Below are 72,089 nucleotides of genomic sequence, written 5' to 3' on the forward strand. Positions count from 1 at the left end.
TCTATGCAATATCTACAACAACGGCCATCACATATTAAGGTTTGGCGCTGCATGTTTTTCCCTCCAAAAATCCTCTGTTCAGAGGGAGTTGTCTACAAAAGAAGAGAGAAGGTTGTAGTAATTCAAGTCCAGGCAAATGCATGTTTTTGAGCTGATAAGGATGGAAAGACAATTAGCAGTCATAGAAGACACCTTTTAAGTAAACTGGTGACATCTTTTTCTTTCACTGTACACTTTATTGCCTATTGATTTAAAAAATGGGTAGCAAGAGTAGCATATGGAAGAAAAAGACATACTGAAACTACTTTTTATGAGCACTTATTCGACAACTAATTAGATCTTGGGTGAAAGTTATTTCTTTCAACTTGTTAAATATGTTTGCCTACTGGGGTTAAGGATTCCAGTTAACAACTGTATTTATAGGCAATAGAAAGTGTTCAAAGGGCTGCCTCTGCTTGCCCCACAGTCTGTGTGATTCTGCGGATAAATCAACATGAATAAAGCTGTGCAACTTAAAATGATCTATCACAACTGAAAATCAATATATCAAGCAAATAAAATAGTGCAGGATAATTCACTTGCCAAGTAATAAATTATACATGCATATCAGTGCCACATGTAATGCAATGTCTCATAAAAAATAAGCTTAAAATTCTTAAGATATATGATTAATGAAACTAGCACAGCCTGGAATATATATGTATATTATACTGCTTACACTAACCGATATATTATAGTCAGAGTTTTATGCTTCTGAGAAATGGCATTTACATATACAGTATCAATGGTGAAAATAAATCATGATTTCTTGCACTGAAGTCGGATTCTTACAGTAGTGATTCATGTTTCACTTTTTAAATGGTGATTTACACTAATGTATTTCTCATAAAACATTTAGTAATGCCTACAATTATTGCCAAAAGTATGTTGTAACACTCTCTATCAGGATGCCCACAAAAATGCTTCCCAAATCAATAATAAACATGTGAACTTTAATCTTGTACAATAAAGTGACAATATTTCTGACACAGAAGATTCTAGTGCTACAAACCTGAACATCATCCTTCTTGCCCCACCCATCTTCTCTAGATATCCACAGCTAATTATTTTCGGGTTGCAGGGAATTTACTGGTTTTATGTAATCTCTGATCTGTTCCACTTGACAACGTGCATGGAGCCCATATTCGTGTGCATATTTGTGGACGTAACCAAAAACAACCTTTTTGAGGAATGCTTATTAAGAGTACTGACAATTTTGAAGTTCACCTGAGTCCCAACTTCCTGAAAAAAAAAAGTGAGGGTTTCCACAGAGAAATGTTCAAGCGTAATGCAAATGTTGAGGCAGCTTCATTGCTGTACTCACTTGGTCATCTTGAATGCAATGGCCGCACAGTACACATGTTCACTCAATGGCATCTACCACCCCCACTAACTAGTACAGTGAATGTCACATAAACCATTCTCAGTATATTAATGTCATGCCTGGACTTTTTCCAGATAGACCTTGTATTACATTTCAGGCACATTGCTAAATTTTATTAGTTATTTAAAGAAAAAAATAATATGTTATGAGTTAGATTCCATAAATAGAGCCCTCTAATCTATTAGGGGGATATGTCAGAGAATTGGTCAGAGAAGGTTTTCCTGAAAGAAAAAAAAAACCAACATTTTGTATAACCTCCAGTTAGCTTGGTAAGGGTAAGCAGTGAGTTGGTGTGTGTCAGGAAAGAACTTCTATGAACAGGGCCCAGCAAAAGGCACAGAGTGAGGTCAGTAGGTCTACATCACTGAGAGCTGCAGACCACTGTGGTCTACTGTCAGGCTGAAGAAACATAGTCACAGCATTCAGGACTATAACATGCCAAGTATTGGCGATTTTATCCCAATAACAAAAAGAAGGTATTGAGCAGTTTTATACAGGGCAATGACTGATAAGAATATGCATTTTGAACAGATCACTATGGCTTTACTATTGAGAAGAGATTGGAGTGCAAGAGTGGCAAAATTTTTAATCCAGTGATTTGGATCACAAACATTTATAATAACTATCTAATATAATGTTCTGGTTATTTATGATCTTCATCAGAAGTAAGCAGTATCACAACATGACATTCTCAGACTTCAATTTTGGCAATCCAAATCTGAAAGGCTCTATATTTGCCTATTGGCAGAAAAGCTTTTCCCAGAGCTCCTGTACATTGAGTGAATTTGGCATGTTTCAGAGCAGACCATCTGTGCAAAAATTCTCTGCTTTTTCTAGCACACTTAGCACTGTGGTTCTTTCAGAATAGCCTCAAATGCTGTTTTATTATTTCATTTCAGTTTCAAGCAGAGGAAAAAGATTTAAGAGCTTCTTTAATTGAGTTACATTAAGTTAACTTTTATTTTTGCTCTTTTATTTTTATCAGAAGAGAAATAGGTGGTGCTTATTGCCACCTGATATCTGTTAGGCATATAATTCTAAAATTTCAACTTCTTCTATTAAGGTTTCCCACATTTATAATTAAATTAATAATTCTATGCTAGGCCTTCCTCATTTCTTTCTGTCCTTTTCTACATGTAGGAAATACAGCAAGTCAAACATATTTCATATTTACTTATGGAAGTATTTACCTGCACTTTTATAATGAGTCCCTCTATACTCAGATATTCAATGTAGTTTCCTCAAAAAATAATGTGACAAAGATACTGTAACTAAGAACATGGAGGTACAAAGCTATTCACAAGATATGTTTCTGATTACAAAGAAATAACATATAAATTTCTAAAAAGAAAGCTAAATATAAATTCAGAATTTTCTTACAAAAGCAGCACAAGTTATAAAGTCATGTTTTTCCAAAGGAAAAATAGAAAATATATTTTCTGTCCTAATTTGGAATTCATAATTTTGCACTTAATTAATCCAATTCAGACTTAGAATTTAGAGTATAACTCCATATTTCTAGTTATTTCTAGAATAAAACACATGTTCATAAACATTCAAATGTTGATACCATAAGTTTAATGACTACCTTTTATATACTATCAGAATTTTTCAATGACAGAAGATAAATACTAGATTACTTCCCTCAGCCCACCACAGATTAGATTTTGAGGAAAATCAGTTTTGGGGGTGGGCCTTTTGTCAAATGAACTGCAGTGGGAGAGTAGAGAAAAGGGGAAATCATACAAACCTCCAGACAGCTTGGGTCACAGGGAGAGAAAGCATGAACTGTCACAGACACATCCGACAAGGGGAAGAGAGAGAGAGAGGCTAGAAGCCAGAGTTTAGAAAGGGACATAGTGTGCAAGTAGAAAGATGATTACAACAACTATGTTATAAGGGAAAGTCTGGTGGAAGTTTGGCATTTAAAGAGGATTTTTATAAGGTCCTTCAGTGGGAAAGGTAATATAACTCTCTTCTCCACTGCTTCATGAAAACTTCACTAAAAATATAAGACAAATGCCATATGATCTCACCTATAAGTGGAACCTAATCAACAAAACAAACAAGGGAACAAAATAGAACTAGAGACATGGAAATAAAGAAAAACTGACAGTGATCAGAAGGTTGGGGAGAGGGGGATAATGGGGGAAAGAAGGGGAAGGGTTGTCAAGGAACATGTATAAGGGACCCACGGACAAAGACAAAGTGGGGGAAGATGGAGAGTGGGGTGGGGAAGAGTGGTGGGAGGAAAATGAAGACAACTGTATTTGAACAATAATGAAATATATATATATATATGTACACACATACATATACACATATACACACATTATTGATTGAGGTTTACAGAGTCAGATGTATGCATGTTTGTATGTATTTATCTGTTTCCCTTTGAGCACATGTTTAGGGACAGAATTCTGTTGCTCTTCAGCTAAGTTCAGGGAATATGAAAATTAGCAAAGGTAAATTTAAAAAAATCAACCCCCAGGATTTGATTTGCAAAACATAAATAAATCATATTAGATTAAACCTAGAGATTTGGTTTGTGCTAAAGATATTGAACTTCAAGAGATGACAGTTAGAAATCCTGGGTTCTCAATAAGGTTGCTGTGAATTTGTTTTATTGTTGACACTGTTATAGATGCCCCCCACTTTATCTCCCTTCACCCCCTGCTCCAAGCCTCCCCATCCCAAGGACTTCACCAAATTTTTGTCTGTGTCCATGGGTTTTGCATATATGTGTAGACGCTCTTTGGCTAATTTCTCCAGGCCCCACCATCACCTTCCCCTCTGGAACCTATCAGTCTTCACCATAGACCTGGAGAACATTATGCTGAGTGGGATAAGCCAGCCAGAGATAGACAAATACCATGCCATTTTACTCTTATGTGCAATCTAATGAACAAACTAAATTGATGAACAAAGTAAAACCAGAGGCATGGATACATAGAACAGATGCAATGATCTTGAACAAAGTTGTAGTCAGTCAGTTTTATCTACAAAGTGAAAAAGAGAAAATAGTAAAGCCAGGTAGGTAAGGATTAAAGTGGATAATGGACATAAGTTCCTCAGTACAGTATTGGGGACACAGTAATTGCTCAATAAGTAGTGGCTCTTATTCTCTTAATTAAATTTGCACAAGAGTATCAAAATTTTCTGATGTATATGCTGACATCTTTTCATTTTCTAATATAATTTTATCAAAAAATGATAATTGGAAATAGTAGAGTACCTATTCAGATATTTATGCCAAGAAAAACATGTCAGTCAATGCCTAGCTACTCTTTTAAGATACTTCATGTTATAATGACTAAAGACACACACACATACAGTTTAAAAAATAGGCATTTATAGTGTTTTAAAAATATCCATGATATACAAATGACCACTCAGGTCTGTTAAGCCACCCCCACACATCCATCCTCTCAGTCAATAATATCATCAAGTCCTTCACAATGAGACATGAATATTCTTAAATTTTCCATGCTCTCCACAAATTATTTCTAATTAGAACTCATTCATTCTTCCTATGCTTTCTTTGAAAGTTGTGGGGCAAATCTTGTCCAAAGTCAGTCCTGTATTTTGTAATTGTTCCCTCCTTATCATTCATTCATCCTCCACTCCACCCCCACCTCCATGACCATGGTTTCTTTCCATGGAATTTGTTCTCTTAATTCTTTCTCCAGATCTTTCATCTCACGGGCCATTTCTGGTCTGGACTTCTGTTGATAAGTTCTCCCAGAATTATCTTGCAGCCAGAATTATCTTTTTCCAACATAAATCTAATAAATTACTTCTTTGCTTAAAACATTTGAATGGCTTATTCTTTCTTTCAAAGTAAGTCAAAACTCCATAATTTATCCTATATTTCATAAAAGCGTGGCTCATCCCTCTCTACACACAATGGCCGCCTTTCATTCATCATAATTGCTCTGCTACAATAAGTCTTCACCTTTGCATGTGATTTTTTCCTCTTCCTTGAAGGCTCTGTCTCATGCCTTACATACCTGTTTTCAGCAACTCAATTACTATGCAACCTTTGTATTTTTTCTCATGTGTCAAATGCTTTTTGCTCATGTGTCAAATGCTCGGGAAAGACCTCCCTCACATCTTTGGTGAAGTCAGACCACTCTTGTAGATTCTGTTATTGCCCCGTATATCTCTCCTTTGTGGTGCTTGTCCCAATTGCATTTTAATTTTTTTCAGTTTGACATACAATAAGCTTCTTTTGTTATTATTGTTCAAATACAATTGTCCCATTTCCCCCAATAACTCCCCCCACCCTCACATACCTCCCCGCCTCCCACCCTTAATCCTACTTCCCTTTGGCTTTGTCCATATGTCCTTTATATATGTCCCTTGATGATGCTTCCACTATTTTCTCCCATTATCCCTCTTTTCCCTCCATTCTGGTTACTGTCAGCTTGTTCGTTATTTCAATGTCTGGTTGTATTTTGTTTGCTTGTTTGTTTTGTTGATTATATTCCACTTATAGGTGAGATCATATGGTATTGTCTTTTACAACCTGGCTTGTTTCACTTAGCATAATGCTGTCCAGTTCCATCCATGGTGTCATGAAGGGAAGGAGCTCCTTCTTTCTTTCTGCTGCATAGTATTCCATTGTGTAAATGTACCACAATGTTTTGATCCACTATTCACTGGTGGGCACTTAGGTTGCTTCCAGCACTTGTCTATTGTAAATTGTATTGCTATGAACATTGGGGTTCATAGTTCTTTGTATTGGTGATTCAGGATTCTTAGGGTATAATCCCAGCAGTGGAATTGCTGGGTCAAAAGTCAATTCCATTTTAATTTTTTGAGGAAATTAGAATTGTTTTCCACAGTGGCTGCACCACACTGCATGCCCACCAACAGTGTACTAGGGTTCCCTTTTCTCCAAAACCTCACCAGCACTTGTTGTTTGTTGATTTATGACAGTCATTCTGAACACTGTGAAAGTGGTATCTCATTGTGGTTTTAATTTGCATCTCACTAATGGCTAGTGATGCTTAGTATCCTTTCATATGTCTCCAAACCCTCTATATGTCCTTCTTGGAGAAGTGTCTGTTTGGATCCTTTGCCCATTTTTTAATTGGGTTGTTTGTCTTCCTGAAGTGGAGTCGTATGAGTTCTTTATATAGTTTGGAGACCAAACCCTTATCTGAGGTATTATTTCAAATATATTATTCAATATGGTTGGATCCCTTTTCATTTTGCTGATATTTTCTTTAGCCATGTAGAAGCTCTTTATTATGATGAAGTCCCATTTGTTTATTCTTCCTTTTATGTCCCATGCTCTAAGGGACATATCAGTGAAAATATTGTTGTGAGGAATATCTGACATTTTCCTGCCTATATTCTCCTCTAGGACTTATATGGTGCCACAGGTTATGTTTAAGCCTTTTATCCACCTTGAGTTTATTTTGTTTATAGTGTACCTTGATGGTAGAGTTTTATTATTTTGCATATAGCTGTCCAAATCTCCCAACACAATTTGTTGAAAAGGCTATTTTTTACTACATTTTCTGCTTCTACCCCCTTTGTTGGATATTAATTGACTAGAAACTTGAGGTTTTTTCTCAACTCTCTATTCTATTCCATTGATATATGTGTCTGTTCTTATGCCAGTACCAGACTGTTTTTGATTACTTTGGCTTTGTAATATAGTTTGATATCAGGTATTATGATCCCTCCAACTTTTTTCTTCGGTATCAAAATTTGGGGTCATATATGGTTCCATATAAATTTTTGAAATGTTTGTTCTATGTTTGTGAAATATGTTGTTGGTATTTTATAGGTATTTCATTGAATCTATAAAATGCTTTGGGTACTATGGACATTTTGATTATGTTCATTCTTTCAAACTATGGACATGGTACATGCTTCCATTTATTTGTGTCTTCCCTAATTTCTGTCTTCAGTGTTGTGTAGTTAGTTCTGAGTACAGGTCTTTTACCTCCTTAATAAAATTTATTCCTAAATACTTTATTTTTCTTGTTGCTATACCAAATGGAATTATTTTCCTGATTTCTGTTTCTGATATGCTATGTACAAAAATGCTTTCAATTTCTGAATATTGACTTTGTATCCTGCTATTTTGCCAAATTCACTTATCAGGTCAAGTAGTTTTTTGGTGGAGTCTACAGGGTTTTCTATGTACACTATTATGTCATCTGCAAATAATGACAGTTTTACATCCTCTTTTCCAACTTGAATGCCTTTTCTTCTCTGATTGCTATGGCTAGGACTTCCACTTCTTTTCTTATCTGATTGCTATGCCTAGGACTTCCACTACTATGTTGAATAGAAGTGGTAAAAGCAGACATCCTTGTCTTATTCCTGATCTTGGTGGGAAAGCTTTTATTTTTTGCCCATTAAATATAATGTTGGCTATAGATTTCTTGCATATAGCCTTTATTATGTTCAGGTATGCTCCCTGTGTTCCCACTTTTCTGAGTGTTTTTAGTCCTAAATCAGTTCTATACCTTATCAAATGCTTTTTCCACATTTATTGCTATGACTGTGTGATCTCTTTCTTTCCTTTTGTTAATGTGATGTATTACATTTATTGATTTGTGAATATTTGACCATCTTTGTATCCCTGGAATGAATCCCACTTGATGGTGTATGATCTTTTTAATGCATTGTGGGATGTGGTTTGCCAATATTTTATTGAGGATTTTAGCATCTATGTTAATTAGCAATATTGGCCCAGTTTTCTTTCTCTGTTGTGTCTTTTCCTGGTTTGGGATTAGGGTGATGCTGGCTTTGTAAAAAGAGTTTGGAAGTCTTCCCTCTTCTTGGATATTTTGGAACAGTCTGAAAAGGATAGGGGTTATCACTTCCTTAAATGTTTTTGTAAATTTTTTGTAAAATTTTCCTGTGAAGTCATTCAGTCCAGAGATTTTGTGTGCTGGGAGTTTATTATTATTATTATTATTATTATTATTATTATTATTGCTTTGATTTTTATCAGCTGTTAACAGTCTATTTAGGCTTTCTGTTTCTTCTTCATTGAGTTTGGAAGATTATATTTTTCTAGAAATTGGTCCAATTCACCCTAGTTTTCAAATTTCTTGGCATATAGTTCTTTGTAGTAATTTCCTACAATCCTTTGTATTTCTGTGGTATCAGTTATAATCTTCCTCTTTCATTTCTGATTTTATTTATTTGGGTCCTTGCTCTTTATTTCTTGATGATACTGCTTAAAGCCTTGTTGATTTTGTTTATCTTTCCATAGAACCAGCTCCTGGATTCATTGATCCTTTTCATTGTTTTTTAGTCTCTATGCCATTTAATTCTGCTCTGATCTTGGTTATTTCCTTCCTTCTACTTGCTCTGGGCTTTGTTTGTTGTTGTTCCTCGAGTTCTTGTAGATGTAGGATTAGGTTGTTTATTTGAAATGTTTTCTATCTTTTTTAGGTAGGCCTGTATTGCTATGAGCTTCCCTCTCAGGACTGCCTTTGCTGTGTCCTATAAGTTTTGGACTGTTGTGTGTTTATTTTCCTTTGTTTCCAGAAACTTTTTGATTTCTTTCTTGATCTCATTATCCACCCATTCATTATTTAATGGTATGCTATTCAATCTCCATAAATTTGGGTGTTTTTGAGTTTTTTTCCTTGAGGTTGGTTTCTAGTTTTAGGCCCTTGTGGTCTGAGAAGATGCTTGATATGATTTCAATTTTCTTGAATTTGTTGAGACTTGTTTTGTGTCCTATCATGTGGTCTATGAAAATATCCCATGTACATTTGAAAAGAATGTGTTTTGCTTCCTTGGGATGAAAGGTTCTATATATATCAGTTAAGTCCACTTGAACTAGAGTGTTGTTCAATGTTGCAATATCCTGGTTGATATTTTGTTCATAAAATCTGTCCATATTCAACAGTGGTGTGTTAAAATCTGATAGTATAAGTGTGTCATTGTCTATATCTTTCTTGAAGTCCTCCAAGATTTTCCTTATATATTTTGGTGCTCCTATGTTGGGTGCATATGTGTTTATAATATTTATGTCTTCTCGATGGATTCTTCCCTTGAGTATTATGAAGTGTCTTTCTGTGTCTGTTTTTACATCCTTTGTTTTGAAGCCTATTTTGTCTGATATAAGTATTCATATCCCAGCCTTTTTTTCTTGCCCATTTGCTTGGAATATTTTTTCCAATCCTGTACTTTCAGTCTATGTAGGTCTCTTTTTCTGAGGTGAGTCTCTTATAGGCTGCATATCTGCAAGTTTTCTTATACACTCAACTACCCTATGTCTTTTGATTAGAGCATTTGATCCATTAACATGTAAGGTAATTATTGATAGGTCCTTATTAATTTTTCCCCCCTTTGTGATTATGTTCCTCTCTCTTTCATTGTTTTTCTTCCTCTTCATAAAGCAATCCTTTAGCATATCTTGCAGTGCTGGTTTGGTGGAGGTATAGTTTTTTTAGTCTACTTTTGTCTGTAAACTCCTTATTCTGCCTTCAATTTTAAATGAGAGCCTTGCTGCATAAAGTAGTCTTGGTTGCAGGCCTTTCTTTTCATTACTTGGAATATTTATTGCCAATCCCTTCTGGCTTATAGTGTTTCTGCTGAGAAATCAGCTGGTAGCCTTATTGGAGTTCCCTTGTATGTTACTTCTTGTTTCTCCCTTGCTGCTTTAAGAGTCTCTCTTTGTCTTTAAAGTTTAGCATTTTAATTACGATGTGTCTTGGAGAAGGACTCTGTGTTCATCTTGATTGGGACCCTTGTGCTTCCTGAAGTTGCATGGCTTTTCCCCTCTCTAGGTTCAGGAAGTTTTCTTTCATTAGTTTTTTAAACAGGATTTCTATCACTTGCTCTTTTTTTTCTCCTTCTGGTATTTCTATGATTTGAATGTTGTTGGATTTCTTGCAATTCCCTTAAGCTTTCTTCACATTTTTTAGTCTTTTTTGTGCAGCTGCTCTACCTGGGTGTTTCTTTCTACCTTGTCCTCCCACTCACTAATTTGGTCTTCTGCTTCATCCATTCTGATATAATTCCTTCTAATGTATTTTTTTTATTTCTGAAATTGCATTCTTCATTTCTTCCTGGTTCTTGTTTATAGTTTCTATTTCCTTTTTCATACTATTGTAGTTCTCACTCAGTTCCTTGTAGCTGTCTGTGAGTTCCTTGAGCATCCTTATAACCATTCTTTTGAATTCTTTATCTGATAGTTTACTTGCCTCCATTTCATTTAACTTTTCCTGGGAAGCTTCCATTCCTTTAGACTGTGGGTTCTTTCTTTGTCTCCCCATTTCAGGTGACTCTTTCTGTTTGTTTCTATGATTCCCAACACTTTGCTTTGCCAGCTATCTTTGTAGATTGAGCTTCTGTGGTAGGATTTCTGTGGGTCTCAGTGGTGTGGTCTCTTTGATCTTCTTGTCTGGTTGCTATAGGGTTGCTCTTTTCTTCTGTTTGGCTCTCTTATTTACTTAGGCGTTACCTGTTGGTGGCTCCTTTTTCATGGGTTCTCTGCTCAAGTGGGTTTACTGGTATTCACAATTCCCACCTTACCCTCTATGTGATCAGTGTCAGGGTGAAGGCAAAATGGATTAAGACATCAGGAGAGTGTTCTATGGAATTTAAGGTACTAAAAAGTAAAGAACAAGTAGAAGGTCCTTCGGAGAAGTACAGCAATAACTGTGGTATTTCACTCAACTAGCCACTTTTTATAAAAGGTTTAAAAGGGATAAGACTTTCATTAGAAGGGATAAAGAATTTGTGCTGACTTTGGAAAGCAGAGTGCTTATGTGAGGTTAGATGGTGAGTTATGGTGAGAGTAAGGGACAGAAACTTGGTGTAGTGTGTGAAAGAATGAAGTAAACCACAATAGTAATAAAGCTCAGGAAGATGGTGAAATGGATTAAGACCAGGGAAGGGTGCTGTGTGCAATTTGGAATAACAATAATATAGTAAGAAATATATAATCTGAATGAAAAAAACAAGAGTAGTGTGTTATTGGAATAATAGTGAAGTGAAAGAAGAAAAAGTAGAATGCAGTATGAAAGGGAGAATAAAGAAAAACAAATAATGAAATCAAAACCACAAACCACGGGGGGGGGGGGGGACTAAACAGAAAGAAGAGAAAAAAATAAAAAATAAAAATAACAAAAAAATAATAAAATGCATGTTCTGAAGGATACCAAGGTATAATTTGTGTCAGCTGTTGGTGTTCACCTTCTGACTTCTTTCTGGATCTGTCTTTGGTCTTCTCACAGCATCAGGTCTTATTATCTTACACTTGAGGGAAAAAAAACCTCCTGCTGACTTTAAACCTGCCAAGCAGGTTTTGTGGGTTTTCCTGGATGCTGCAGGCAGAGAGGGGCTGGGTTCCATTTTTTTCCTTTCCTGTAGTTAGGTCAGAGTGGGGCACAGTCTGGGCTATAATACACAGGTGTCCAGTTTCCATTCCATGCCCTCAGAGCATTGTGCAGCCCACACTGTCCACTGCAAACATGTGCCAGGCCAGAGCCTATAGTCCACCTTATTGTGCAGCCCTTTGATTAGTCCTTTGGTGCACTGAACGGGAGCAAATTATACACCTTTTTCTCCTTCTTTGTTGGCCTGGCCTTGAACTCTTATAATGTTTCTTCAGAGCCATTTAGTTCCCTACTGAATTCAATCTCTCTGGGTGCTGCTACCTCTCTGAGCCCCTGCTGCCCTGCTTTGATCAATCCATGAGGTACCCTGAGTGGGAGCAAATCGAGCACCCCCTCCTCCTTCTTTGCTGCCCTGACCCCTGGGCACAGATGTTCTTGCACAGCAACTGAGGGCCTTTTTATCAGCAAATCCCCTTGTTTATGGCAGGTCATTCCTAACAAGTGCCTGACTTTCCACACAGACGAACTCTCTGAACAGTCCTGAGACTACCTGGGTCATGGCCACTTGCAGCTTATCTCTTTTCCCATCTCCAGGTATTACCTAGCTCCCCAGTTTCTCTGGTACTGTCCCTTTCAGTGACCACAGTCCACGCTGGATGGAGTACACTGGCAACTATGTGTCTCTTACTGTGTTTTATCCCCCCAGTGAAGCTGAAAGTCTGTAAACTTGCCACTCCAGGAGGGGAAGGAGCTGCTAAGTTACAATCACCGACCTGACTCTCCTTCAAAGCTGCCACAGCAGCTGTGGTCTCTGGCTCAAGGCCTGGGGGCCCTCCCTTTGGCCTGCAAAATGTCCTTATTGCCTATTTTTAAACACCTTCTGCATCCTTTGGCTTCTAAACTTTGTATCAACTGGAATTCTCTTGGCTGTTCACTCTGTTCCTTGGAAGATCAGCTAATTGTCCCAGCTGGGTGCACAAGAGCATGTGGGTTCAGCTCCCACCTACCTCACCACCATCTTTCCCCTCCCTAGAATTGCATTTTTATAATTTTTCCTCATTTAAAAATGCTCAGTGCCAAGCATAGTTCCAAGCATAGTCGGTGCTTAAATCATAGTTTTTCAATGGATAAGTGATGAAGGAGCCAACACATCAAATTTATGTTATAATCCAAATGCTTTCTAAAGTGCTGTGTACACAACAGCTTCAAATGCTGCCTGCTGATTAAGTTACAAAAGGTAAAAAGATAAAAATTAAAAGTAAGAAGTATTTCATAATGTGATTAACATCTCTCACAAAAATATCTTAAAAGTTTAATTACTACATATTTGAATAGTTAACTATAAAATTAATAAGATAGACTTATTCTAAAAAGTTTTAACTTTTCCTGAAATAGTTAATAATATTTAAGAGATTAGAATAAGAAGATCTTGTGTTTCTTACCCAGTAGGTAGGTGTGTGTGTGTGTGTGTGTATCCATCCTAACCTTAACCCTATATACAGTATGTAAGTAAGTTAACTTGTTGATATCTAGTTCAACTATCATTTCACTTATAGAGAGCCTCCTAATTCCTTGAGGTAAAGTTGGGTGCAATTAAGTCTGTTCTTTTGCATATCACCTATGTTCAACAGCATAAAGTCATATATAATAGTTGCAGAAAAACAGGCTGAATCAGAAAGTATACTTACTAATCTTTCTTAACCAACAAAACCAGAGAATGAAAGTTAGATGTCATTAGAATTCAAAGACTATTTAGCTTCTATTCATCTGGGTACAACTTCAAGATCTGTTCTCAGGCTTATTTCAAAGTAATTTAATTTAAAATTTTATATATTTTGCAATCATGCATTGTATTGATTTTGATTAGTTAACTTTGTTCATGTTTAAAGCAAGGCATCAATGGCATGTTTTTTCTCACCTGGAAATTGACATTGGGCACAGCCTGCTGGTTTCCATTGAAACAGCAGTAATCTCTTGCTGAATGAGTTGTAGAGCCAAGCCACACCTTGATTAAATGCTCTATTTTTCCTTATTGTGACAATGCTCACTAATTCACACAGTCCTTGATAAAGAATTTTGCATTAGAAACAATGAAATTTTACTCATTTTAATGCAATCATGTGAAGTTATATTCAATAATTTACTTCAAGTATTAATAAGTTATTTAGACAAGAACCTATGCACATTTTCCATTTTTTTCTAGAAAGTTTCTAAAGTTCTCTAGAAGGAAATTTTATATTATTAATATGTTTCCTAATTCAAATATTACTTTGCAAATGGAATGTAGGTTTCAAAAAACACTGCTTAAAGGAAATCCTCTTTGAGAGTTAACTCCTAATTGTGTATTGTAGCCATAACCTCGTTCAGCTACAATGAATTTATTTATTAGGTAGCTTTCATCTCTGAAAATTTTTTACCTATCTCATATGAGTAATTAATACCCAGGGTTATGTTGTACACTTAGGATAACATAAAGAACAAATACCTGTTGTTTGGCTGTAATAGTTTTGAAGCAAAGGAGTTAAAATAAACACAAAGACTCTGAGAAAAATATCATAGCAAAATGATCAATATTAAAAATTGACTGGCATTTTCTCCCATATATAAATACTGATAGGTGGTTTTATCACAAATATTTAAAGTTCTATTTCTTCTAATATGTGATGACATTCTATTCTAGAACAGAATTACACTTGCATATAGGTAAAACTCACTTCCTAAAATTCCTAAAAATGTGATATTTAATTGATTTTACAGCAAATTTCCTTTTGCATTGACATTTACAAAAAATTAGGCAGATGTTCAGAGAAAGAGTTCCCCAATCTTGGAATTAAAACATTTTGTTTAAAAACAAGATGGAGCCAGCCTACCTACCAATTGTGTGGTGGCTGGCAGTACCTTTGACCCTCATCTCCTTGTGTGCTTCTTTTTAAATTGGAATTTTGTAAATCTTTCTTCAATGTTCAGGCTGAAAAATCAGTTGTTTTCACTGTATTTTCAAATTCCTAAGCTATACTCAATATTTATTATGTTCCCTGTGTCTTTTTTTCATCAAGGATTATAGTCAAGTACAGTTAGTCAAATTAGGCAGGATTTCATATATTACTATTGAAAGTTCTATTTCATAAAAGTCCATACCAGATATCATGTAATATTAGGTTAGAAAATGACTTGTATTTTAGTTTATTTATCCTATAAATTAAAAATGACTTAGTAAGTGGTATTTTTTAGCTTTATAACAAACAATTTGTTTATATGTAAAATGTAGCTGTGTTTATTTAAGGTACATGGGATGAAGTATATTAATATTATAAAATAATAGTTTGATTTAAATTATATTATCTGGGTCTTTTAAATATTCACCAGTTTGGTGACCTTCAAAATATACATTTGTCCCTGGCTGGTGAGGCTCAGTGGATTGAGCACCAGCCTGTGAACCAAAGAGTCACTGGTTCAATTCCCAGTCAGGGCACATGCCTGGGTTATGGGCCGGGCCCCCAGTGGGGACACACAAAAGGCAACCACACATTGATGTTTCTATCCCTCTCTTTCTCCCTCCCTTCCCTTCTCTAAAAAAATTAATAAATAAGATCTTTAAAAAACATTTGTACGCACAGAAAATATGCAATTAATTTACAAAACAATATTAAAGGTATCTAAAATCCATGCTTTGGAAATAGTCTCCTTCACAAATACACTGTAGAGGTATGAATCATAATGTCACAGAATTTGAATAATAAAAGCAAGCTGCTTTTCTTTTCATGACTTTCTTTGGTGATTTAAGAGATTTGTAGTTTATCCCCTGTGTGGGAATGTCTATCAAGCTACAACTTTCCACAATCATTGGATTCTACTTTTAAATAAGAACAGAATCCTGGTGATCATTGTTTTAGCATACAGCAGGTGCTCAATGAATGTTTGTTAACTGAACAAGTGAATAAATTAGTGGATGAGTAATATTGCTTGAATGGTATTTACATAGTCTCCATGCTTTCTAGCTTCCCCCACCCCCTTAGGCAAATACTAGTAGATCCATCCCCCTGGTATATTACCATTGGTTTTTTCTCAAAATAAAAAAAAAAACATTTAGTTCCATAACGTAAAAAAGCAAGGTCTCTAGTATGACATCCGTCGTTCTCCACAAAATGAACCAGATTATGTATCTTTCCCCTATGCTAATCCTTCATCCACAAAAACTGATCTATTCACTGTCTCTCAGACTTTTTCAGGTTGTTTTCTTCTCTACCTTCATGCCTTTGCAACTTTCCAAACCCTAATCTTCCTTTGAAGGACAGTTGAGATCCTTAATCTCCAGAAATTATTCCCTGACAGCCACAGCCAAGGCTGTACTCAGGGGGAACAGTAAGAATCACTGGTTGATCCCTGAATTTTGAAGTCCCCAGGGATGAAGTGGAAGGACTTAGTCCTACACATACCACCCAGCTATCAAACTCTATGACAAGGGGCAGAGCTGGCTTGTTCACATGTTCAACTTATCACCCCACCCCAAAACCAATTTATCACCATGTACTGCCTGCTGCCTCTCCAAAATACAGTCTTTCCATCCACTTTTCCATCTTAACTGCTGCTCCTTAGGGCAATTTGTCATCATGCCTGGCATGGACAACAGCAATACTTCCACACTGGTGCTCACGTAGTACTTAAAATCCAATTTCAAAATATAACCAAAGACACTGAAATAGAGAACAGGCTGATAGTGTCCAGAGCAGAGAGGGGAGGGAATTTCCAGGGAATTGAAGGGAAAAAGGGGAAGGGTTTACAGGAATCAGTATAAAGGACCATGGACAGAAACTTGGGGTGGGTGGAAATGGGAGGGAGGTGTGGAGGGCTGGGTGGGTGGTCTGGGATGGAAGTAAAAGATAGAAAATTGTACTTGAACAACAATTGAAATAAAATTAAAAAAATAAAATAAAATAAAATCCATTTTCCACATGCCAGTGAAGAGTTTGTTTTTTTAAAAAATATAACTGATAGGGTTAAATATAAAGTTTCCGGCCTCTAAAATCTTTAATATGCCAATGATTTCCCATGACATGTAGAATAAAAACCACACTTTTCACCAAGACCTATAAAGCTCAACATGAACTGGTCTTTTGCCTGTCCTCTACTTTTATTTTCCACTCTTCTCCCCTTGCTCTCTATGTGGTTATATGAGCTTTTCATTGTTCATAGAATATAGCAAGTCAGATTTACCTTGGGAAATTTACAGGTCAATTTCCATTGACCTGTATTTTCTACACCCAAGATCTTTACATGGCTGGCTCATTGCTGTCTCTGAGATCTCAGATCTGATGTTAGTTTCTCAGGCAAGACCTTAAACAACTTCCCTAACACGTACACACACATGCACGTGCATGCACACACACACACACACACACACACCACAAATACTTTCTCTCATACCCTTTACTTTGGGACATTTGCTACTACTGAACTAATACTATTTTATTGACTCATTTTTTTTCTCTATCAAACTTTTCCCAAAAGAGAACCAAGACATATAAATGGAACATAAATGGAAAACATATGTTTGAGAACATAAATGGAAAAAATGAATCAAAGGATTAAACAAAATGACTCTTATAAAAGCACTTTAAAATACTCTTAAAATTGTGTTAATATTACTAACATTTTAAAAATATTTTATCTATTTATTTTTAGAGAGAGGGGAAAGGAGGGAGAAAGGGAGACAAACATTAATGTGTGGTTGTCTCTCATGTGCACCCCAGTGGGGACCTGGCCCACAACCCAGGCATGTGCCCTGACTGGGAATCCCACCAGTGACCCTTTGGTTTGCAAGCTGGCACTCAGTCCACTGAGCCACACCAACCAGGGCACAAACATCTTTTTGATACTCCAATAAAAACTGCCATATTCTAGCTGTTACAATTTTATACTATTTTAAATTCCTTCATTTATGAATCCAGTTAAAATTATTAAGTGTACATTGTGTGGCCTGGAAGATAACAATAAATTATATAGATTCATTGCTAACATTATGGAGGTTCCTATGCAGTGGAATCAGATAAAGGTTGGGGTGGGGGAGCAGTCAGAAAATCCTTCCCAAAGGACAAAACATTCAGAGACTTAGAGGATGAATATAATAGGAAGCAGCTAAGCAGATACTGGGGTAGACAAAATAGAAGAATAATATGTTTATTAACTTCTTCATCTCCCATATCACCCAACAATGTTCTTTACACCAGAAATGGAATATAAATAAAATAGAAGAACAAGAAGAGCCACATATGTAGTAAACAGCAGCTAATATATTTGGTCCACTTTCTTTTAAAGGGCTAGGGTGCAGAGGAGTATGGCAAGAGAGAATTTAAAAAAATAATATTTATTAATGCCAATTAGTTGCCAGATACTGTGCCACTAGTTTTCACATGAATAATTTTATTTTATTCTCATAACAGCTCAGTTTTAGAGGCTCATTAGGTTTTATTAACCCTCATAAATCATACTTATGTCTGAGATTTTAATTGGGTCTATTCTGACTCTTCAAAATCCATGTTCCTTTCTAATTCTCTTCCTAATTAGATAAGTTGTTCTCAATCCAGGCTGTATGTTACAATTAGAAAACCAAGGCCACACTTGACCAATAAAATCAAAATATCTGTGCACTGAACCTAGTTTCAATAGTTAAAGCTCCTCTGGTATAATTGCTAAGCAGCCAAGTTTGAGAATCATTGGTTTAGGCCAAGGACTGAATGCCAGCTAATTTAATTACTTCATTTTGGTTATCTTATTCATATTTCTGTTTTCAAGCAAGATCCCATTTAAATAATAATAATAACAATAACAATAATAATTTAAAACATGATTCTATTCTTTGGCATGGCCTCATCAATGCATTAATTAGTCCCAACAAGTCAACTGTGAAGGTTGTAACAGCATAACTAAATAATTGAGCTACTTTTGGTATCTCAGCTCACGCTACTATTGTCTTTCAATACACTGTCTGCTTTAATAATTCCTGGCTCCACTAGCATTTGCTATCAGATTTAATTCTCTATAGTCTGGCACTACATAATTTTAGTAACCTTACCTTTAGAAAGAAGAGCAGAAGAAAGTAACATGATTTACATAACTACAGAAACATAATTTAAGTTTGCAAAAGAATATCACAGGTGAATTCATGCAAATTAAAAATTCATTTTCTTGCTACTTGCAACAAAAGATCAGTTGGCACTTAACAAAAATACTGTTGTATATATTATTATTTGATAAGGCATCTACAGCTTAATATTAAAAAAGTTGACACTGCTAGAAGCCATTGTTCTCAAATAAAACAATATCCTCCTATTTCCCTAGGCTCCAAAACATTTGTTTTTGGTCTTAAAGTTGCCATTATGAAATTTAGCAGCATAATAGTAGACTTTGTAAATAAATGCCTAATTTGAATGTCCTCTTAGATCCTTGAGTAAAGCAATGAGTCATATCTTAGAAAAGTATTTTATACGAATCAATAGATATCTTGCTCTTTGTCTCATCATATCAGTTCATATGACTAATACCTACTTTGCACAAAGATCACTGAAAATTAAAACCATATGATGTCATTATATGACTTTCTAACCCAATTAACCCAATGATTCCTTTTTCCTCTGTATCTGTACTCATTAATCATAAACTTGATTCATTAGGATAACTATACTAGAGCTAGAATTCAATTCTATCTTTAAAAATTGTTTGCTACATATAGATGTTTTTAACATCTTTATTTATAATAATCAAAATTTAGAAGCAACCAAGATGTCCTTTCATAGGTGAACACAAACTGCATGTGGTACATCCAGACAATGGAATATTATTAAACTTAGAAATGAGTTATCAAGTCATGAAAAGACATGGAGAAATCTAAATTGTGTACAGGGTGGGGCAAAAGTAGGTTTACAGTTGTTCATATGAAAAATGATACAATGATTATAAACAATAACAGAAGAATAAACTCTATTTTGCATGCTCACAACTGTAAACCTGCTTTTGCCCTACATTTTATTGATAAGTGAAAGAAGTTAATCCAAAAAGACTACATACAGTGGAATTATAACCTTATGATATTCTGCAAAAAGAAAAAGTATTGAGACAGTAAAAAGATCAGTAGTTACTAGGGATTGAAGCAGGGTGAAGAATAGGTGGAGCACAGAGAATTTTTAAAGCTGTGAAAATATTCTGTGTAACACTATAATGATAGATACATGTCACTATACCTTCATCCAAACCAATAGAATGTACAACGCCAAGAATGAACTCCACTATAAACAATGAACTTGAGTTATGATGTGCAAACACAGTTCATTAATTATAACAAATGTATACTCTGGTGGGGGATGTAGATAATAGGGAAAGCTATCATGTGTTGGGGCTATCATGTGTTGGGGCAAAGATACATGGGAAATCACTGCACCTTCCACTCAATTTGTTATGAATCTAAAACTATATATATATGTATACCACAAATACACACACACGTCTGTCCAAAAAGAGTCCAGCCACTGTTAATATAATGAGAATGGTTTGCATGACATCCATGTAACCAGGCAGCCAAGAGTGGGGTAGAATGTGAATTTGTGAACAATGATGACTTCACTGTACTAATCAGTGGGGGCAGTAGAGGCCATTGAGTAAGTGTACTGCATAGCTGTCACATTCAAAATGACTGAGTAGAGCAATAAACCTGAATCAAATTTTGCATTAAGCTTGAACATTTCCTGGCAGTAACTTTTCAGATAGTTCAGAAACTGCAGCTATGGGCAACTGGTGATAGGCAGCTTCATCCCAACAATATACCCATTCATGCATCACATCTCGTGAAGAGTTTTTTGATGAAACAGATCACCCAGGTGACTCAGCCCCACTACAGCCCAGATTTAGCACCCTTCAACTTCTGTTTTCTTTCCAAAACTAAAATCACCTTTGAAAGGAAAGAGATTTCAGACCATCAGTGAGATTCAGAAAAATAACAATGGGGCAGCTGAGGGTGATTGGGAGAGCTGTGTGAGGTTCCAAGGTGCCTATCAAGGGGATTGAGGCATCAGTGTCCTATGCACAATGTTTCTTGTATCTCGTATCTTCTTCAGTAAATGTCTCTATTTTTCACATTACATGGCTGGATACCTTTTGGACAGACCTCATATATACATTCATATATATTTGGACTATAAATATTTCATACATATATAGTGTATACACATATATATGGAATCAACTTACTGTATAATCACACTTATATAAACTCCAAAATAGACCAATTTAAATTATGATTTTAGAATAAACATTTATTGTTTCCCATGTATGAGGTGCTATGGCTATTAAACTGAATAAACTATCATGTTAAAAATGACAGCAGTGTTTACCCATGGAGAGAAGAGGGGCAGTCACTGCAGGAGGCTATAGACACAATTCCAGGTTGCTATTAACAATATTTCTTAATCTGAGTTGTGGCTACTGGCATGTCTTTATTCTGGGATAATTTATTGAGTCTATTAATTGTATACTTTTCTACTTGCAGATCAAGAAGAAAACATTTGTTAAGTACCTAATCTGTGTATGCAAGACTGTGTTGAGTACAGTATTCTCTCTCCTTTTTGCCCCTTTGTTAATATCATTCCTCCAGGGAAGATAAAATGATTGGCTTATGAAGTCACCATCAACTATCAGTTTGCAGAGTCAGCAGAGTAGAAATGGGAATAAGAAAAGTTTTATCCTGTAATTTTAAAAAGCTTATAATATGATTATTTTTATACTTATGAATAAAATAAAATTATGATTTAAATAGTTAATGGAATCTACTCATTAGGGAAGTCCTGATATTTACTGGAAATACCTTATTGGTTACTAGCCTAAATATGTAGCAAAATGTGACAAGACTGCATTTCTTTTAAAAATATTCCAGTGTAGACTTTCTCCCAAATATTAACTAAATTTTACTCTTCATAACAATCTGAATCTGCAACTTTTTCAAAATATTTATTATATAAATTCAGCAGGATAAAACAAATATAATTACACATCCAAGGTCAATCTGAAATCATAGTTTTAAGATCATCAAAATTACACTGATGTTAGCCATTTTATAGCACTTTGTCAAGAAAATTCTCTTGACTTGTCACTTCACATTTTAGATTATATGTGATTAAGGAAGATGTGACTAAAAATGAGACAGGTCAGATTTCCTCATGGTATGTTGAAAATGTGGAACTGCTGCATTTGATCTGCAAACTGTGACACTGACACAGGGCAGAGCTGATACCATGTCTCCAGCCACAAAGACTCTAGCACATGGCCTAGAGTTTATATTATGCTAATGACAAAAGAATCAACATTTACAGCTTAAAGTCAATTTCACATCATAGGATTAACTGTAAATGATCTCCATTGAGGAAGAAAGCAGGGAGGTAGGGAGGAGGGGGGGATGGAGGGAGGGAGGGAGGGATTGAGGGAGGGAGGGAGTGGAGGGAGGGAGGGTGTGGGGAGGGAGGGGGGCAAGACACAAAGCAGAAATTAAGAACGCAATACACGCAAGGTCGTGAGGGAGGGATGAGTAAGGACGAAGGAGGAAGGGAAGAGTCCGTCCTTGACTCGTCCTGAGGAGTCTTACTGTACTGCGTTTTAGTAATTTCACTTTCCTTTCCTTCCTTTCCTTCCTTTCCTTCCTTCTCCTTCCTTCCTTCCTTCCTTCCTTCTTCCTTCCTTCCTTCCTTCCTTCCTCTCTTTTTCTTTTCCTTTCTCCTTCCTTCCTTCCTTCCTCTCTTTTTCTTTTCCTTTATCCTTCCTTCCTTCCTTCCTTTATTATTGTTGCTCGAATACTATTGTCTCCATTTTCACCCCACCACACCCACCCCTCCCCACCCATCCCCACATCCCACCCTTGAACCCACCTCTTTTGGTTTTGTCCATGTGTCCTTCATAATAGGGGATAATGTGGGAGCCATGTGTCCAATGATGTCCCTCCATTATCTCCTATTATCCCTCTCCATCCTCCTCTCTGGTTACTGTCAGTTTGTTCTTTATTTCCATGTCTCTGATTTTTTTTTTGCTCACTTTCTTTGTTTTGCTGATTAGGTTCCACTTATAGGTGAGATCATAGGTATTTGTCTTTCATCACTCATTCTTTTCTATAACATCACTCTTTTGTTGATGTTTTTGACCTACTTGGTGTATGCCTTCTTATTCCATTTGCTAACTATACATTTGTTATTTGTGTATTGTGTGTGTATGTATGTGTGTGTGGTGTATGCACTCCCGATATAATAGACATTTTTCTCTGAATGAGATTAGCTGCTTTTGTATGGATTTTCTTTCTTAGGTGGTTTACTACTCTCAGTTTCCTTTGGACTCATGATATATACATCTACGTGACAGTTAAAGTTAGGGATGTTCTGAGAAGAGTGTTATGCAATTTTGTCATTGTGTGAACATCATAGAGCACACTTACACAAACCTACATGATACTGCCTACTACACACCTAGGCTGTACGGTATAGCCTGTTGCTCCTACACTATAAACCTATACAACATATTACTCTACTGAATATTGAAGGCAACCATAAAACAATGGTATTTGTGCATATGAACATTATAGAAAATTCATGGGAATCATAGAAAAGGTACAGAAAAAGTGTGACATAAATGAGAAATGGTACACTTGTGTAGGGCACTCTCATCATGACTAGAGCTTTCAGGACTGGAAGTTGCTCTGGGTGATTGGTGAGTGAGTAGCATGTGAATAAAGACTTAGGACATTATTGCGCACTACTGTAGATTTTATAGATACTATACACTTAGGCTACACTAAATTTATAAAACATGAGATTCACTCAAGCAAAAGAAACACTGATGCAATCAAGACATGTGGTAAACATGAGATATATGAGGTTACAGCCAGGATAAAATGGAACCAGTAAACATCACCATTTATTATCGTGATCAAGTATTATGTACTGCACATAAGTGTATGTGCTATACTTTCACACAACAGGCAGAGCAGGTTTGCTTACACCAGTATGAGTAATGCTTTGTGCTATGACTTTAGACTGTTAGGACATCAATAGGCAATGAGAATTTTTCAGCTGCATTATAATTATATGGGATCACTTCTGAATTTGTGGTCTTTCTTTGACTAAAATGTCATTATGTGGCTGTACACACACACACAAATGATAGCAACTGGTAAATTAATACATTTTCCTGTAGGAATCATTTGTATTACTCCCATAAATTTTCTATAATTTTGGAATTATTTCAAATTAAAACTTAAAAATTGAAAATAGTAAAAACTATTACAAAGCATTTATTTTTAGTGCCTAAAAAGACTTGTTCATTACTGACTTTTATAAAATGTATGAGCAAAATTTGTAATATTAACTTCTATTCAAATCTTAGAAACACTTTGCATGGTAAATAATATTTCCAGTCAAATCATTTACAAATGTGTTTATTGTTTTAAATATTTTCTGAAACAATGTTGAAATGTTCTACAAATATTATCCATTTGTAATCATTTTAACAGAGAAATCCACTGGATTTTTGAAGTGTCCATTAATACCTTGCATGCATATGAAATAGATTTAGTATCTGTAGCCATATTCCTTGTTCTGAATGCTATGAAGGATATGCTTCTAATTACAAATGTAAGCTATATTTCATAGTTCCTTTTCTCCCTAAAGTTATATTTTCTCACTTAAAAGGAAAATATGTAAATTTGGTGATGTTATCAAATAATATTCATACAAAATACTTTTTGCAAGGAAGGTAAGAGTTACTGTATATCTAGTATGGAAAGATTTTGCTCTGAGAAGTATAATCACCACACAGAAGACTTTCTAGAAGACAATGATTTTAGGTCTAAGAAATGGTCTTAATTTCTTCTTTCAAATGCCAGCTAAAAATGGCAATATTTATTTTTCTTTTGCTTTAATGCTACCAGTAATTGAACACATACAGAAACTCATAAATAGTTACAATATTCTAAGTTTTACCATAGCCTTTTATATGTCAATTAGGGGATAACTATTCTAATCTTGTTAATTCAGAGTCCAAATAGATGTTTGCATATATTAATATTTAAAAAGCATTTCCTGTTATCATTAGTCTCAGGAACAGCTATTGCAGACAGCTTCTTCATAGTCAACTTAGGAAACGTTAAGGCAAGGGCCAGATTCTTTTCATGTAATCTCTTTCAAGCTTCAATTTAACTATACAGGGTGTGGCACAAATAATGCCCCCTTTTTATTACAAAATCTTTTATTACAAAATCATAAGCTTGTAATTCTGTAACATAACAATATCATACTCAAGCTTACCATATGAAATTTTAGGTGAAACATTCTAATTAAAACTATAAATTATTACACCCATATTATTACCCTACCAGTCACACTCAAGCAGGCCTTACCTCTGCCAGATCCTGTATTTCTCTGTATGATGACATTTTTTCTATTCAGGGCTTCTTGAACACCAAAGATGACTTATAAATCTGTATATGCGGGAGCTGCTAATTAAAGTGTCTGGGCAAATAAGCCTATTAAAATTATGCTTTTTAAAGAATGTTGTGTTTACCAAAATAAATGCCATTAAAATGAAAAAAATATATAAAGTTTTATATGTAAATAAGACATTAATTAAACATTATCATTTAGTTGTTTCTTGCAGTTGTCACCAATCATACACTTATTGGGTAGGGGCAGTATTGTTTGTATGTGAAAGAATTAACAGCCATTAGACTATAGTAGTTAGTATATTTTGCCTACTTAAAAATATGGGGAAGTGTTTCTAATTAATATTCTTTAAACCCCAAAGTACATACAACTAACTAGCTTACACTGTCTTTATCACTCTCCTAAGAAAATACCTCCCAGAGGAAAAAAAAGGCAGACCTTGTCAACTCCCTAGCTTTATTCTTATTTTGTGGACAACAACCAACTCTATGGGGTGAGAGGACTCATCTGTGATGTATAGCCCTGTACATCACTAGCTGTGTGACTTTAGTGAGATTACCTCACTCCTCATAACTTATGTTTTACAGTAAATAAGAGTTTGATACACACTGCAAAGGAATGTTTTAAATATTGTCTGGAATATATGAGGACCAAATGAGATAAAGTATAAGAAACACTTCAAGAATGCCTGGCACATGATCAGTACTCAAAGAATGACGGTGAATATTATTATCTTCTTACTCTAAGGTAAAGTGTGCAGTTGTGCATATGGTCTGAGGTTAGAGACATTCACCCGAAGCAATTTCTTTGACTTTAAGTCTTTTTTTCCCCTATGTTTTCTTTAATTCTTGCCCAACTGCCTGATAAAATTATTTTTTCTTGTGCATCCCTCCCTTATTCCAGGTTTAATTTTAAAAAATAATATGAATTATTGCACTAAATAGTTGCTACCAAATAATTGCACTGTCAATATACCAGTTTATTGGAAAATAAGTTCATAAGCTTTAAAAATATAGCTTCAATATCTCACTAACTCAAGACAGTATAGACTTTTCCTAACAGAGATTTATATCATTAATATGTAAGGAATAGAAATTTCAATTCAAAGTGTCTTAAAAATAAAGGGAATTTGTGGTCCAAGAAAAAAAAATAAAATTTATACTTAAGAGTAAACCTAGATTAACAATTTCACTTAAAGACCTGGTGTTTCCATCTCTTTACTCTCCACCTTCTCTATCATCAGGTTCATTTTAAAGCTTCTGCACTTACAGTCACAGGATGACTGTCAACAATAACCAGTTATTCACTAATTGGACAGCTGGAGAGGGAATAAGTGCCTCTTCCTGCCTTGTGTTTCTCAAAATTAAGAAGCATGTGAATCACACGGGTGGGGATCTTGTTAAATTGAAAATGAGATTCAGTAGGTCTTCAAGTTCAAAATCCTGTATTTCTTTTATTCAAATTAAATTTATTTGGGAATGACGTTGGTTTATAAGATTATAAACCAATTATAGGTTTCAGGTGTACATTGCTCTGATGTATGATCTGTATATTGTATTGTGTGCCCACCACCCAAAGCCAAGGCCTGCATTTCTAACAAGTCCCCAGGTAAGGTCAAAGCTTCTGGTGTGTGGACCACACTTTGAGTAGCAAGGCTCTAAACCAGTTGTCCTCAGAGTGTGGGTATCCCAACCAGCAGAGTAATAAAAATTTTTAGGCCCCACCTATGACCCCCAAATTCTGGAGATTAGGTCCAGACATCTGTATTTTAACAAGTCTTCCGGATGACTCTGATGCACATTAAGCTTGGAAACTACTGAACCTAACTCACACATAAAAGACCTGGGTTTACTTCTGTGGAAACCCAGGTGACTGCCCTACACTGATTAGCTTCAGCCTATTATAGTGATTCACCATTTCTGAACCAATTACTGGGGAAATAGTATGGAATAATTCTACTTAGTCTTTGAAAATAGGACAGTTCTTGTAGCTGGAGGTTTATCTCATCCAAACTTCATGATGGCAATCCAGTGAGAAAAGCAAAGAATGGTGGTTGTAGAGAAAAATGACAATTTTCACAGGGTTCCATTAAAACTCAGTGGGAATATACTGAGTAACAAGGAAATTGACATAGGAGTCAAAAAAATATAAGAAGTCTTTATACATGCCTACTTCCCACTGTTTATGAAGCATTAAACTAGGTACTATGAGGCATAGAAGGCATGATGAAATTAAAATGAGGAGGTGTGAACCAAGAAACACTCATAAACTGGCCAATCTCAATTAGCCTTAGTTTTCTTATTTATATGAGATAATTATAATAATACCTATTTAAATGTTAAAATAAATAATACAACAAACAATACATACTATAGATTTTAGAGGAAATAATAATAACAATAATAATAATAATAGAAAACTTATTCACCTTGAGAAAGTGAGGCCTGAGCTGGAACTTGATGCAAATAGATAAAAAGAAGGGAGGAGAAAGACCTTCAAGGCTGAGTGAACTGCAAGGACTTGAATATAAAAATTCAGAAGAAAAATGAAGATCTACTAGCCCTGCTAAAATAGATTGAGGAACTATTCAGGTCAATTTATAAAAAATCATCAATGTTATGTTATAAAATCTGGATCAAACTGTATGAGGTAGATATTATAATCAATACTTTAGAACTGCATCACTGGAAGATAATTTAATTTGTCAAGGTCACATAGCTAGTAACGAACAAGTAAGAGTGCCACCTCGAAAAATTGAAGTTAGGGAGTAATAACTAGTGAGGTAGGCAGTAATCCAGACATTTATTAAGGGAGGTCTAATTCAGAGTGGTGGCAATGAGAATCACACAGAAATGGAGATTGCTGTGTAACATATAGGTACATTTTTTAAGATACAAATATTACCCAGGGAGAACAGAAGTAATTGGTGCCAAATAGAGGGAAAAAAGTAAGCTACAGGGAGAATCATGAATTGCAAGTAGAAGTGATTGCAAAAACTACAAGCATTCTCATTAAGATCAGGAACAAAACAGGGATGTCCACTTTCATCTCTCATTCAACATAGTCCTAGCCATAGCAATCAGAAAAGAAAAAGAAATAAAAGGCATCCAAATTGGACAGGGAAAAGTAAAACTGTCATTATTTGCAGATGACATGATATTATACATAGAGAACCCCAAAATATTCACCAAGAAACTACTAGAACTAATAAGTGAATTCAGAAAGACAGCAAAATACAAAATTAATATTCAGAAATCAGTTGCATTTTTATATGCCAATAATGAACTAACAGAAAGAGAAATTAAGAAAACAATCCCATTCACAATTGTTACAAAAATAATAAGATACCTAGGAATAAATCTAACCAAAGATGTAAAGGCCTTGTACTTGGAAAATTATAAGACACTGAAGGAAGAAACTGAAGAAGATACAAATAAGTGGAAGCACATAGTGTTCATGGATAGGAAGAATTACCATCATTAAAATTTCCATACTACCCAAAGCAATCTATAGATTCAATGCAATTGCTATCAAGATTCCAAAGACATATTCCACAGAAGAACAAATATTTCAAAATTTATATGGAACCACAAAATGCCCCGCACAGCACCAGTGATCCTGAAAAAGAACATAGTTGGAGGAATGATTCTACCTAACATGGACTCCCATTTAAAAATGAGCAAAGGACCTGAATAGGCACTTCTACAAAGAGGACAGACAGATGGCCAATAGGCGTATGAAAGCATGGTCAACATCACTGATCATCAGAGAGATGAAAATTAAAACCACAATGAGATACCATCTCACACTTGTCAAAATGGCTATCATCAATATACCAAACAAGAAATTCTGACAAGGATATGGAGAAAGGGGAACACTTATGCACTATTGGTGGAATGCAGGTTGGTGCAGGCCCTGTGGAAAACAGTATGAAGATACCTCAAAAAATTAAAAATGGATCTGCCTTTCAATCCTGCAATTCTACTTCTGGGACTATATCCGAAGGAACCCTAAACACTAATTTGAAAGAACATAAACACCCCAATGTTCATTGCAGCATTATTTACTATTGCCAGGATATGGAAGCAACACAAGTGCCTAACAATACATGAGTGGAAAAAACAACTACGGGACATTTACACAATGGGATACTACTCAGCCAAGAAAAAAGTTTACCCTTTGCAACAGCATAAATGAATGTGGAGAACATTATGCAAAGTGAAACAAGCCAGCCAGAGAAAGAAAAATACAATATGATTTCACTCATATGTGGAATCTAGTGAACAAAGTGGAATAACATGCGAAATAGAGACAGATTCATAGACAGAGAGCAGACTGACAACTCTTGGACTGGGGGTTAGGGAATGGAGGGATTGAGCAAAAAGGAAAAAGGACACATGAACATTGAAAGCAGTGCGGTGATTGAGGGGGTGAGGGGAGTATAAAAGGGAAAAATGGTAATGGAAAAATACAATAAAAAAGGAACTCTGGCACAAACCACAATGTGTTTGCTGTCTTAATGTTTTAAATTTAAACTCACCCCAACTTGATCATAAAGGAAAAGTAAGTTAAAATTCATGGATGTTATTTAATAATTTTGAGTTATTCTATTTTTTTATTTTAGAAAGCATGGCTTTGTAAACATTTATTATGGAGAATAAAAGTTTTAGTTGATGGAAAAACATCAGAAACACTACAGGGAGAATTGAAATACAATTCTATTGAAATCTGTAAATGATAACATACAAATGAAGACTCTAGAGAGTTTTCTAATAATATTTTGTGTGTGTACAATGCCTTTTCTTGAAACATCTCAGTGGAGTTATTATGAATTATAATTATAATTCATAATTACTCTAAACAACTTCAGAGTATCTCTCTGAGTTGGTAATTTTTTTAACCCTTAGAGATAGTAGGGACACCAATTATTTGAAGTCATTCAGTGAATCAGAGGCTGAAGTAGGAAAGAATAAAAGGTCATCTCATAAATATCACCACAGATTTAAATGGGTTTGGCAGGGCTTGACACTTTACAAAGTGTCAGAAGAAATCATTGTTGAAAAAAAGCAGCATACTACTAGAAGGTCAAAGAAAGCAACTTTGAAAATTTTAATTTATAAAATTTAACAATATTCATACCTTTATACTCTCCACATGTATCCCAGTTTCTTCATAATTCAAAACAATATATAAATTAAGAGAAAAAAGCAAATTTTAAATAGACCTCAGTATCATATTTTTAACTGAAATATAAGTGATAGCAAGAAAAAACATTAGTGTTTCTATTTGCATGAGAGAAATGGTACAGGGGGTATTTATTCTACATAGAGTCATGGGAGTAAATGTATAAGCCAATTAGTATTTTTTCCAATTTGAAATAATATACTAATTGAAACTTAAAACAAAAATAAAATTAAAATAAAATACAAAATTTTAAAAAGTTGCAGAAAGTAAAATATTTTATGGCATGTTTATATCAATATCTAGAAAAGAATTTTAATTTAGTTTCAAAATTTAAGTAAAATAAAAGCTAAGAGTTTCTTATATCCAAATAATAGATCATCTTCTATAAATATAGAATATCTACTTTATTATACAGAGTCTGGCATAAAGCCCCTTTGTATTACAAAATATTTTACTACAAAATCACAAGCATGTAATTCTGTAACATAACAATATCACACTCAAACACGCCATATGACATTTTAGGTGAATGTTCAAATTAAAACTATAAATTATAACACCCATATTCATTACCCTACCAAACACACTCCAGGAGTCCTTACTTCTACCAGACCCTGTATATTTAGTCAGAACTACTTATCCCTCCTTTCATAAATCTTTTAGAGGATATGTAAAAGGGCAAATGAGGTAAAAATTTACTAAGAAAAATTTTAATTAAGTAAACTTCTAATTTTCTCTGTGTTTAGACTTTGTCCATTATGTTTTAAAATATATGTAGTGACATAATGCAAATGCAGTTATTTTACTCAAATCTAACAAAGTTAAGGAATGAAAACATAATTTTATCATATTTGTCAATCTAAAAACATAAAAATCCAGTGCATCTAAAAATTAACATGAAATTCAGAACAAAAATTTAATATTAATAAATTCACATATATTATTTAATTTAGAAAATTATCCTTTAACACATTCTACATGTTATAAGCAAGGCAGTAATATAATGGGGTTTAGAGCTCAATTTTTCTTTAATTTTCTCAAAAGGTAAGAGTTGTCTAATCTCTCAGACAGCTGGGGTGTATTTAGGATGAACTTCAACGTTATGACTTTCTTCACTATAAATAACAAGCTGTTTCTTTTTCTTTTTTCATAGATGCTTTTGAGAAACATAGGTATCATCCAATCACCAGTGATATTGTTTCCCCAAATGAGATCCCAATTTTGTGCCTCTACCTCATTTTACATGATGAAATGAGTGCTAAATAGTGGAAGTTCATGCGAATGAAGATTCCTGAGAATAAATGTGATTGCTACAAGAGTACAATGCCATAAAAAAGACACATAAAAGTTATTTATAAGAATTCTCTGAATAAATTTTTTCAACATAAAATCTTTTCCATCCTAGTCATTTGCAATCAGTATGAATTCTCTCAACACTCTTTGAAGGACAAGAAGTCAAATCATTTTATAGTCCTCTGCAAAACCTGTTTTTACCCACCAGTACAGTTGATGCTTAATCAGTTCCATTAACAAAATGCTAATCATCTAACCTTCAAAACCATGCAATGGCATGAAAAAGAACACATTCTAATCCTTCACTAAACATTATGCTCTTAGACAACATTCAATGAACAATTTCTTTGTGACTGGGACCATACTGACTTTTACATGTTCTTCGGGTGGCAGGAGGGTATATAGTGGTTAAGAACACTGACAATCAAGTATGATTTTAATAAAGTTGATCTTATCATACTTACGTTAAAAACATTCGATGTCCAAATAAATTCTTAAATTACCTGATATCTTTAGATATACTTGTTATGTTTATTTACTTTTTCTAACTATATGCTTCATGATTAGTCTTGAACATACTGAAAACAATGCTCAGGTTTGAACAGTGTGGCAGGCAGAACTTGAAGGTCTCCCAGTTATGACTGAAGCACTCTAGTGCACATGTGCTGTGTGACCTGCTCCCCTTCCATGTGGGGGAGGCTTTCAAACAGGATATACCATCATTAGATTATGCTATATAGCAAAGAATAAGAAATTTTGCAGAAATAATGAAAGCTCTTAATCAGTTGACTGGTAATTAATCAAAGGGAAGATTTCCTCAATGAACCTGATTTAATCAGATGAGCCCTTTAAAGATAACTTCTGAATATCATGATTTGAACTGAAATATAAGTGATAGCAAAAAAAAATTTTCTTTCTATAACCATGACAGAAATAGTATAGAAGGTATCTGAGTCTTGGAAGTAAATATATAAGCCTATGATATTTTAATCTAAATATGTAAACTATAAATTTAAATAAAATAACATAGTTATATTTAACATGGATAAGATTATAAATATATAACTATAACATAATAGAGGACTTAAATTGTGGTATGATTAGGAAGTAGGATTTGGAAACAAGGCATATGTCGAGCACATGATAAATAATAACTGGCAATGTTGCTGATGTTGTTACTTGGTTATTTTTTTTAAGCATGGAAGGAAATTAGCAAAAATGTAAATCGTTATGTTATTTGGTTAATTGACATGTAGCTTATTTACCTTCTACCTACCTTCAAGTTAAAATTTTCCAAAAAGAGACAATATTATTTCTAGGGAAACATTGTACTCTAATTAAGGAAAAATATACAGTAGTAAAAACACATCCTGTCCTGTCTTCTCCAATCAAAATCCTAGTAACTTAGGTTGTTCGTTATGGTCCAGAATTTTTAACAATTTTCTCTAAGTTCAAAAGGCCAATTCAATTTATCCCATAATAAAGAGTGTATGTGTTGAAACTAATTCTGATCTTGAACAAGCAAAGAACCATATTGTGAACTGTTAATGGAGATAATTTTGAATAGTTAAGAGTGGTTTCAGGTCAACAATAAGCAATAAAATTGGGTCCTTAGTCCTATATCCACAGGAAACTGAATTCTGCCAACAACCACTAAATTGAAAGGAGTCTCTGAACCTCAGACGGGATTGTAGCCCCAGCCAACACCTCGGTTTCCAGCCTGCAGAGATACTTAGCAGAGGAGCTGGCTATCCCATGCCTGTACTCCTGGAGCACAGAAGCTGTTACATAATAAATGACTGTTGTTTTAATCTACTAAATTGTGTAACTTATTACTCAATATAAGAAACTAATAGAAACAGTAATCTAATTTTTGGCACAATTCTAATATTTAGCTTGCTTTGGTATACTGTACACCTTTATTCTCATCTATTCAGTCAAACACTTAGGGAAATTCTTCTATGGGTGTAATGTAGATTGCTAAAGCTGCTACCCAAAACACATTGTATAAAATTAGATTATGTCTCCCTATAAAAGTTTACACTTAAAATATATAATGTACTTATTTTTATCATGAAATTTAAATAGATAATCTTAAAATATTAATGTTATATCTTTTGCTAGATGACCTTGTAGGGACAAAAAAATAAATAGAACCAATCCTAAATAAATTTATAATCTGAATGAGCAAAAGCAATGACCTTTAAAATGTAGAAAGTGGCTTTATAGGCAAATATTAAATAATAATTGTTCTCAACAGTCATCGGCATCCTGATTCCTCTTGTTCACTTCAAAGACAAACATTGCCTCTTAGCTCCAGGTAACCAGATAACAGAATTCTGTTGATCAAGATTCCAGTGGAGGTCTGCTGGTGCTACTCTCTCTCTCTCAAATTATTCCTTTCTTACTTAAGAAGTTGGCAACTATCTCCCAGATTACCCATAAGGGAAATGTAAAGAAATTTCACAAGTATGTCAAACATCTACTTTTACACTTATTTTAGGTGGATAAATTCTATTTGTTTAGGCTGGTACCCACCAAGTTTTTCATTACTTGTGCAATTGTTCTTAACTGCCAAATTACAATTTCGAAAGGCACTGTGCATTTACATAAAATGGAGCTCAAAAGTCTTATTGTCTTAATCCATTGTCACAAGTAGAAAGGCAGTACAGAATGGGAAAATTCCAGGTCCATTCCCCATTTCTCCTCTCTTTATGTATCATACTAAGCATTCAGGGTCTCATGCACTTTTTTTGTACTCTCTAAACTTAAAAAAAAAAGGTATCATGGAGAAAAATGTAATTAATTTAATAATATAAAATATACAACTTTGTTGATCAACAAAACAAACAAGCAAGTAAAATATAACCAGAGACATGAAAATAAAGAACACACTGCCAGTAACCAGAGGGGAGCGGGATCACCGGAAGCAGGGGAGGGCAAAGAAGGGGAAGGGTCATCAAGGAACAGGTATAAAAGACCCTAGACAAAGACAATAGGGGGTGGGGAAGGATGCAATGTGAGAAGTGGGGGTGGGTAGGGCAGGAGAGAGTAAGGGGGGGGATTGGGACAACTGTAATTGCACAACAATAAAAAGGGAAAAATAAAAAGAAAAAATAAAATATATAACTTTGTATGACTTTTTAAAAATTAAAATAAGAAAAAGCTTCAATAATAGTTATTAAAACACATTAGTTTGTTTATTTAATCTCATAGAGTTTTTTTTGGATCCTTCATTTTTTCAAAAACAGGATTTCTGGGGAATTGCAGAAATGTGTACAGGTAATACAGTAAATTAAAAAGTTGAAATTAATAGAAAATATGATAAAATTAAAAATGTAATTAGAAGAAGAATACCATAATATTTTATGTAATAATTAAAGACAGTCTGTAAGTTCACCTCATAGTTTCTTAAAGAGTATCAAAGTCAGCCTCAATATCCATATCTAGTAGCTAATGATACATACCCTACGGAAGTTGTATAGTTTTATTTTTGAGGCTGAGAGAAATACTGCATGATATTTATATGTTTTTTTCATTGCTTTTTAGAGAGAGAGAGGGAGAAAGAGAAACATCAATGTAAGAGAAGAGCATTGACTGGTTGCCTCTCATTAGCACCCAGACTGGGGATTGAACCTGTAACCCATGTATTTGCACTGAGCCAAAATCAAACCCTCAACCTTTCAGTTAGGGGGATGACACTCCAACCAACTGGCCAGGGCTGTAAATCATTATTATATTTGGTTAATCAGCATGCAGCTTATTTGTCTTCTACCTATCTTCAAGTTAAAACTTTCCCCAAAGAAATGATATTATCTCTAGGAAAAAATTAAGCTCTACTTAAGGTGAAATATACAACACTAGAAATATGTCCTTTCCTCTCTCTTCTCCAATCAAAATCATATCTTAGCTTATTCATTATGGTCTAGATTCTTAAACAATTTTCTGTAAGTTGAGAATGCCAGTTCATTTCAACCCATAATAAACAGTGTATACAATAAAACTGATGCAATTTACAGTTGTAAACTTTCTGTAAATTAACCCAACAGAGAATTATTTCTTTGGAATCAGTATTTCTTAACTATGTACATGTAAAATAAAAACTTACTGTTTTATGACTATGAAAATTTAAGAATAACAGAGAATTATCAAAGTTCTAATTAATTATAAATGTAAAAGGTGGTTATTCATTAGGAGTCTAAAGTACACTAGCAAGGAGTTTTGATTATGAAGCAATATGAGCAGAGCATGAATGAGTACATACTCAGACATAATTCTAAGTTGCTGTTGAGTGTAAAGCAAATAAAGGTGGTAAAGACCATGACTTGCACGGTAAAGCTGACTGGAAGCTGTGTTCAAGGAAAGATAATGCTAAAAAAAAATAGCAATCAACTGCAAACTTACATTCAGAACATGAGGTAAACCTAAGGAAAGGAGAATTCTAGGCACTATTAACCACATGTGGGAATACAATAGAGAAAATAACAACAAATCTTAGCTCTGTTTAGGCAAAGCTTCATTTTTTGATGAATAAACATTTATTGGAATGTAGTCATTTTTGACACATTATCTATAGCTACATATTTACTATAAGAGAAAAATTGAGTAGCATGGAAGAGACTGTATGACCGGCAAAACTTAAAAGATTCACTACTTGTGCTTTTTGTTACAGCAAAAGTTTGCTGAATCTGTTATGCAAAATCATATTATACATGCTGTATTGCAAACTGTTTTTGTACTCAATGATATATTATTAATATTTACAGATCAATAAAATATAGATCATCATTTTATTTTATTGAATTTTGGGGGTGATGTTGGTTAATTAAACTTTATAGGTTTCAGATGTACAGGTCTATAACACATCATCTGTATGTTGTATTATGTGTTCATCACCCCAAGTCCAGTCTCATTTAATTCATCATTTATTCTCCCTATACGCTCTCCTCTGGTAATCACCACATTGTTGTCTTTGTCTGGGTTTACAAGGTTTAGTTTTGTTTTCTTTGAATCCCTTAGCATTTTTAACCCAGCCCTCCACTCCCCTCCCCTCTGACAGCTGTCAGTCTGTTTTCTATCTATGAGTCTGATTCTATTTAGTTGTTAGTTTATTTTGTTCATTACATTGCACATATGAGTGAAATCATACACCACTTGTCTTTTGAGGGTTATTCAGTTCTAAGCTATACATGCTTTAGATCCGATTGCCTGTTTGTGCTATCATGAGATCACCAGTCATAATTATAAAATTAATATCAATCACCAGGAATAAATTTAATATGTATAAAGTTAAGTAAGATTAAAACATTCAGATAACTACATACATCAGTCTTTTACATAATGTTTTTGTCTCAAACCTTACATTCTCACCTGGCCTTCCACCTCACTTCTGCAAGATGTCTTAAATTCTCTTGAGATTTAGTCAAATAGAGTCATTGACAGAGAATATGGATTGGCACATTTAAGATTCAAAACTACAAATGATGTCAATGTTGAAGTCATTGAATGTTGAATGTAGATGGTTAACTCCATCACCTTACATGAGACAGTGAGAGTAACGGGATGCATCATGATTAAAATGACAAAGCGAGACCAGCTCCTTTGCAGTCCAGTACACTGTGTTCTTTACACAGAATGGTGCAGATAAGTAAGGGTCACACATATGACCCAAAGCAAACAGGATCTCTTTTCTGTCTCTCTTTTATTAAAACAAGCAGGCAAAGAACCAACAAAAAAATCCTCAACTCCACTTTGCTTTTTTCAAGTTCACTAATAACTTCTAGTTTGTCAATCATGGTTATTAAAATACAACTTTCTACTCCATTTTCCAGTGTTGGACACAGCAATTACTCTCCTTAAAACCCTTTACCTTCACTTCTGTGAGTGCACATTCTTCTGTTCTGTTCCTCTGCCTAACAGAACATTTCCTTTTAGTCTGAACAAACTTCAAGTAGGGAAAGTTAGAAAGCTATTTCTGGAAGGGAGTAATTTTGAACTGTTTTGAAGCACAGATAGAATTTTGATAGGTAGTTAGAAGACTGAGTGAGTGCAGAATTCCATTTGAAGAGATTTTTTATATTCCAGACCAAAGAACAGAAAGATTAGTAAGAACTCAGCTCTTAACTTTTGAATTCTTGTTCAAAAGTTAAATTTTTTCAAGGAAGATAGGAACACTCCACTTCTGATTCACTTCTGAGAACAAAATAATCAAATGCTTCAAAAATTGTGCAGATACATCTTAATCTTTAATGTCAAAGAAAAATGTAAATTTAAATACATTTAAGACAAATTTTATTTTCCCCAAATAATACTCTAACTAGCTCAGAAATGATAAATGGTGCCAAGTAATTAAAATAATTATCTTTGCATTATCTTTTAAAATAAAAAGCAGGGAGAGGTGGAAAGAATGTTACCAACAAATGTCTAACATAAATAAACTTAGGATGCATACATGATTCTCAATTGACTCACAAGTCATTATAACTGAGTCTTGCATCTTGTAGTCAGTAAATGTGCCATTAATCAATATTATAGAGAGAACATTTTAAAAGTTTTCCATAATAACAGAAAACCAGTTTTCATTTTCAGACAGTAAACATTTCAATAATGGGAGAAAAATCCTCATCATGTTTAGTATTGTTAATTACCATTAAATGAAAAAACTGATTTTGATTATTGAATTGAAACCACTGTGAATTCAATTCAACTAATATTTGTCACTGTGGTAAATATTGGCAGGCACAGGATGAATATTACCCAGTGCTTTGTGCTGAAAAAGGGAAAAAAAGGGCAAATAACATAATGGAAGTTTAAGGCACAAACTGTATAGATTGTTTGAGCTTGTATTTTTGGAAAGACCACTGTACTTTTTATGAAATGAAAAGTAAATGTCTAATCCTTTCAAAAATTTCCAATTAAAATAGTTTTGACCTCCTGGCTATCTAAAATGTAGGAGCTGGTTGGTGTGTGTCTTATTAAAAGAAACAATGGGATAAGAGGTTTTATTGAAGTAGGATGGGTCAACCTGGGGTAGCCTATGAGCCCTAAACAGAAAGGTATTAGGTTGCATGGACTCAGCTGAGTGTTAAGAAGCACTCAGGTGAGTCAGACTACACACCTTTCTGCCAGCTCTCCATGGACAAACTGGAAAATCCTGTTGTCTCAAAGACTCTGGAAACTGACACTTCCAGTGTTGATCTTCTCCAAATAGAGCACTGAGATAAGAATAAGTTCAGGAATCTTTGCTCAAGCAATACTTCTCCTTAAGTCCCCCACAAATTATACTTTAAAAAATTGCAAAATGACTTACAATAACTAATGAGTATAAATAATTCCAAAAATAGTTATTGCCCTGGCTGGTGTGGTTCAGTGGATTGAGCACAGGCCTGTGAACCGAAGGGTCACCAGTTTGATTCCCAGTAAGGGCACATGCCTAAGTTTCAGGCTGGGCACATGCCTAGCACATGCCTAGGTCCTCAGTGGGGGGGCGCATGAGAGGCAACCACACACTGATACATCTCTCCCATTCTCTCTCTCCCTTCCCCTTTGCCTAGAAATGAATAAATAAAATATTTAAAAAACAGTTATGGAACATGGAAAGCTTGGAAGTAATTTAGAAGTTCTTAAAATTAGATTCTTCTAAAGAAAAAAAGCAGAGGGGAGTGATGTCCCACACATAAACAAACACACACATACACACAAAATAAAGAAAGTTATCTAACTTCTCATGGATCTGGTCAAGTTTTGAAACAACAATTAGTATAATTTCCTCCTTATAGCTTTTATTCCAACCATTACTTGATAAAGAAATAAGAAATTATTGTAATTCAAGAAATAACTACAGTAATATAAGAACTGTTATTATCAGTGATAATAAACAAAGCAAGTTGTACTATGAACAGTTTAACAGGTGGAACAAAAGATGCACATAATCAGCAGCAATCTCTAGGTTTCACCAGCAAGAGCAAGCAATTTCTATTATATATCACAGATTAACATTCTACACATTTACCATAGTTTCTTGGCCCCCACAAACTTAAACACTTGATTTTATTAACAAACGGATAAGGGCTTCATTTATTAAGAGGGTTTCCAAAAGCTGAAATGACAAACACATAAAGTCATGCTGCTGTTTAATTGATTTACAGTGAGAAATATGCCTCTCCCAGGGGGTGGTATAACCACACAGTCAGACCTAGAACAAGAGCCAGTTTCTACCGAGATGGATGCTTGTCAGGCACGAGATCAGAACAAGGGGAGAGAGATTAATGCAGGTAATTATGGAATCCAGCTGAGACTGGAATGATCTTGCCAATGGGACTGGAATACTGAAAACCCTTTCAATAGGAGGACGCCCTTTCTCTAGACAGTGACTGGATAGGCACTGCCAACATTTTGATGAATGGTTTATTTTTTAAGACATGAATGAAAAACCTTCTTAACTGATATTCTTTCTTTAGACATGGTATTTTATTAGTTTTATTTGATTATGAGTCTTTGTGTCTTTCTACACATATGTAATCTTGCAGATGGGTATGCATATTTATCCATGTAATTCCCATAAGGTTTCATATTTTCTCTTTAAGAAATCCCTGAAAAACTTCTCACTATAGTTCTCAAGAGCCCACCATTGTAAAGGCCCAGTGCAAGACATAGTACAAAGAGAAAACTTCATCTGTGAAATAGAGTGACTCTTAGAATACAATGTCTCAGTCATGTTTTAAACTTGTAGAGCTGTGTTTCAGGGAAAATCTTGACTGTTTAATGTTCTTTAAATTAATATTTATTGTTATGGACTGAATATTTGCTCTTCCCCTCCCCAATTTGTCCCCCCAGTGTGACAGTATTCAGAAGTGGGCCCTTGGAGATGTAATTAGTATTAGACGAGGCCATGAGGGCAGGGCCTTGATGATGGGGTTAGTGCTGTTATAAGAACAGACAACAGAGAGCTTATTCTCTTTCTCTCTCTGCCCCCACATGCAAAGAAGAGGTCATGCTGGAAATATGACCAACTTTTTTTCCTCCAAAATGCTATGCACACATTTGCAAATTTATTTGGAATGATGATGATTACAGAGAAAAATTTATTTGGGTTTATGTGTACCTGCAGTAATAAAATATTATAGAAATTGGATATTATGATCTAGAAGGTGAATTATAGTCCTCATTAAGATTAAATTTATGAAATTAAATTTATGTTTATAGATCAGGAAAAAATTAATTTTGGATACTCTATATATGATAGATTTTAACAGTGTAAATATAGTTATAATTTATGAGATTCGATGAGCAGAGAGATTTTACAAAAAGCATGTAAAAACACAAATCTTTATCTTTCTTAGAGATATAACAATAGATCAATCTAAGATTGACAAAAAGAAGAAAAACAGAAATGAAGAAAAATTTCATGAGGAAGCAGGTGGTCTCTAGTATCAAATCTAGTGGAGAAATGCTGCTACAGGGCATTAGAACTAATGAAAATGCCTCATAGATATGATTCTTGGGACATCAAAAATAGAAGCAGTCCTAATGATTGTAGCACCTGACAGTTAAATTAAGAAATAGTCTTTTAAAATTACAGTAACTAACAAGAAAAATTTACTAGTATGCTGTTCCCTGACAGCTACTAATAAGCTCACAAACTGAGTTCATAATAATTATTGATGTTTTTCTGTGCACTCACAAATATCCAGAAATATCCTTCCTTTGTTTATTCTCATTACATTTATTCCCAAGACACAAAATACATGCATATAAATATAAAAATTCATGGTCAATGCCTCTTGAAACAAATTATTACAATTTTGAAAATAAATTATAAACTCAGTGTAGTAGATACTACACCATAGGAATGATCCATGAAAGTATAAGTCAGACTTCGCTAAAATTCAAAACTTCTGTTCTGTGAAAGACACTGTTAAGACAATAAAAAGAGAGTCCATGGAGAGAATACTTACAGAATATCTGTTTCATAAAGAATTGATATCCAAAATATACAAAGGAAACTCAACAATAAAGAAACAACCTAATTTAAAAGGGCAAAGGATATGAACAGATACCACACCAAAAAAGATATAGAGATGAAAAATAAGCTTTTTAAAAGATACTCAGTATCATATATCATTGGGAAAATGCAAATTAAGATGACAATGAGATATCACTACACTAATTAGAATGGCTAAAATCCATAACACTGACACCAAATGCTAATGAGGATGTGCAGCAACAAAATTCTCATTTGTGGCTGGTGAGAATGGAAACTGTTATAGCACCTTTGAAGACAGTTTGGCAACAGATTCAACTCTGTTTCTCCAAAAAATGTATGGTGAATGAAGTCCTACTTCTCAGTACCTCAGAATGTGAATTGTTTGGCAATAGGACCATGGCAGATATCAATAGTTAAGAGGAGGTCATACTCACTGGAGTAGACTGGGCCTCTAAACTAGTATGAATGCTATCCTTTTAAAAAGGGACACTTAGACCTAGACATGCAGGGTGAACGGCATATGAAAATGAAGGCAGATATTAAGATAATGCTTATACAAGCCAAGAAATGTCAAAGATGGCTGACAACACACCAGAAGCTAGGGAGAGGCATGGAATGGATCTTCTTCACAGGCTTTGGAGGAATCACCCTGCCAACACCTTGATCTTGTACTTGTAATCTCAAGGATTGGAGACAATACATTTCTGTTGTCTGAGGTACTCAGGTTGCAGTACTTGGGTATGGGAGCCACAGCAAAACAATTACCATATGATCCAGCAATCTCACTTATAAATGTTCATAGTAGCTTAATGTAACTACTATAATGTAGCTTAATGACTTATAAATATTTATAGTAGCTATCTCCAAGAGCTAGAAGTAATCAAGATGTTCTTCAAAGGTTGAATTATTTAAAAAACTATGGTATATCCACAATATAGTATATTATTCAGTGCTTAAAAAAGTGAGTTATGAAGCCACAAAAAGAAGAATCTTAAATGCATATTGAGAAGTGAAAGAAGCCAGTACAAAAGGCAACACACTGTATAATTCTAACTATAGACATTATTATTTGATAGTAATAATAGTTGTGAATTCCTAGATTAGATGTTAAATATTTTTTATCCTCACCCAAGGATATGTTTATTGGTTTTAGAGAGCAAGGAATGGAGCTCAGGGTTGAGTGGGGGCCGTGAGAAACATCCATGTAAGGCAAAAACATGGATCAGTTGCCTCCCGCATGCACCCCTATTGGGGATCAAATCTGCAACTTTTTGTTGCATGGGATGATGCTGCAACGAACGAAGCCACCCAGGCAGGGCCAGTAAAGTATTTCATATACCATCTGGTTTCTCTCAATTTGACCTATTATATTTTCCTGCCATTGTGAAGTGGCATGGTTTTGGAGGACATATGGATGCCAAGGTTAATAGTTCTAAATATTTAAAACTCAATATAGAGAATTTGTGTCTGTATGTAATAAACCCAAAACAGAGTTAAATAGCCAACTGTCTTAATATCCACTTATTTTCACTGTCATTATTAATAAATATTGGCTACTTTCTGTCTGATATATTTATTGCTACCACAAAAAATACCGCAAATTTAGTGGCTTAAGACAACACAAATTGATGATATCATAGTCTGTAAATAAGAAGCCTGAGCTGACTCTGCTGATTTTTCTCTTCTGGGTTCCATAAAGCTGAAATAAGTAGCTGGCGGCTGGCTCTGACCAGTAGGCTCACTTAGGTAGTTGGCAAAATCCAGTTCTTTGTTAGTGCAAGGCTGTGGTCCTGTTTCCTTTCTGGCTGTCAACTGGTGACTAGCAGGGGCCCCTAAAGGCCTCTGTTTGATCTTGCATGTCAGCTCCTACATCACAGGGGCAGCTAAGGCACATTGACTCTCCAGTCTGTAGTGTTTTCTGCCTCATTGCATCTCCCTCTGTCTACAGCCTGAGAAAGTTCCCTGCATTTAAGGCCTCAGGTGATCAGAATATACTCACCTGGATAATCTTCCTTTTTTAAGATCAATAACTTCATTTACATCTTCAAAGTCTATTTTTGCCATGTAATGTAACATATTTCAGACATTAAAGTGTAGATATCTTTGGGGTTGGAGGGACATTGTTCAGGCTACCACACTTTTTCTGTCTCTATGGAACTCAAAGGACTGGCCTTTCCAGCAACAGATGAAATGCTTTCATGATTCTTTCAGGGGCGATTATATTTTTCTTCATATCAGTGCTGTGCTTTATGCCTCTCTGCTGCTTTATTCACTGCTATCATTGTTATTGTTCCCCTACTGTACTAAGACTGTAGGCACTCTTAGCATCAATGTTTCTTTGAGTTTCTTCTGGAGAGGCCTGGCTTTTACTTCTCTTTACTGTTTGGTTTTTAAAGTAGAGAGAGTCACAATTATGTATCTACAATTCCAGATGTTCTCTCTGCTAGATGATTCCATCTAACATAAATGATTACAACAAGCAGCATGTAAAGAAATTACCACTCTCATCACATAGCAAAAAGATGAGCTACTTCTCAGCAACTAAGCTGCTCAATTAGTATGTTGAGAATACATGTCTACATGTTTATAATTTTTTTGCATTTCAGCACTTCATAATATTGTTTTTGTGGATCTGCTTAATATGATTTATTTAAACACAGGATTATGTGGGAAATACAGTTGCTTAGCATTTTTCTGGAATGGTTTATCACTACTTCTGCCAAAGACCACAAGAAGAGGGAGCCTTCAGACATGTGTGCAGCTGCTCCTTCTACTGTATCATTAACTTTCTGACATGGAAAGGGCAGCTGGCTCTTCTTTCTGTATTGACTACTTATTGCAGGAGTCCTACTTTTTCCAAATTATAAGTGTGCCTTTTCTTGCAGGTTACAATTTAGGTCTTTCAGTTTTTACAATGGAATAGATATATTTTTCTATAATTATGCCTCATGGCTTCTCTGCTCCATATAGAGGATTGACAAATCATAACCAAATTAATTTTACAACAAAGAAATGCTTTGGTTACATATGGTGTTATAACAAAGGCCTGACAGGGCAAATGTGTTAAAAAATCAAGAATTTGCTTTGTTATAAAAAATAATTAATACTCTTATTTAGTGTTCCACATTGTCAGCTCTAAATTAGTCATTTTAAGTTTGACTGTACAGGTATGTTCTAAAAGAACAAAGAGGGAATTTTCTCAAGTTCTATATCTTCAAATTATAATGCTATGAAATCCAAGGAGAAATATAATATAGAATGCTGGTGAGAAGACACAAGTTTATTTTGAGGGAACATAAGTAAGCAGATTGTAGGTAGCTACCCATTCTCCCCACCCGCATACTCCATCACCACTTATTTACTTAAATCATTCATTTAGGTATCTGGATCTCAAGGTCCTATCTGCTAAGTGAGCATAAAAATACCCTGTCTGCCTGAAGAAAGAGGATTGGCTCTCTCAAAGTTTGTCCAGACATGAAGTTTCATGAATAGAAAAGAAAGCAGAGTTACATAGTCAATTTCTAAAAGTAACACACCTTTTTTTTTTCAAATATCAAAATCAACTCTACAAAACTAAGTGAATAAATAAGTACACCAAACAACCTATTTACAAATTGACATAAGTAATGTGTAGTATTTATGTAGTGTGTGAAGTCTGTTCAAAAGGTATCCTGTCTTTTATAATATGAAAAATAGAGACATTTATTGAAGAAGATACAAGATACAAGAAACATTGTACATAGGACAATAATGTCTCATTCCCCTTCAAAAGTAGTCACCTTAGGACCTCACACAGTTTTCTCAATTGCCATCAGCTGCCCTGCTGTATTCTCCTAAATCTCAGAGATGTTCTGAAATATCTTCCTTTTCAAAGGTGATTTTAGTTTTGGGAAAAGCCAGAAGTCACAGGGTGCCAAATCTGGGCTGTAGGGGATTGAGTCACCCGGGTGATTTGAGGTTTAGCCAAAAAATTCTGCACTAGACATAATGTATGAACAGGCATCTTGTGGTGATGAAACTGCCAATCACCAGTTGCCCAAAGCTGCAGCCTTCTGAATCATCTGAATGGTTTACCTGGAGTAATGTTCAAGTTAAATGAAAAATTTGATGCAGATTCATTACTCTACTCACTCAGTCATTTTGAATGTGACAGCCACACAGTACACATGCTCACTCAACCCTGTCTACCACCCTCATTGACTCACTCAAGTGAAGTCATCATTGTTCATGCACACACATTCCAGTCCACTCCCCTTGGCTGCCATGTTACATCAGTGTTGCACAAACTGTTCTCATTATATTAGCAATGGCCTGATTTTTCCAGGCAGATCTCATATAGGATAAACTTTATGCAATGAGAATTAGAAATTTAGTATATACAGGGTTCAGCACAAATAACATCCCTTTTTTACTACAAAATTATAAGCATGTTATTCTGTAACATAACAATATCACACTCAAGCACACCATGTGACATTTGAGGTGAAATGTTCAAATTGCTGTACATCTCATCCAAGACATTCATGTACCCTACCAACCACACTAAAGTAAGCCTTACTGCTGCCAGACCCTGTATTTTACATAAATATACAATGAAGTTTATCTATCCAGCAATATGTTGGGATACAAAAATGATTAAATATTCTTTTTACTAATATTTCTTTATTCATCCAACTATATACCCATATCTGAAATTGTATATAATAATTAGTTAGAAGATAAATATTTGGGAACTTAATCATTTAAGATATGGGTATCTTGATTATTCTCAATAATGGAAAAAAATTTAATGTTTTTTATTGATTTATGGGGTGACATTGGTTAATAAAATTATATAAACTTTAGTTGTACAATTCTATAATCTGTATATTATATTGTGTGTTCACTACCCCAAGTCTCTTTGCATCACCATTTATTCCCCCATACCCTCTCTTACCACCCCTTACCCCCCTTTCTCTTTGGAAATCAGCTCACTGTTGTCTGTATCTACAGGTTTTATGTTTTCTTTTCTTAATCCCTTCACCTTTTTCACACAGCCCCTCAACCTCCCTTCCTTTGGCTGTCAGCCTATTCTCTGTATCTATGAGTCTGTTTCTATTTTGATTGTTAGTTTATTTTGTTCACTAGATTCTACATATAAATGAAATAAAATGGTACTTGTCTATCTCTGACTGGCTTATTTCACTTAGCATAATGCACTCCAGATCCATCCATGCTGTTACAAAGGGTAAGATTTCCTTCTTTTTATGGCTGAGAAGCATTCCATTGTGTAAATGTACCACAGCTTTTTTATACATGTATCCACTGGTGAACACTTTGGCTGCTTCCAAATCTTGGCTATGGTAAATAATGCTACAGTGAATATAGGGGTGTATATATACTTTTGAATTAGTGTTTTAGTCTTCAGATATATTCCAGAAGTGGAATCACACGGTTAGAGGCAGTTCCATTTTTAATTTTTTGAGGTAACTCCATACTGCTTTCCATAATCACTGTATCAATCTGCATTCCTACCAACAGTGCATGAGGGCTCCCTTTTCTCCACATCCTCGAAACACTTGTTTAGTGATTTATTATTGATAGCCTTTTCTGACATGTTTGAGGTGATACCTCATTGTGGTTTTAATTTGCATTTCTCTGGTGATTAATGGCATTGAGCATCCTTTCATATGTCTATTGGCCATCTGTATGTCCTCTTTGGAGAAATGTCTATTCAGGTCCTTTGACCATTTTTAAATTGGATGTTTTGGTTTTGGGGGTGTTCAAATGTATAATTCCCTCATGAATTTTGGATATTAACCCTTTATCAGATATATCATTGGCAAATATGTTCTCCCATTCAGTGGGCTGTCTTTTCATTTTGTTGATGATTTTCTTTGTTATGTAAAAGCTTTTTAGTTTGATGTAGCCCCATTTGTTTATTTTTCTTGTGTTTCTCTTGTCCAAGGAGATATCTCAGAATAAAATATTGCTATGAGATTTATTGCTTTATGTTTTCTTCTAGGATGTTTATAGTTTTGAGTCTAACATTTAAGTATTTAATTTATTTCAGTTTATTCTTGTACTTAGTATAAGAAGTTGATCTAGTTTCATTTTTTGCACATATCTGTCAAGTTTTCCAACACCATTTACTGACTAGCCTGTCTTTACCGCATTGTGTGTTTTGCCTCCTTTGTCAAAAATTGACTATAAAGCATAGGTTTATTTATGGGCTCTCTATTCTGTTTCATAAATTGATAAGTCTGTTTTTATGCCAGTACCATGCTGTTTTGATCACTATACCCTTGTAGTATAATTTGATATCTGGTAGTGTGATTCCCCCAACTTTGTTCTTCTTTCTCAAGACTTCTATGGCTATTTGGGGTCTTTGGGAGTTCTATACAAATTTTTGTAATATTTGTTCTAGTTTTGTGAAATACATCATTGGTATCTTAATTGGAATTGAATTTAATCTGTGGATTGTTTTGGGTAGTATGGACATTTTAATGATGTTAATCTTTACTATCCATGGACACAGTATATGCTTTCATTTATTTGTATCTTCTTCAATTTATATCTTCAGTGTTTTATAATTTTCCAAACATAGTCTTTTATATCCTTGGTTAAATTTATCCCTAGGTATTTCATTCTTTTTGAAGCAATTGTGAATAGGACGATTATCTTAGTTTCCCTTTCAATCCAGGAGCTGGTTCTTTGAAAAAAAATTGACAAACCTTTAGCCAGACTCATCTAAAAAAGAGAGAGAGAGAGAGAACCCAAATAAGTAAAATGAGAAATGTAAGAGGAGATATTACAACCAATACCACATAAATACAAAGAATTTCTTATAATCCTTTGTATTTCTACTGCTAACTACCACTAACAACTATACATCAAGAAATTGGACGACCTGGGCAAAATGGATAAATTTCTGAAAACATCCAATGTTCCCAATACTGAATTAGGAATAAGTGGAAAACCTAAAATAGACCAACAGTAACTGGAAAAATTGAAGCAGTTATCAGAAAACTCTTGGTACACAAAAGCCTTGGACCAGATTGCTTCACAGCTGAATTTTACCAAACATTCAAAGAAAAACTTTTAAATATCCTTTTCAAACTATTCCAAAAACTTCAAGAAGAGGGAAGACTCTGAGTCTTTGTACAAGACCAGTATTATCCTAATTCCAAAACCAGATAAAGACACACCGAAGAAAGACATTTACCAGCCAATACTTCTGATGAACATAGATGTTAAAATCCTCAACAAAATATTAGCAAACCAGACCCAGCCATACATTAAAAAGATCATAAATTGTGATCAAGTGTGATTTATTCCAGGGACTCAAGAATGATACAATATTTACAAAGCAATCAATGTAGTACATCACATAAATAAAATGAAGGACAAAAATTACATGATCAGATCAATATATGCAGAAAAAAACATTTGATAAAGTCCAGCACTGTTTTTTGATGAAAACACTCAGCAAAATGGGAATACAAGGAGCATACCTCAACATAATAAAGGCAATATATGAAAAACCTATTGCTAAAGTCACGTTCAAGGTGCTAAAACTCAAATTGTTTCCCTTAAGATCAGGAATAAGACAAGGGTGTTCATTTTTGCCACTCTTATTCAGCATAGTGCTAGAAGTTCTAGCCACAGCAATAAGACAAGAAGATGAAATAAAAGGCATCCAAATGGGAAAGGAGGAAGTAAAACTATCATTATTTCCAGACAACATGATAGTTTACATAGGAAACCCTATAGACTCCACCAAAAACATGCGTGACCTAATAAGTGAGTTCAGCAAAGTAGGAGGAGACAAAGTCAATATTCAGAAATCAATGGCATTTTTGTGCACCAACAATGAACTCGCAGAAAAAGAAACTAATTTTAAAAATCCCATTTACTATAGCAACAAAAACAAATAAATAAATTTAGTAAATCTAACCAAGGAGATAAAAGACCTGTACTCAGAACTATAGAACACTGAAGAAAGAAATTAAGGAAGATAAAAATAAATGGAAGTATATGTCATGTTCATGGATTAGATAAATTAACACCATTAAAATGTCCATACTACCTAAAGCAATCTATGAATTCAATGCAATTCCTATTAAAATATCCATGGCATATTTTAATGATCTAGAAGAAATACTCTAAAAATTTATATGAAATATCTCCAAATGGAAAAATTCAAGTTCCATATGGAAGAGGGGAAATGCCTAGAAAAATAGGATAAAAGATAAAGGAAATCTATGACCACCAGATCACAATCCAGAGGTATAATTATATTGAGATATAATTTATATTGAATATCTCTGTAAGATACAGTGGCCACAAACTAAAACACAGTGCATCCAGAGTACAAAAATCATAGCGTTTAATAAAAAGATGTTCTAGATTAGAACTTTGTTCTAATTTGAACTATGATTGCTTTCATTTATCAAAATATCTCACCTTTCTCTCTACATATTATTTTAACCATAACCCAAATAAGTGTACCATTATTCAAAGATGAATAATAACCAAAGTAACTTAAATAAGATCTACACATAGATATTGGAGCAAAAACTTGTGGATGAAGTATGGGAAAAACTACAGCAAATAAAAATATTATGATACATATTTAATAATTTATTTTGAATTATTTTAAATAAAATTAAACATATGCATAAATAATGATTGCAAATAACATGCAAGTATTATAAGCACTGGCAAGGTGAAAAACTAAGTATAAATGGAAAATGATTGAAAAGAGCACAAAGAAATAAATATAGATATATACTCAATTCCTTTCACTTTATACCAGAAGACAACAGATATTTGTCTCAAACACAAAATATCCTTTAAAGTCAATCTGCTAATATTACTCATATATTTTTATAGCTAGAGACAGATTCTAGGAACTAATATCTCTTCTTCAAGGAAAACATTAGCTAAAGATAACAATTTATTAAGCTAAATTTCAGTTGCTTTTTCTTCTTTTAAGGGCCTTTAAACAAAATTTTGTATTTTGGCAAATTAATTATAGTATTTAGTCAAATTATTTTACCTGTCTATGTATTTATATCTGTCTGTGTATATGGATGGAAAGAAGTCTAGAATCATGGTCAGGAAATGTTAACATTTGCTTCAAGGTGATGGAGTTAAGAGATGATGTATTCATTTATTTTCATGTTCTCTACATTTTATATAGCTATCAAATATAACATTTTGAACTACCATATTTTGCCATGTATACTACAAACCCATGTTTTTGGTTCAAACTTTCAGGAAAAAAATCTTTCATTTAAAATTTTTAATTCAATTATTTATTTATTTATTTATTTATATTTAGAAATCAAACTAATTGTTGTGCTCCAGGATATTATTTTGCATATAGATATAGTTATTCCTTTCTAGAGTTATGCTTTTAACATATAAGCATAAATAAAAGAATTAAAAACTTTTATATAAATATGGAATTAGTATTACCCATGTATAATGCACCTCCTTATTTTTCCCTCATAATTTTGGGAAAAAAAGTGTGCATTATACATGACAAAATACAGTGTTTTAATAGGGTAAAATGTCTACTTGAGCGAATCTATTCATAAACCCTCAGAATTATTTAAAACATTCTTGACTGAAGTATAATTAACTCTAGTGCTTAATCTAAAATTTCTGTGAAATACCATCTACCTATCATCTGAACTAAAGGTCTAAGACTTGTTTTTGCTGCTTCAAATATGATATGTATACTTGACAGTCAGTGAGTGTCCTCAGAATTAGATCTAAATACATTGTGTTATAATTACAATTAAAACCAACTCACTGAATTACTGTTGCAGAAAGGAAATCAGCTTGATTTATCTTAAGTTTCTAAAGTAATCCTGTGTAAAAACTAAATCAATACCAAAATAATCATTTTTATAGGTTGCATTATAGTGAAGATGAGTAAAGATTTGCTACAACATAGACTAGAAGGTAAGAGTCCAACAAAGATGCCAAATGTTCCTAATTGGTCCTTCAACCCTTCCTCAATATCTGCCAACCAGTAATCAAAAACTGGCAACTAATTTAAAGGGAAATGACAAATGATCAAATTTCAGGACAATTTGTAAGTCTCCACTTCCCTGAGCCTCCCTCACCTGCAGTTCTGAACTTTCTAATCACCTGACAAAGTACTTTCAAATACCAAAAGTATGTATAAAGTGTGATTGTCTCTTTTATGTGTCATAACTGAGAAATTGTACATATGTCTCAAGGAATATAGCAAATCTACATAAGCAATGGATTGGTATAGCATGTATCATAGGAATTTACTTAGTCTGCTTGTACACAGGAACTTCTCAGTTATTTAAGATTGGTTGAGAAAGAGTATATCAGCTTAGCCACACCCTCAGCTGGTTGTTGGTACTATGGGGAAACCTAGAAACCACAGAACAGAAAGGCTGTGGAATATGCTGGTTTCAGCACTTCAATTCTATTAAGTATGGAATCCTATTGGGTTGGGAGTAAAAAAGAGAAAACTGTATTTGAACAATGATTAAAATTAAAAAAAAGTATGGAATCCTATTGATGTCAATTTCAAAAGTGGCATGCTGTCAGGCAATCTTATCACATACAAAAGCCACCTCTTACCAAATTTACCAAAAACAATGAGGCAGTTTCAATTTTGGATAAACAGAATAATTCATCTTTCAGTCCTTAAATCAAGTCAACGAGTCGTTATCTTTGTGTGAATAGTTGCTTTAATCAAAGTATGATATTCAGTTACCAGTCTTTGTTAGATGTAATCAGTAGAGAAAAAAGTCCCACAGATATCTGTATATATTAAAACTATTATTGGTCAATGGAACCAAATGTACGTATTAGAAATTTATTTCAAAATTAAACATTATTGTAATATTGGTTATATTTTATTATACATATACTCCTAAATTAGATCCAGCAATATTAAAATATAGAACATTACTTTATAAACTAGAAAATAGAAAATCCAAAGAACACCTCTAATAACTATGCTTTGCTTATTCACAGGATATTTATAAAATGAGTAGATTTGAAACATCTACCCATAAAGTGCCTCTATTCAGTTTTATCAGAGAAATAAATTAACATTTGAATTTTCAAAATAAATGTTAGACATTGATTCATTTAAATGATTCAGATCAGTTTAAGCATTCAAATTGCATAAGATTTTCACTCTTCTTTAAAAATGACCTCATCTGGATTTTGTGTTATTTTCAGCATTCCAAGGTAAAGAGCTCAAACTTTGTTTCTTGTCCCTCTCTACACCTGTAAGCATATCGGTTGGGGCACTCAGATGTTTGTTGAAAAAAATAATGCTGTCTGTACTGTACCTATTATTGGAAAACACAGTACCACACATATTTAAAAGATTGTGCCCTGTTTATATCCAAGATAAATCAAAGCAGGCAGTAATGTTACAACTATCATAGAATAGAAATATCTTTTCATTAGATAACACACATACACTCATAAAAGAATACAGATCAGACTTTTATTGCTTTAAGTTTGCAGGACTAAGACTCTCTTAATATTTCATTATTTTGTCATTTTTATAACATGTATTTACCTGTTTAAAGATTTTGTTTGTTTGTTTGTCTGCAAAGAGCAGAGAAGGGAGGGAGAAGGAGAGGGAGAGAAACATTGATGTGTGAGAGAAATATCAGTTGGTTGCCTCTCCACACACCCCCAGCTGGGAACCCTGGGCCCCAACCCAGACATGTGCCTTGACAGGGAATCACACCAGCAACCTTTTGATTTTCAGGCCAGCACTCAATCCACTGAGCCACACTGAGCCAGGGCTGTAATATGTATTTAAATTTGTTGTACATTGGCTAAAGTCTTTGAAAAAAACAACATTCAGAAAATTGATTTTTTAAGTTAACTATCTTAAATGTTGAATTTGTTACATGTATAAATGCAGCCATAGAAAAAACATTATAATAATCAATACATTTATAAAATATGTTTAGAAAAGTTTAATTTTCCTGGAACTATAAATATTAAACATTGCAAGTCAAAAAAATCTAACTCCTCAATGTATATAATGATAATATAGCCTGTGTAAAGATAAAAATTGTTTCACCATTTTATGTTTTATCTATTCAGGAAAGCTATATAAATATTATTTAAATCATAATTACCTTTTTGATGTAAGAGCCTAATTGTGTCTTAATCTATGTGTGACAGAGGAAATTATAATAGGGAGAAAAGTGACAATATTTTCAATCCCTAAAAAATGTAGATTTATTTGCTGTAATACATTCATAGATAGTACTTTTTCTTGTAATTAATTAACATTAGATTGAATTTCCTAATATTACAGTTCTGTTAACATATAAAACTTGCATAAATTGTACAGTCTTTTCCCCATCAAACATGAATGTAATTATTTCTTATCTTTCAACACAGCCAAGACCTGTAAATACAATTACAAATTTTTATGTTTACTCAGGCATAAAAACTCATAAAATTTATATTGTATTTATTCTCTTGCCCATGTCAGTTATTAAATGGATCAGGAATTTATTGAATTTATCCCTTATTACTGTAATGTTTAGTTAAAATTAAATTTTACCTTGATTTTCAAACTTTAACATTTACATGTATTTAGCATTTACATGTATTCAGACTTGAGGCAATTGTTAGAAGTTTGTGTTTCTGGCATTCATAAAGACTGAATCTGGATTAGAAATCTTAAAGATTTGAAAATTGAAAGTACTAAAATTAATTTGTGGATCATGTTTAATCAGTGCACCAAAGTGGGATATATACACTAGGAGAATATTTTAAAAAATGTTCTGTGGATTCTCAGATATCTTTACTTCCTGATATGTCAATATAAATTATAAAGTATATTAAGTGATAATAAAAGTTATCATTAAAGGCCTTTATATTAGAAGAGGTATAACCAACAATTATTAACACTTTCTAAAACTTCAGTGTTTAATAAGTGAGTACTGTCCTATTAGCAACAAGAACTCTATGTCGATGAATCTATGAAATTTTTATGAAAATTGAAGGGTGGTCCTTTTTTTCTGAGAAGCAATATAACTAATAAATTAATTTGATTTTCAGAAAAATTAACTGTAGCCTTGATGTTTACCATGCTGTTTGTTTTTACTAATGAATCCTCATTCTGCATTAAACACAGGTAAACTGCTAAGTTTTATATTTGCCTTCTCCAGTTTGCAAAGTAATCTGTGAAGCAACTCATGGGACAGAATTTGCTCAAGAGACAGCATTATTTTATCCAAGATATAAGTTACTTCCAAGGATAATTAAAAGTTCATTTATTAACTAGATACTGTACCTAAAGTTTCTATTTTATTTACCCTTCAAAAAATGTAATAAACACCTATACAGGTTTATTTACTGCCAGATTCGTATCAAAGCACTTCACAAATAATACTTTACTTAGTCTCCATAACAGGATTATCTCAACTTTAGATATAATAACACTGAGGCACAGAGAGGTTATATAAATTGCTTATGGTCAAACAGCTAGATATAAAGTAGAAAAGTGGGATTTCAAATAGAGGCAGTCTGGTTTCTAGAGACATTTTCCCCAATACTTTTTCTGCTTCTTCAGAAATTATTGTGTGGCCCTGGCTGGTGTGACTCAATAGTTTGAGCATCAGACTGCAAAGCAAAGGGTCGTCAGTTTGAGTTCCAGTCAGGGCACATGCCCAGGTTACAGGCCAGGTTCCTGGCGGGGGGTGGGGTTAGCACACAAGAGCCAACCACATATTGATATTTCTCTCCCTCTTTCTCCCATCTCCTCTCTCTAAAAATAAATAAATAAAATCTTTAAAAACAAAAAGAAATAATTGTGTGGATTTTCTCCTTTATTCTCTTGCTGAGGTGAACTACATGGTAGATTTTCAAATTGTAAATCAATATTGCAATCCTGAAATAATTATTCATATACGTTAGTTTTCTGTATTTTTGGATTTTATTTGCTATTATTTTGTTAAGAATTTTTATATGGCCCTGGCTGGCGTAGCTCGGTGGATTGAGTGTGGGCTTCAAACCAAAGTATTGCAGGTTCGATTTCCAGTCATAGCACATACCTGGATTGCAGGCCATGGCCCCCAGCAACCACACATTGATGTTTCTCTCTCTCTCTCTCTTTCTTTCTCCCTTCTCTCTCTAAAAATAAAATAAATAAAATCTTTTTTAAATCTTTTTTTAAAAAATAAATTTTATACGTATCTTTTTAATTTAATCTTTATCATGTTTTTTCTACATTATCATTTAGTCCCTTATTCCCCCTACCCCTAGCAATCACCTCACCCTTGTCCATGTCTATGAGTCCTTTTCCCTTTTTTCCCAATTCCTCCACCCACTCACTTCCCTCCCCACTAGCTGTCATCTGTTTTCCATCTATGAGTTTTTCCCCTTTTTACTTGTTATTTCAGTTTGTTCATTAGATTCTACATATGAGTGAAATCTTCTGGTATTTGTCTTTCTCTGACTGGCTTATTTCATTTAGCATAATATTTTCCAAGTCCATCCACACTGTTCCAAAGGGTAAAATTCTCTTCTTTTTTATAGCTGAGTGGTATTCCCTTGTGTAAGTGTCCCATAGTTGTTCTTTCCACTCATCTACTGATGGAGAATTGGGCCACTTCCATATCTTGGTGATTGTAAATAACACTGCAATGAACATTGCTTATGTTCTTTCAAATTAGTTTTGGGGTTCCTTTGGATATATTCCTAGAATGGAATCACTGGATCAAAAGGCAGATCCACTTTTAGATTTTTGAGGTATCTCCATGCTGTCTCCCACAGTGGTTACACCAGTCTGCATTCCCACCAACAGTGCAAAAAGTTCCCCTCTCTCCATATCCTTACCAGCACTTGTTTGTTCATTTATTGGTGATAGCCATTCTGACAGGTGTAAGATGGTATCTCACTATTGTTTTAATTTTCATTTCTCTGATGTAATATGAATATAATTTCTTTTTTCTGTAATGCCTTTGTCAGGGTTTGTTATTAGAGTTATGTTATTAAATATATGTTATTACAGTCAAGCCATGTAAATTATATTGTACAATATTCCATCTTCCTCTTTTTTGAAAAAAATTGTGTGATATTGGCATTATTTCCTCCTTGACTGTTTGATAGAATTCACCAGTAAAATCATCTGGGACTGAAGTTTTCTCTAGCAATGTTCTTGATAATGAATTTAATTTCTTTAATAGATAAAGGCCTAATCAGTATTATTGTTTCTACATGTGTCAAGTTTTGCTGGCATAAATCTGCTTAAATTGTTCCTGTATCATCCTTTTAATGTGTGGGGTATGTAGTTAAAACCTATTTTTCATTTCTGATTTCAGTGATTTATATACTGCCTCTTTTTTATCTCAAACATCTAGTTAGAGATATGTCAATGTTGTTAGTGTTTATAAAATAATAATACTTTGAGCATTGCTAATTTTCTCCACGTGTTTGTCTTTTTATTATTCCCCTACATTTATAATTCTCTTTCTACCACTTACTTCTGTTTCACTTTGCACCATGTTACTATAATCAAGATTGATTTTTGAGTCACAGAATATGCCATGTGATATTGAATCAAATCCAAGATGGATAACCAAATAAAAGGAATTGTATAGATTTTTTAAGCAATCTTAATTCATATCAAAATAATTTTGGAACACAACAAAATTTTTAAAAATGAAAGTAATGTACATCAAGCTATTTATAGTCTAATTTATACAAGCCTGTTTTTTAAATTCTAAAATTAATATATAAGAGTATGAAATTAGATCAAATATTAAAAATGGCATCCCTTTTATATGATATATGCAAATAAAAAATGTAATATATCACATAAGCAATATGAAACACAAAACCAAATGATCATATTATAGATGCTAAAAAAAACATTTTATAAAGCCCATTTATGATAAAAACACTCAGTGAAAGTGGGAATAGAGGGAGTATTCCTCAATATAATAAAGGCCATATATGAGAGACCCAAAGCCAATATCATACTCAATAGGCAAAGACTAAACTAAAATCTTTCCCAATAAGATCAGGAACATGACAATGTTTTCCACTTTCATCACTTCTGTTCAACATAGCATTGGAAGTTTTAGCAACAGTGATCAGACAAGAAAAAGAAATAAAAGGCGAACAAATTTGAAAGGAGGATGTAAAGCTATCACTGTTTGCAGATAACATGATAGTGTGCATAGAAAACCCTATAGACTCCACTAAAAAACTACTAGACCAAATAAGTGAATTTGGCATAGTGGTGGGATAGAAAGTTAATATTCAAAAATTAAAGGCCTTTTAGTACACCAACAGTGAACTATAAAAAACAGAGATCGGGGGGAAAATCCCACTTATTCATAGCAACAAAAATAAACAAAATAGTTAGGAATGAACTTAACCAAGGAGATAAAAGACCTACTCAGAAAACTACAGAACACTGAAGAAAGAAATTGAAAAAGACACAAATAAATGGAAGTATATACTGTTCATAGATTGGAAGAATTAACATTATTAAAATGTCCATTCTACTCACAACAATCTGCAGATTCAAGCCAATCCTTATCAAAATTCCAATGACATATTTCACAGGTATAAAACAAATATTTCAAACATTTATATGGAATCATCAATGACCCTGAAAAACCTCAGTAATTTTGAGAAAGAAGAACAAACTAGGAGGGATCACAATACCTGATATCAAACTATATTACAAGGCCACTGTAATCAAAACAGTCTGGTACTAGCATAAGAACAGAAACATAGATTAATGGAAAGAGAGCCCAGAAATAAGCTCATGTCAACATGGTCAATTAATATTTGATAAATGGTGCAGGAACATTCAATGAAGTGAAAATATCCTCCTCAATAATTAGTGTTGGGAAATCTGTGCATGCCAAAAAATGAAACTCAACCACCAATTTACACCATACCCCAAAATAAACTCAAGATAAATAAAAGACTTAAATATAACTTGTGACACCATAAAAGTACTAGAGGAAAACATAGGCAGGAAAATTTCAGATATCCCTTGCAGCAATATTTTCACCGATATATCCCCTAGAACAAGGATATAAAGGAAAGAAAAAATGAATGGGATTACATGAAATTAAAAAGTCTCTGAATTGCTAAAGGAAACATCATCAAAATGAAAAGAAAACCAACTGCATGGGAAAGCATATTTGCTAATGATACCTTAATCAAGGGTTTGGTCTCCAAAATATTCAAAGAACTCACAAGGCTCCACTCAAGGAAGACAAACAGTCCAGTTAAAAAAATGGGCAAAGGACCTGAACAGACACTTCTCCAAGGAAGACATATAGAGGGCTTGGAGACCTATGAAATAATGTTCAGCATTACTAGCCATCAGAGAGATGCAAATTAAAACCACAGTGAGATACCACTTCACAGTGGTCAGAATGTCCATCATTAATAAATCAACAAACAAGTGATGGTGAGGATGTGGAGAAAAGGGAACCCTAGTACACTCTTAGTGGGAATTCAGAGTGGAAGAGCCACTGGAAAACAGTATAGAATTTCACAAAAAAAAAAACAAAAATGAAACTAGCCTTTTTACCCGGGGACTCCACTGCTGGCAGTATACCCCAAGAATCCTAAAACACCAATTCAAAAGAACCTATGCATCCCAATGTTCATAGCAGTATTATTTACAGTAGCCAAGTGCTGGAAACAGCCTAGTGCCCATCAGTCAATGACTGGGTCAAAGAACTGTGGTACATTTACACAATAGAATTGTAAGCAACATAAAAAAAGGAGCTTCTACCTTTCATGACAGCATGGATAGAACTGGAGAGCATTATGCTAAGTGTAATATGCCAGGCAGTGAAAGACAAGTACCATAGGATCTCACCTATAAATGGAACCTAATCAAGAAAACAAACAAATGAGCAAAATAGAACCAGAGACTTGGAACAAAAGAACAAACTCATAGCAACCAGAGGTTCTGGTATGGGGGAATGGGGAGGGGAATAACAGGGGTAAAGAAGGAGAAGGGGCATGCCAAGAACATGAATAGAGGACTCATGGGCACAGACAATGGAGGTGTTGACTGTGGGAGTAGGGGTGATGGAGCAGAGCAATGGGGAAGAGGCAGGAGAATTTTACTGAACAATAAAAAAATAAATAATTAAAAAACGACATCCTTATTTTTAATGGGCACATTTTAACATTAATATAAATCATTTAATAGCATCATTAATTTTAAGAAAGCATTTTATAACATAGTAATTTATTTCTTAGGAAATAAAAATCATTTTAAGCTGAGTCAATTTATTAAGTGATTATGTTCAAAAATACTTCCTGTGATTTAAATTTATCCCAAGACATTAGTAACATCATGTCAGTCCTCTACTTTACCTTGTTCTTGACCATTGTTTTATAAAGTGAGCAGTGTTGGGCTGGCTGCATGCACACTCAGCAGATAAGAAATGATGGATGTCAATTGTATCTTTTTTTGATAGATTCATTAGTTTAAGGTGTTGGACCTACTGTGAGGAACAGGTTTTTGCTTGATTTCCTAGTTTAAGTATGGTTTGAGCAATGGAGATACCAAGGGGAGAGTGTTGCATTATCAGATCACATGTATGATGGTAAACCCTCATAAAGTTGCTGAATGGTTCTACTTTCACCTAGAATATAGTTTACCTACTTAATACTTTTAAATAATCCTTGAAAGTATGTCTTTTTTATCTCTTTAATGGGTTGGTAAAGTCAATTGAGCTTCTTTTCTTTCATTACTATATGACATGGCCATCGAATGTTACCCTGTGTCACAAAATGCAAGACCGTGCATGGCCACCTTGAGTTATTTATTCTGTACAATGAGCTTCTTAATGAAAGACACTGCCTTTAATTTTTGTATCCATGACACATCATATCAATCTGATAATCATAAACTGGGATTTCATAATGAATACCTTTTTCCTTGAGGAACTGATTCTCAGCAAAGATAATTATATCCTAGAGGAAAAAATGGCAGCATACTTGATATATGTATAATCAATAGTTAATACTTAAAGAGTATCCTAAGTAAAGTATTTTTCTTAGAGAATACTTTCAAGAAAAATGATATATTTATAAAGAATTTTAGCCCTGGCTGGTGTAGCTCAGTGGATTGAGCACGGACTGCGAACCAAAGTGTCACAGGTTCGATTCCTAGTCAGGGCACATACCTGGGTTGCAGGCCACAGCCCCCAGGAACTGCACATTGATGTTTCTCTCTCTCTCTCTCTTTCTCCCTCCCTTCCCTCTCTAAAAATAAATAAATAAAATGTTTTTAAAAAAGTTAATAAGTAACAAAATTTAAAAAAAAGATTTTGAAATTAGCTAGATGTGTCTGTAATATGAAAGGAACTTTCAGTTTTCTAGTATTTTAAATACAGAAGTATTATGGGGAACTTTTATTAATATGTTATCTAATTCCACATCTAGTGAGGCAGCCATATTGCCTCTTGACAATCAAGATATATTCCCTAAGAACTTATGGATCCAGAGCTCAATTTGTTGAAAAGAGATTACTTTAGACTGTTTTATTAGTCATTATCCAGGTCTAAATCTTCTGGGAGAGTGGTTTCATTTTACTCTAGAATATCTTGTCCATTTTGTCTGAATATGTCATTTAACTAGTTAAATGAAAATATTATGAATTTGGAATTTTAACTACCCATTGAATAAGAGAAAATCTTCCAATATACCATAATTTCTGAGGAATGAAAATTCTTTTTTAAAAAATATTTTATTTTATTTTATTTATTTTTGGGGGGGGTTCCCGGATTTTTATTTTATTTTATTATTATTTTTTTAATATATTTTATTGATTATGCTATTACAGTTGTCCCATTTCCCCCTTCTCTCCCCTCCACCCTGTATCCCCCTCCCACCCACATTTACCCCCTTTAGTTCATGTCCATGTGTCATACTTATGAGTTCTTTAGCTTCTACATTTCACGTACTATTCTTGCCCTCCCCCTATCTATTTTCAACCTACATTCTATGCTACTTATTCTCTGTACCTTTTCCCCCTCTCTCCTCCTCCCACCCCCCTGCTGCTAACCCTCCATGTGCCCTCCATTTCTGTGGTTCTGTTCCTGTTCTAGTTGTTTACTTAGTTTCTTTTGGTTTTGCTTTAGGTGTGGTTGTTAATAATTGTGAGTTTGCTGTCCTTTTACTATACATGTTTTTCTTTATCTTCTTTTCTTAGATAAGTCCGTTTAACATTTCATAAAATAAGGGCTTCATGATGATGATCTCCTTTAACTTGACCTTATCTGAAAAGTGCTTTATCTGCCCTTCCATTCTAAATGAGAGCTTTGCTGGATAGAGCAATCTGGGATGTAGGTCCTTGTCTTTCATGACTTGGAATATTTCTTTCCAGCCCCTTCTTGCCTGTAAGGTCTCTTAGGAGAAATCAGCTGACAGTCTGATGGGAACTCCTTTGTAGGTTACTGTCCCCTTATCTCTTGCTGCTTCTAGGATTCTCTCCTTCATTTTTACCTTGGCTAATGTAATTATGATATGCATTGGTGTGTTTCTTCTTGGGTCCAACTTCTTTGGGGCTCTCTGAGCTTCTTGGATTTCTTGGAAGACTATTCTCTTTGCCAGATTGGGGAAGTTCTCCTTTATTATTTGTTCAAATACGTGCTCAATTTGTTGCTTTTTGCCTTCCCCTTCTGGTACCCCTATAATTCGGATGTTGGAATGTTTAAAGGTGTCCTGGATGCTCTTAAGCATCTCCTCATTTTTTTTGAATTCTTATTTCATCATGCTTTCCTGCTTGGTTGATTCTATCTTCCTTCTGGTCCACTGTATTGTTTTGAGACTCAGTTTCCTTCCTTTCACTATTGGCTCTCCTCCGTATATCTTCCTGCATCTCTTTTATGGTAACCTGCATCTTTTCATCTAATTTGCGCCCAAAATCAACCAATTCCGTGAGCTTCCTGATCACCAGTGTTTTGAACTGCGCATCTGATAGATTGGCTATTTCTTGGTCGATCAAAAGGATGAGTCCTGGGGGACTGATCTGCTCTGTTGAAAACATATTTTTCCCTGTCTCTCCTTTTTTTTTTTTTTTTCCTGGTCTGGTTGCTCCTGTTACGATGGGGGGGCGGAGCCTTAGGTGTTCACCGGGGCTGGGCACCCCAGTCACTAGATTGTGACATTATATGTGGGGGTGGGAGCGGGGACGGGAGGGAACAATGGCGGTAGTTCCGTTCTCCTGGGCTCAGACCCTTCTCTTGGCTCCCGGGCTGTGAGTTCTGCCCTGGTCCACAATCGCTACCCCTCTGGGTCTGCCAGCGACAGCTTGCGTACTCAGGGATCACTGCTGCATTCCTGCGCCTCGGATGGCTGTCGCACGGATTTTGCGCCAAACTTTCCCCGACCTCCGCGCGCCGCCAACCCACACCAGTCCCGCACCTGCTCGGCTCGTCTTCTTCAACCAGTCAGGATGAACGCGTCTACTTCAACTTCTTGGCTGCCCGACTTCCATTCAGATGAATCCTCTGCCGGTTCTGGGCGTTATTCTATCTGTAAATTATTTTGTAAATTATTGTTGTTCTAATTTTGGTTGTGTGAGGAGGTATGGTGCGTCCACTTATTCCTCCATCTTGCCGGAAGTCCCTCCGGAATGAAAATTCTTTTCAAAAGATTTCTTTATGCCTAATTTGTGGATCATTCAAAAAAAAATCCTGAATGTAGGCACAATTAATGTTAATTAAGTAAACTGCAAAGTAAATCAAGTAAATGAGTACAATATTATTTATTGAATAACATTGGTCATATAAATTCAGATTAATGTTTGTAATAGCCAGTAAATTTGGAGGACTAGAAACATCTTAATGATTAGTATTGTGAAAATTAAATAAACTAGGCTGACAAAATTTCCATCCTTCAGCAAATTGTTTTGACACAGTGGATTGTGAAGTGTGGCCTAGAGGAGTCCCAAAGTAAAGAACAGTGGAAGGAGGTGCTATCAACATAGTGAAACACTATCATTATAATTCCTATAGAATTATGTAGCAGTTTAACATACCTGTATTTTGTAATTTTATTTTCACAAGCTTTATTGGATAACGTGTTGGAATTTATTTCTGCTAACTTAAGGCTTATTTTATGTAAAAATGTTTTGGAAGTTTTTATTTAATAAACATTAAATATAAATCCTTGGTTATAATGTTACAGGGTGCAGCCAAGAGAGGGGGGCCCAAATAGGCATTTGAAATGGGGTCCAGAACTTAAGGTGTCCAGGAGATTTTGGGATGTCTCCATCCCCCCTGCCCAGGGTGTGGGTTGGGGGAAGGGACAAATGGAGCAGGGCCATTGAGAGCTGTTTAGCATAGCAACAGCCTTGCAGCTAAGCTCTGGCGTGTTGTTTGGCATATCTATAACCTTTGACTGGTTGTGGTTGCATAGATATGTTAAGTAGCTGTGATCAGCTCTAAGCCAGGGGAATGGAAGTAACTTCCCCACCCCAAGATGGGACCTGGGAGGCGGGTCCCCTGAGTTACAGCACCTGTGTGGGAGCTCAGAGAGAATTGGCTCCAGGACATGGGGCCACGCCTGCCCAGACTCTTGATGGCGACCAGAAAAGCTGGAGAAGACAGCAGATTAAGGGCAAGTGTGCCCAAGTGTAGGAGGAGTCAGAAATGGGGCTGCAGAAGAAGATTGGCCGCGGGGATTTAAAACCCAGATTTGGCAGCCATTGAGAAGGAGAACCATGCTGCTTTAGGAAGGAGAGCTATGTGCAGCCCTGAGGAGGAGAGCCATGAGCAGCCCTGAGGAGAGAACCATGCGTCTTTAGCAGAGTGGAGACTCCCGCATCCCAGAGAGAGGGAACTATGTGGCAGCCCTGGAGAAGAGAACCATGTGGCCTGGCAGAGTGGGGACCCCTGCGGCTTTAGAAGGGGGAACCACCACCTGGTTTTAGCAGAGATCCCAGAGACTCAGCTGAGGGTGCCGGGAACCCAGGGAGGTCTCCCAGTCAAGATGGAGTACTAACTGGGAATAGCCAGAGGACTGCCTGAGCCATGGACTTCTATTTCCTTTCCTGAGATACGGTACTCTGGACTGGGCAAAGGGGGAAGGAAGGAAGGACTGTGTGTTTGTGGGTGTTTTTAGGGACTTTAGGATTTTTTTGATAAAGACATTAGGTCACTACTTTAAGTTAGTATAGCATTAAATAAACATTTCCTTTCCTTTTCACAAATCTCTGGCATTGAGAGGCATCTTTCCTAGGGCGGCGGACATAACGGACCCGGGGCCTTCTTTCAATAATAGTATATCGTCCCAGGCCCCCCCTTGTTTGTTCTGTAACAATAATGCTCTATTAACTTACTTTTATGCTTTACTTTTTAAAGATTAGATTATGAAAAAGTTGCTTCTATATTGTCCTAAGCAAATAATACCATTAGCTGGTAAGAATTCAAGGAATCATACTATAGGAAAAATTAACACCCTCTTCCATCCATCCAATATAATTTTTCTTCCTACAGCATTTATTGACTACCAGTGGTACACAAATAGACAGTTACTACCCTAGGCAGTAGATCATTTCATGATTGAAGGGATTTATTGGTTATTGTTGAATAACAAACTATCCTAAAACTTAGAGGTAAAACATCAAGCATTTAAATAGCTCAAACGTCTTCAGGGGCACCTTAGGGCTAGAAAACCTTGCTCATGCATCTTTTAACAACTGCCTCATGTGTGGATCACTTTGCTGATTTGGGATGAAAACCTTCCATTCTCTAGGGCCTCTGGTAGAATGAATTAGTTACCTCAGTTCTGTTCCACATAGCCTGTCATCCTCCAGCAGGCTAACTCAGTCTTGTTGCCTGGCCTAGTGGTCTCAGGGGCTGAGAGAAAGAGAAAGTGTTGAAAGCCCCTTGAGGATAAGACTGATAACTGAAACACTGTCACTCCTGCCATATTCTAGTAGGCAAAGCAAGTAGTCAGGCCAGTTCAGATTCAAGGGATGGATAAAAAGACTGCACCTTTGGTGAAAGGACTTGAAAAAGTCACATTGTAAAGGTTATGGATAAAAGAAAGGAAATCAAATATTTTGTGATCAATCTACCACATGCATTTTGTTTATAAACTTCTTTTTAATGTTGAGCTGAGCCTTTCTCACAGCTGCATTTGGAGTAACACAGACACATGGTATATACTCTTTTCCCCACAAATTTTATGATTAGATTCATGTCTTCATAGGATGGATTCCCTCCACCATTCCTCCAATGAACTATAATCATCATTTCGGTTACCTTACTCTTGAAGCTTTCTCTTTCATTAAGATTCCTATTCAAATTCGGCTTTCAGAACTAAAACCACAACTGCTGATATAATTTAATAATGAAGGGTCCATAAAGGTACTTAAATAGTGCCTTTTTATAATAGTAAATGATATAAATAGTGCCTTTTTATAATAGTAAAGGGCATTTACTCAAAATAATTTACTCAAATAATATTTTACTTTATTTACTCAAAATAATATTTTACTATTTTTTTTCAAAATGACATATTCAACACTGAAAACTTCTTTTGAGTTTCCTCCATGTGTTAAGAAATTAGAAGCAACTCAAACACCAAAGCTCTCATTCTCTCACTTTAAATTAAATTCAGCCTTCAGTCAGTTTCAGTACATTCTCAAGTAATGTTTTAAAGCTAGTCTATTTTATGTGTTCTTGCATGCTTGGAAATTAGCTGGATAAAATAATTAGGATAAAATTATATAAATGTTCCATTATATTCTGGTAGTTAGCTTTAAAGAGAGATGTCAGAGACAAATCTTTTTCCTTAGTAATGTTTTTTCACTCTGAAACCAACAGATGTTTTTCTCCACCTCTATAATCCAAATAAGTGTCAGACACACCTAATCTGTGGCTCTCTTTTTATTGATTTTTGCCTAGAGCAAGGTGAACTTTTCAATCTGGTCAGATCTTTTTTAGCTTATGATTATTTTCTTCAATATTGGGAATTATTTTCCCTCTGTTCAGTTTTAATATTCTTCTCAAGTAAATAGTTCCTTTATTAAGGATCAAGAAAATCTGCCTCCATATTGATCATTTTTGGTCATTCTTTCTTGTCTTTGACCTTTTCCATCACTTCTAAGGGTGTCTATCAAGTTTGATTTCAGCAACTCTGCTGTTTCAGAGTAAAAATTCTCTCCTTGGGGGTCATCATTGTGAATTTTCACTTTGCTGCTACATTTCGTTGTTTTTTAAAAAATCATCCCTTTTTTCAAATCATTTCTCAATTTAACCTCATGATATTTTTCTCTCTTCATGACTTTCACCTCCTACTTCATTGATGGAATGCCTTGTTGTATACAGTGGATAATAACAATGTATTCTCTGAAATTTCCTTCATGTCTCTTCATTAAAAACATTTCAAACTACATATTTTTATTCATAAACACTAGCTATAAGTTCTGTGTATACTCACACAGGCATACACTTTTCCTCTTTTTCCCCTCTTTTTGGTCTTCTTCCCCTCTTAACTCATTCTCAGGACAGTTAGATCTATTTATACTCACTCTATGTTTAAGCATTAGCAGAGAGTATCATTAGCCTTCACCCTCTTAAACCGTCTATTTTGGTGCTGAGCAACTTTTAATTCAATACTTACTTTTTGGTATTTATTTATTTCTTCTGCTGAACTTATGAGTAACTTATCCCACTGCCTAGTTCTCTGATATTTTCACTGAGTACATGAGAACATATAATGCATATAATGCCCAGAATACATAAAGCCTGGGGCTTTATGTATTCTACTACAGTAGATTGCTTAGGAGAATTTAACCACTTATAAAGAAGCCCAGTACTGTCAGCCCTTTTCTACCTAAGGCTCCATTGTATTCTGAATGTTACAGAATCTGACAGGCTATAAAAAGGAGGTATTGAAAAGGAAACCTGAGGTAAAAGAAAGAAGTACTTATGCCCAATGAAAATGCCCAACAATACAATAAAGTATGGTTGTCCAGATTTGTATTTGGTATATAGCTTGAGAGATAATCACCTCAATTATCTTCACTGAAGTGGGCTCATTTGTAAAATTAAGCCTGAGAACTTGTATGCATTTTCTTTATTTGGTTGTCATTTTGTAGTTTCAGCTAATTTCCATAGGTCTTAGCTGAATTTATGGAATATTTCTGCTATTCCAGGTTTAGCTAGACATGGCTTTACTGTCTCTACCAGATCCATTATGGAGTAATTTTTATATGGTAAATTCATAAACATGATATGGATCATACAAAAATACCAAACCAAACAGAAGTGTCAGAAACCATAACTTAGCATCATACTAAAATCCAGAAGTAAAAGTACTAGTTTTTGCAGCCCCAAAGGATCAGGAAGAGACTTTAATCAGGAGAGGGAGGATCCACCAGAATAAGAAAAGGTACAGCGAGCATGGGAGCAGAGGGGTCAGAGCAGGTGGGAGGTCTGAATAGGAAATCCGATAGAACTCTCCTCTCCACCTCTAGCACAGGCACTGCACTGACAAGGTGAAACAGTGGCCCCTCTCAGGTGGGAGGACTTGAAGCAGCAGCCCCTGCAGCCATAGGTTGCCTGGCTTTCTTGCTTCAGCTCCTAGGCATGGCCAGTAGCCACTGGTTCAGCTCTTGTCCCCAGCCAGTGCTGGGTGGCCATCTTCAGGCAGATCTCAGGAAGTAGGCCACTGCTTCTACCAGGCCCAAGGAGGCTCGAGAGTAAGAGGGCAAGGGAGAGAAACTAGAGTCTGAAACCTCCCTCCCTGCATAGGGTGACTTGGGGGAGGAACAGTATTCCCTCTGGCTCCAGGCCCACCCAGACCCACAGCAACAAGTAAGGTACAATCACTGGCACCAGTCACAGCCACTGAAGGTGGAGACCCTTTGTTAAAAAAAAAAAAAAGAGAGAGAGAGAGATAAAAAGATTACAGCCTCCTATAAGCACAGAATTTAAGCTTCAAGACATTAAAAAAGAAAGGGAAAGGGAAAGGAGGGGAGGGGAAGGGAAGAGAGAAAAGACAAAACCTATCTGGGTCCAGGGTACTGAACTTCAGAAGGCAGCCTGACTGGACACGTGTGGCCTTGGCGCAGGTCCACTGCTGCTTTGTTGCCAGCTGGAGGGTGCACCACCCCCTCTTCTGCATCTAATGCCCACCCAGACCCAGCTCCCTTCCTCTGCTTCAACTGCCACTCCTGGAAGTAACACCAGGACAGTTTTGCAGAGACACAGGATTCTGAGGGGGAAAGCCACCAGACACAGCCAGATGTTTAAAAGTTCTTGAGGAACTCTTCAGTCATAATGCAGATATGGACATCGACTGAGTTTCATCTCACTGATCTCTTTGTCCATCTCCTCCATGAAGTGAATCACAAAGTCCACCATCTTGCGTTTATACATCTGCTCAGTGAGGAACTTGGTGGTCAGAAAACTGACGTTATATTCCTCCACTGGTTTCCTCCGAAGGATGAAGAAATTCTCTGCTCTCATCATCAGGAAGTGCATGAATTTGTGGCATAAAATCTTCTCAGTCTTATCGGCCTGTTTTACAGCAATGCTGACCCAGACAGAACCTCTTCCTTCTCATTCCTGCTAAGGGTCGCAGACTCTAACAGGAGCTCTTTACTACCGAGGCTTGTGCTGCAAGGTGGGTGCCAGGGAGCATCTTCTCCAGTGGAAACAGGACAGGCTCTGAAGTCAGTTCGAAAAGCTTTTGAAATCCAGCCTCCTCTGTTATTTTCCTTGGGAAAGTTACCCTATTAGAATCTCTATTTTCTCTTCTGTGAAATGACTTATTCCTATTTCACTGGCAAGGACTGACTTCCACCTCCAGCTGGCTGTGTCATTCCACAAACCGAGAGGGAAATTCTCCACGCAGAGAGCAGCCTTCTGAGTGCCCAGCATGCGCTCAGGTAGGGGCAGCGAGCCGCGCGAAGCCAAAGTGCAGAAGTCAAAAGTACCATGTTAGCCATAGGTCTCGCTGTGAGTTACTATTGAGTTCTAACTATGTGACAATTCGTTCAGTCATTTATCAATAGTTTATTGAGAACTATTTTATACCAGGCATCACTTTTCATACTAGGAATATAATAGTGATAAAAAAGTAAAATGCCGTTTTTCATTGAGTTTATAATACAGTCATTAACTAGTCACACTAATGAGCATTGTTAGACAGTAAAATAAATACTTTGAGCGAATATTTTATTAAGTACCAACAGAGGATGTAGTAGCAAATGGGGTGTCAGAAAATACATTCCTAAGGGAGTTTCCCTTTGATCTAAAATTTAAAGGAAAGGTAGAGATTAATTAAGTGAATTGTACAGAAGAGATACACAGAGGGAACCGAATGTATAAAGGCCCTGTGAGTGCCAAGCACTGTTCTCAGTGCTTACTTACACAGGGTTTTTTTGGACCTCAAAAGTTTTCAGTATGGCACAGTTGTCTTGTTTTTCTTTTCTAGTATGAGCATTTAGTGAGAAGTTAGGAGTACTGTGTTGATTGCCAAATAAACACAAATTTTCAAATCAGATTTTTATTTTTAATATAATTTTACATAATATGAAATGTCTTAAACACAGTTGAATGCCAGTGTAAAATAAACACTGCAGATGCATCTATAATGGTTAGTATTATTTTTCTTTTCAGAGAAAGCAAGTTTTGATATTTCTCTCATCATAAGACAATTTTAATTCTTCTGTCAATTTCTTTTAATAATGGGAAAAATGATGTTAGGAAAAAATTAATTGCAAAAATAACAGTATAAGAAAGGCTATTTCTTAGGCTGTCAGCCTAAACTAATGTATAACAATCCATATTAAAAAGATGCTTAAGACAATCAAATCCAAATAATTTTATTTTCTAATTCTAGAGAGCCAGCATGTAAATGGATCCACGGAGAAACTGGGTCACAACCTTCACATTTAGTTTCACAGGTAATGTAGAATTTCAATGATTATAGTTCACATGCTGTACTAGGATTAGCCTGATATACCCACTGATATATCTGGTGAAGCCAGGATTCATAATGCCCTGATAAATGTAAGTGAATTTTCATTGAATTTTTTGTTTTGAGGTGGGAATTAGTGAAATTTAAATCAAGGCCCCCAACATAAGGTATAATTTTTAATGATGCAGAACCCAAAACGTAACTACTCTCAGCTACAATGAAACATTAGATGTTCATCTACACAAATACCGTTGAATAAGAGAACAAAGTTGCACAAAATAAAATTTCAAATACTTACATATGTACCTACTCTTTGGAGAGCTTTAGGCACACCTATGTGTGGAGAAGGGATTTTGGGAGTGAAAAGTCAGCTATTGTGACAGTGGCTGTGACAAACATTTTGGACATGGTTGTTTCTGATACTCAATTCTTTGTGGGAGGCCGCTCTGTGTGACATGGCCCCAGCTCCCACTCAGAGATGCACAGAACCCACACCCACAGATAGGTTTTCCCATGAGGAATCAGGCCTGCAATGTACCTAGGCCGCTATGAGTCTTGCTTTTTGCTAAAACTCCCTCACCCTGCATTGAGGATATTTACTGTAAAGCAGCTTCCTAAAACCATGCTAAACCTTCCAAGGATGAGTGTAACCAGTCCAACTACTTTTGCCTTTTCATTTGCAAATATCCCTCTTCTGTGATGTGATTACCAGCATCCTCTCCTTTGTTTTCTGTATAAGGTAACCACCTAAAGCGAGCCTTTGCATAGTTAATGAGGACCTTCTCATACTGTGCCTAGTAATACAATAAAAGATCAATGGAGCTAGGGCCAAGGATTTTGCTTCCCTTGAGAGGAAAACCCAGTCATCCCTTTTCCTCCACAAGACTCAGTAGTCCGTGTGAATTTGTTTCATATTTCATCCATAATGATGCAGACCCCACGAGCCAGGGTCCGCATCAGTTTTTACCCTCAACCACACTGGGACATGATGACCAAGTATATAAGCTGAACTGTGGAAGAGAGGCAAAAAATCAAGCTCTGAAGTAAAAAAAAAATTGGTTTAAGTTTCAATTAATAATATATTCCCAGTAGTGTGAGTTTTGAAAAACTACTTTATTCTCTGAATCTCGATATCTCCTGTGTAAATCAGGAATAAAATTAATGTCTGTTCCATCATTTTCATCAGATTTTATAAGCATCAATCACATGAAATATGGATGTGAAGGTACTCTGATGATGGCCAGATGTCATACACTTCTTTGTTTAATCATTAAATAAGTGTGGTTGCCTCTTCTGTGCATCATATCTCAGTGCTCTGGAAGATTCATGAATGTTGAGAAAATTCTGAGGTATGGTAAATCACATGCAGGAAATGTTTCCCAGGTATACATCTCTAAATTAGATAACTTTCTATTTCCTAAACTTAATTTGATTCACTTAGTATACATTTTACATGGATACAT

General features: G+C 35.0%; 1 long non-coding RNA gene and 1 pseudogene across 1 annotated transcript; both read right to left on the reverse strand.

Moving 5' to 3' along the window:
* Positions 1-24,899: 24,899 nt before the first annotated feature.
* LOC118500421 lies at positions 24,900-31,017 on the reverse strand. Its single transcript, XR_004902980.1, has 2 exons — positions 30,865-31,017; positions 24,900-25,017 (listed from the first exon to the last, which is right to left on the reverse strand). It is a non-coding gene; the product is annotated as an uncharacterized LOC118500421 (long non-coding RNA).
* Positions 31,018-68,862: 37,845 nt separating this feature from the next.
* Positions 68,863-69,284, reverse strand: LOC114493151 (annotated as a pseudogene).
* Positions 69,285-72,089: the final 2,805 nt, after the last annotated feature.

This window comes from Phyllostomus discolor, chromosome 1 (genome assembly GCF_004126475.2).
Source record: "Phyllostomus discolor isolate MPI-MPIP mPhyDis1 chromosome 1, mPhyDis1.pri.v3, whole genome shotgun sequence".
Classification (NCBI taxonomy): domain Eukaryota; kingdom Metazoa; phylum Chordata; class Mammalia; order Chiroptera; family Phyllostomidae; genus Phyllostomus; species Phyllostomus discolor.